The sequence below is a fragment of the Pteropus vampyrus genome, unplaced genomic scaffold, assembly GCF_000151845.1.
Source record: "Pteropus vampyrus isolate Shadow unplaced genomic scaffold, Pvam_2.0 Scaffold1000003413, whole genome shotgun sequence".
In the NCBI taxonomy this organism is placed as follows: Eukaryota; Metazoa; Chordata; class Mammalia; order Chiroptera; family Pteropodidae; genus Pteropus; species Pteropus vampyrus.
The window spans coordinates 1-66,192 of NW_011917815.1; the positions used below are offsets into that span (position 1 = coordinate 1).

The 66,192-nt window shown below is 36.6% G+C and overlaps 1 protein-coding gene across 1 annotated transcript; it reads left to right on the plus strand.

The window, feature by feature from the left end:
• Positions 1-970: 970 nt before the first annotated feature.
• On the plus strand, positions 971-47,642 carry LOC105311360 (ankyrin repeat domain-containing protein 26-like; the record flags this gene model as incomplete). The annotated part of the gene is made up of 26 exons (XM_023527060.1): positions 971-1,032; positions 2,390-2,527; positions 4,847-4,940; positions 7,181-7,209; positions 7,306-7,378; positions 7,795-8,052; positions 19,723-19,751; positions 19,847-19,919; positions 21,804-21,832; positions 21,928-22,000; positions 23,052-23,309; positions 24,434-24,462; positions 24,558-24,630; positions 26,559-26,587; positions 26,682-26,754; positions 27,821-28,078; positions 29,168-29,196; positions 29,293-29,365; positions 31,004-31,217; positions 37,373-37,562; positions 38,093-38,233; positions 39,698-40,674; positions 44,113-44,188; positions 44,994-45,284; positions 45,874-46,091; positions 47,519-47,642. Coding segments are annotated over 26 exons (3,911 nt in total), but the record flags the coding sequence as incomplete, so codon positions are not given.
• Between the last annotated feature and the right edge of the window lie 18,550 nt (positions 47,643-66,192).

Genomic DNA, 66,192 nt, shown 5'->3' on the forward strand with positions numbered 1-66,192 from the left:
TCAGTTACCGATTTTTTTTTCCTTGATGTTGCATGAATTACTTTGTGAATGAAGTTTTGAGGTGTTCGTATGCCTGGAATTTGTGATGTCTATTTTTTCGCAAATGGTTTGTTGACATTTTGTATAAATAGAAGTATTTCTTCAAAAAGTAAATATTCAGCTAAAGAGTAAGCTTAAAGTCTCAATAGTTAAAATGTTATTTCTGTGTTTTTTTAAGATAATGGCTTTTATCTAATTATTCTAAGTAGTTTATTTTAATTAATGTCTAGATCTGTCAGCAGAACTAGTCTTAGGAAGGACGACAGAGAAAGAGCATAAAAGACTTGATGGAAGTAAGACTAATCACTCACAGGTATATAAAATTTATTTTTTGTTATGTTTAAATTAATTTTATTAGGGTGACATTGCATAATAAAGTCATTCAGGTTTCAAGTGTACAAATCAATAACATATTATGTGTATATTGCATTGTGTGTTCACCACTTCAATCCAGATATTCTTCCGTCATCATGTATTAGACCCACTTTACCTTTATGTCCATCACCGCCCACCCCCACCCCCTGCCTCTTTTCCTCTGCTAACCAATAGACTGTTGTCTGTGTCTATGAGTTTTTGTTTATTTGTTTGTCTTCTTTATTTCTTTGCCCTTGTGATTCTGTCTGTTATTTTAGTTTGGTTATATTTTTAGATTTGGTCCTCTGTTCTCTCTTTTGTTCAGTTAAATGTCTCAGTTGTGGATATTTTGTACATGTGCCTGCTTGCCTGCCATTCAGGATCTGTATCTTGAGTTCTCAGGGGTGTAGATACTAGGCTTTGTAGCCCAACAGACACTAGTACTGTTTCTTCTTAGACCTGCTGCTAGCTCTGGGAGGGTGTGGGCGGCCACCCAGATTCTGTGGCTTTGTTTTCTGTCTGGTAGTGGTGGCTGCCAGAAGACAGCTGTCTCACTTGTGTATTCTCTGCCCGGTAGATTGCCGGGTCAGCCGAATTACACGCTACTCGCTCTGGCAGGAATGCTCAGAGCTACAGTGGGTAACACAGCACCCTGATTCCTCAGGTCTCCCCGAGGCCCACAGTGCGCTCTGGCCTGTGACTGCAAGAGGCCGTCTCTGCTCTTCTTTTTTCCCTCCTCCTCTGTTTGTTGATATTCGCCCACCTTCAGCTGTTTCGATGTGCAGATCTGTCGCATGTGTCTGTGTCTGACGCTGGGAATCCTCTGCTAAATTGTAGGTGTTTAACTTATAATTTCCAAGAGAGAGATCAAAGAGACCCCTCAGGCCTCCATGCTTCTGTCGTCACTGTAATTGCCGATTTGTACTTCTTAATTCCTTCACCTCTGTGACCAGCCCCATAATCTTCCTTCCACTTAGGAGCCCTTAGCTTTTTCTCTGTATCTTTCGACTTTTTTTTCGTCGTTCTATTTTGTTTTTCAGATTTTCGAAATACGTGAAATCATATGGTATTTACATTTCTCTGTTTGACTTATTTCTGTTAGCATAACATTTCAAGGTCTTTCCACATTACAACAAATAGTGTGATTTGATTCTTTATGGGGTATGTCCCTTTGTATATATGTAACACATCTTCCCGGGGTGATCAGTTTGTACGTTATATAAATGTCTAATCGTTGTGTTGTACACCCGAGTCTAATATGATGTCGTATGTGAACTATCATTGAAAAAGATGAGCATATAAAAAGTTTCAAAAGTTACAAAGTACAAAATGGCAGTTACATAATTGTCATGGGGATGTACAGTTCACCATAATACCTCGAATAGATGCAACCACAGTGGAAAGCAATACAGAGGATCCTCAGACTTTTGAAAATAGAACTACCATATAGAACCCAGCAATCCCCCTGCTGGGATCTTTTTCCAAAGAGATCCAAAACACTAACTCAGAAAGATATCTGTCTCCTTATATTCATTGCAGCATTCTTTACATAGCCAAGATGTGGAAGTCCTCAATTACTTGCTCTTGCCTACCTCATGCTTTTGTTCCCACTGCCCTATGTAGCATGTCCCTCACACCCTCACTCTTCACTTAGGAAACCTTTGAAGAGGCAACCCTATCTTTGTAGCATTTCCTGAGCCTTCCAGGTACAACTGACTGTTGTCCCTTTGTGCCCTTCCTGTACATTATTCACCTCGGCTGTAGCCGTAGCAAATGACACTCTTCTGTTCTTACTGTTTTCATGCATCTCTGCCCCTACTACAATAGAGGATGAAATCTTTTCTTTGTATTTGCCACTTTTCCCAGGTTGGTGCCTATGATTTGATAGATACAGTAAAGGTCTGTTGTCTTCCTGACTGATTGACTGACTGAGTGAACAAGTCAAAGAATGTGATCTTTTCTGAAACTGGGTTTTTGTTTTCCTTTGTTCTCATAGGAAGAAGCAATAAAGCCAGCCATTAGAAGCAAAGAAAATGGTATGGATATTAATGAATGTGCTCCACGAGAGCAAACAAATAAGAACAGGATGAATTATGTTGATGCAACACATAAAAATAATCCAAGTGGTCATTTAGTGGCGATCTATATTTTTTCTCTACTTATAAGCTGATATAAACAAATCTAAATTGTGTAGATTCAAATATGAGATCCATTTCCTTTAAGTCTATTTTTCTGCTCTGTTTCTTCAAAAGTATTCCAACTACAAACGACTTCTTTTTTCCTCACCAAAGTTTCAAAACCGTGCATTGTATCTGTTCTTACTTTTATGTTATCAAAATGTTTATCATTGGACCTAGACTTGTATATATATTTTAAATGTGTAGTAATAAATATTTTCATTAATGTCTCTGTAACTACATTTTACAGTTAAAATGTCAGCATTAGGAATAGAAGAGGAAGAAGTAGAATCACCTTGGGATTCTGAGGTACTGTCTTTCGTTATTAGTTTTTTATTTTAGTATCAGCATTAAGTGATGTTAAAACTTAAAAGGTCTGATTTGACTTTATTTTCTACCTCAGCATCTACACAGAAAAATATTTGGTTTTCTATTTTAAACGATAATTGATACAGTAGTTTATCAATACAATAATACTGCATAGGACCATTCTCCTAATTTGCACGATTCCCTTACTGATGTTAGTGTAATACAGTAGAAGAAACTCAGATTAAAAGTCATAAAACATCAGTTTGAGTTCTGAAGTTCAGTTTATCTAAAAACTGAAGAATTCTTCCCGGTCAATCCGTGGCCTAATGTTCAAGTGTATTTCTTTAATACCTTGGAACATGAAAGGATAATGCATGAGATTTTGAGGTTTCATTGTATTGGGATTGTTAAGTAGATTCTGCAAGGAAAAACTGTCTTAGAGAGTTAAAATATTATCTATTGAGTACCTTTATGACAGCCATTCTTATAGTAATGTAAGGAAGTATACAGTAGTGTCTTACATTATAGCCATCTGCTACCTCATGGTAAAAATACTGAATTTGAAGTCCAAGAACATATTAGCATCCTGGATAGGTCACTTACTAGCTATGGGACCTTGGGAAAACTTGCTTATAACCTGTCAGTATATCAGTGACCTCATTCATATTAAGGGTACTGATCCCTACCTCTCAGGTTCGTGCAAAGAATAAATGTGATAAGAAATGTGAAAACACTTTGTATAGGGTGCTATGAAAATGTAAGGCACAATGATCACAGTGGTATGTGATGACTAACTAAATATCGGGAACACTTTTTGTAAACATATGATGCAATGAATTGATAGTAGTGTCAAGAAAAGAATGGGAAAGTTAAACAAGCATGTTGATTTTGAGTATGGAGAATGACAATTTTCAGGAGACGGTTACTGGAGATACCCTGTAGACATGTATTGCTTAGTATTTGAGGCCTTCTTGATGAGATCTTAAACGTTTTGATCTGGAGTAAATTTCTGATATCGAATACCGACTATGTGCTGGGCAGTTAGACACCGAATCTAGAGGTTGAGAGCTTAGGCTGTAGTTGTAGGGGCAGAAATCGAGTAAACAACAATCCATTGTAAGTCACTATAGAAGTCCACATAAAGAAAAGAAAAAATGTTAGGTTAGAGAACATTGGGGCAGTATCGTTGGAATGGGCATGAGTGTATAATTTACTGTGTCAGTAAAGATCTTTCTGAGTATGTCTTGGAATGACCAGGAAGCAGGAAGTGGGCTAACCACGATCATAACATGTGTATTATTGTTGTAGTGTGTAGATAAGAAATAAAATGTGCCTAACTATGTAAACATTTTTGCTATTATTTAAACAGAATTTCAAGAAAAGTGTTTCTTACCACCTTGCCATTTTATTCAATGACTGTCCTCTCAAACACTTACCAAATAATAGTTAGCTTTTTCCACATCTATCTTTACCTAAGTGAAATAGGTCCGACAATGACCTGTTTATACGTAACATGACATACTCCATGTTTCTATCATGTCAGGTATCTAATTTTAACACTAAAAAATCTTCTTAGAACTATTGTTAAATAGTTCCAAGTAGCTTAATTAAGTAATTTATTGAAATGCATATATTTCAAAATGTTCTTGAACTTGTGGGGAATGCAAAGTAGAGTAGGTGTTTCGAAGTTAGTTCCCTGTTGATGTGCACATATAAATCAATATTTTGTCTATGAAAGTATTTACTCCAGCCCTCTGTGCTTAATTTTTAGAGTAGCTCAATGAAGACAAAAGATCAGGTTGATCCAGAGAGCATAAGATGAAGTTTTCTATTGAATATTTTGATTTTCATCACACGCTTCTTTTGTTGTTAGGTCTGCTTGCTTTTAATGTAGGAAATTCAGATATTTTCTGAGAAAGGGATTAGGAAATCTTTCTATATCTCACTATTGATATGAATTTTAACAGGATTCCTCTACAAGTCTTCCAATAAATTATGTCGATGACTTACCTGGAGCTGTAGATCAACGAGGAAAAAACAGACAAAATGAGCAAGTAGCAGGTAAGAACTGTATTGTGTAAAAACAGCATTTGACAGAATGTTGATTTAAAATAGGAATCTTCAGATAGTCTGATAGCCAAAGAAAATCACCTATTACATGCATAGTAAGGAAAAGAGAAGCGAAAAGGAGATCTGTTGTATAACTTCTCAGGTATTGGCACCAGATTAAAGTGAGAGTGTCACTACAGGACCTACATTATTTGTTCCACTTCGAGATACTCTAAGACCAAAGAAAACTCAGAAAAAAACAAAAAAAGAATAAACGAAGGAATGAAGAATGAGAAAGGCAAAAATTATCGGGAGGAAATTGAAGGGGAAAAAAGCAGATATATGTAGTGGAAAGAGGTAAACTAATTCTTTAGAAAAATGTCAGAGGACAATATTGGAAATGTGGAAAAAACATGAAATAGCTTCCAGCACCAAAAATTGTCAGAGAAGTCCAGCAAAATGTTTCCAGTTGTGCTCTTTTCCTCGTTGTTGAGAAGGCATTACAGACTGAGGTGTCTGATAATGTAGAGCTCTACTTTTGATATCCATGTTTGAAAAAAAAAAAAGTTATATACAAGAATAAGAAACAGAAATTTTAAAAAGGTCACCTTTCACTCTGGCATTTTTTGATACCCTAAATTTCTCACTTTTCAATCCCTGTACTGATTAGGGATTCTTTGAGGTAATTATTTGACCCTAATGGTTACCCAACATTGCTGGTCTTCAAACTATGCTCTGAGTAGACAGTGTGTCACCTTCTCTTCAGAGATATCAAGAAGCAAATCCATCAGATTGGTGAAGACATGTAAGGGATAACAATAAGCATTATTTTGCTTTTATTTCTGAGTATGTTTATAGCCAAAGCAAAAAAAGGAGAGGAATAGTAGAAATGATCAATGTAAGTTACTACTTTGAAATAGAGAGGAAAAGAAAAGTTGATGCAATAAATTCATGAAAAGAATGCAAAAAGCAGTTTCCAGACCACAGGTCTACACATTACTTATGAAGAGGAAAGTGTATAGTGAAAGGAAGAAAGGGGGAAAGAACGGTGTTAGCTAGGTAATTTTGGAGGAAATCTGAGAGACCTCACTTGAGATGGCTTGAGAGTATTTCCACTGAAACCGAAGATGAGATCTCTGCTGCTCCAGAGCACACTGGAAGCAGAGGGGAGTGTTCGAATTGCAGTAAACTGTAGCCACTCATTTAACCTCCTCATGATTATCAGACATCAAAGATGTAGGTTACATTGGCATTTGTTATTGAAAGGAGATTCATTTCTATATTGAAGCATTGGCTCTTTTGCTTTAAGCTTGCCAAATTTTGAATACGATAGTTGGTTCTTAAAAGTTCTTCAAAGCCCAACTAAGCTTAAAAACAAAGACATTATAGCATTCATACTCTAAGTGCTTAATGATTATTTTCAGAAAGTGTCACATTGATTTAGAAACAAAAGACAATATCTAAAATTTGTGATGTAATTTAATTTAATTTTCCATTTTTCATTACCCTTTTTCACTGTCGAAAGCTCGTTATTCATTATTTCTTGGGTATGTTTTATGTACGTTTTTTTCATGAGTGGATCAAGAAAGTTTCAGATGGCTAAACTAGGAGATACAAGAAACATAGCCCCTATCGGCATGAAAAAAGTAAATCTTTCTTCTAACGAAGATTCTACAAGTCTTTATCCAAGCTGATTAATATATAGCACTGTCTCAGATGATACAGGACTTATGCATTCACCTGAACTCTCAGTGCAATTGTTTACATGCTAGATTACTGAACAAATTGAAGATCATGATGAATACTTGTAGCATGATGGTATAAATGATTATACATTTTGCATTAGAGATAGGCTGTTGCATTCTACCACTAGGTTTCACATGGACCCTGTCAGGGTCGTGATTTGTTCCTCTGATGAAAGATAGCTTTTCACCCATCAGTTGGCGTGTGCACATTGGAAGATGCACACTGATCCAGTTCAGTCAGAGTCCTTGGAAAAATAACCTTGCCTTTGAAAGCTCATCTGCATGTTTTGTGAAACCTATACTCCTGGTTTTTCTTCAGTTTTATGGCAGATTCTTGTTTCTATCTTGTTGCTGTCCTACCACTTTCTCTAGCACCCCCCAAAACACAGGAACACCTGATATAGTCATTTCCAAAGCCAAACATGAGGATTCAGCTCTATTCTCATAGTGTTTGAATGTACAGTTGGCTTTCACATTCACATATAACTGAGTCCTTTTGCATTTTAGGTACTCTTGAAAAGTTTCCTCACTTGAAGGTAATAACTTTTATATTTATTATCTTGAATTATTAAGTACAACTTGCACGAGATGAACATTATTTCTTTAATGACTTTGTTTCAAAATCCATTCAGCCTACCATTGAAGTGAAAGGCTCTGTTCCCAAGAAAGCAGTAGAAATGAAGGGGACACAATCATCCAGATCAGGTAAATTGTGTAAGTCAAATTTCACCCACAAAGGGAGGTCACGGAAATATTTGACATGCTCATTGTCTTTCTAGTTCTCATTTTTCTTTGCAAATTTATTTTTCTTTGCAAATTTAGGATTTGAGATGAAGTCGATGTCATTTTTGGTATCCATGTTAGAGAAAGTTATTTACAAGAATGAGTAAAAGAATTTTTAAAGGAAAACTTTCAATTCTGATGTTCTTTGTTTTGTTCAATACTCTAAATGTCGGGGCTTGGAATTTTTATACTGATTTAGATTTCCACAAGGTTAATATTAATCGCTAATGCTTCTTTTTATTTCTTTCAAAAGTTGATGGAATTAAATTTTACCATTTTACAATAGTTCCAAATACTAGTATTATTTACGTTCTAATTAATGAAAACTTTATTTTCAGATTCTTCACATTTGGATTCGGCTAGTTTGCCCCTCAATCATGAAACCCATCAAGGATCTGGGGATTTGAAAGTTGACAATGAATTGCCATTTGTGTCACAATCAATGACCACAAAGCAGTCAGCATCCCCAGACATTGGGCTCATGACCTTAACGGATAAATGCAAGACTAGTATTAGAGCTGTGTTTCTACGAGGGTATCAGAGTCTCCATGATGTGTGTGAATCACAGCTACCAGAAAACAGAGAGAGCGAAGAAGGTAATAAAAAGAGTTCGACCCTGGACCCCATTGGTTGATTTATCAGGCTTCTGACTTTTCGAAAATCATTTTGTGGTGAAATCGACTTTATGTTCACTCTGTCTCTGCAACCTACAGCGTAACAGGACACTTCTTAGCAAACCATACGTATTCTTCTTAGAATGAAGGTAACATGTAACTAAAGATGAAGGAGAATTAGGAGAATGAGTGATTTCGTTCAGATTAGTATTTAGTATACATTTGGCATTGGGCAGCAAGATATTATTTAGAACTGTAGGACTAGCTGGAAAAATCTAAAGATTGCCCCCTGGAAAAAAACATGGATTCTTGGCTTTATTTTTATAGGTCTGAATTCACAAGTATTAGTTATCACTATATTCAGTGTAACTGGAAAAGCAGCTTTTGAACCGAAATGTTAAAATATTTCTTGCATTTTCTTTGGTTTTATATATTTTAGAAATGGCTTTTCCAGTAATAATGGGTATCATTGAGAATTTACTGTATAGTACTTTCTTATCAGCTGTGTCCATATAGTATGTCGAGTTTAAAAATTTTTAATGAAGAAATGATTTACAAGAAATATTGTTTTAAAGGAGTGCTGTATCACTTAAAGAAAAAATACGGAAAACCAGTTTTAATCCTACTAGGATACTCATTCTTTTAACTGACTAAATTAACATATTTTTCACTTTTCTTATTATTAATTTAGTGCCTTATCAGTCCTATGATCAGGTCTATAGTAATGGAACATACAGTATTCTTTCATCTCTATAGATTTATCTTCTTTCCATAACTCTAGAATTAACAGTGTATTTACAAAAGATTTTCACATACCTCCTAGAGTAATGTCTGCAAGCTATAAATTTGACATTGTTTACGTATGTATGCAAGTGTCTTATTTCTTCAAATGCCTGGTAAACATCTGCCCAAGCTTCCTCAACAAAGAAATATGTGAAATGGAAAAAGTATTAAATGAATTCAAGCAACTTAAAAGGGTTCACATAGTTCAAGTCACTTGTTAGTTGATACCTTTTTAAAAGTAATGAGTAGAGTCTAGCTCTCTGGGGACCCAGGATTTGTGAACATGTTCATTGAATAAAGATTTATTCTATAGTGGGCCTTGATTATTTTACATCTTGAAGACTTCTGGAAACATTTTCTCAGTTTTGGCTGCATCATCTATATTTTACATATTGCCTGCTAAATTGTCTCCTTCCATTGATTCGTATGCCCCTCAGATTCATCAGTACCACAGCATTTACAGTGATCTGTCTCCAGTGCATATATGACCATGAGCCACTGGTTAAACCATACTACCGTCTAGACATCTTAAAATCACATATACGGCTTTGATGATCTGATCTCTGCCTAACTCTCCATGTCTAGACCTTTCTACTGTCCACCTTTTCTCTGGAATTACTGCACTGCTGGTGATGCTCAACTCGCCGTCTCTGTGTTAGACAAGCGTTATGCTATTGTATGCTTCTCTCCCTATCTCAATAGAGCCTTGCATGCTCTCTGTCTTTTCTGCCTTCTGCCCCTTTGATTCTGGCTAACTTCCCAGTTTCAGTCTCAGCTCAGGCATTATCTCTAGAAAAGCCATTCCTGACCCCTGTCTTCTGTGTTCTTTAAACCCCAGTGCCGAGTCCTAAAAGATGAAAAGAAATTTGTCAGAATGGCAGGAGAAACATTTCAGATATAAGGAAGGGTTTACAGTGATAAAGGCATAAACAGTAATAATAATTTTGGAAATCATGAATAATGATCCAGTTGAAGCGTTGCTAAATGTATTATGATCCAGTTGAGCGTTGCTAAATGTATTACCACAAGGTGGCAACTGTGTTGTACTCTATTTCTCAGTGTTGTTCTCTATTTCTCAGTGTTGTTTTGTTACCGATTTTTTTTTCCTTGATGTTGCATGAATTACTTTGTGAATGAAGTTTTGAGGTGTTCGTATGCCTGGAATTTGTGATGTCTATTTTTTCGCAAATGGTTTGTTGACATTTTGTATAAATAGAAGTATTTCTTCAAAAAGTAAATATTCAGCTAAAGAGTAAGCTTAAAGTCTCAATAGTTAAAATGTTATTTCTGTTTTTTTTTTAAGATAATGGCTTTTATCTAATTATTCTAAGTAGTTTATTTTAATTAATGTCTAGATCTGTCAGCAGAACTAGTCTTAGGAAGGACGACAGAGAAAGAGCATAAAAGACTTGATGGAAGTAAGACTAATCACTCACAGGTATATAAAATTTATTTTTTTGTTATGTTTAAATTAATTTTATTAGAGTAACATTGCATAATGAAGTCATTCAGGTTTCAAGTGTACAAATCAATAACATATTATGTGTATATTGCATTGTGTGTTCACCACTTCGATCCAGATATTCTTCCGTCATCATGTATTAGACCCACTTTACCTTTATGTCCATCACCGCCCACCCCCACCCCCTGCCTCTTTTCCTCTGCTAACCAATAGACTGTTGTCTGTGTCTATGAGTTTTTGTTTATTTGTTTGTCTTCTTCATTTCTTTCTTTCTGTTTTGTATCCTACGTATGATTGAAATCATATGGTCTCAACTTTTTCTGTCTAACTTATTTTGCTTAGCATAATAAGCTCAACATCCATCCATGTTGTCGCAAAAGGCAATATTTTATGTTTTCTCATGGCTGAGTGATATTTTATTGTATATGGGTAACACATCTTCTTTATCCAGGTATCTATCGAAGGACACTGGTTGTTGCCATGTTTTGGCAACCATGAATAATGCTGCAATGATCCGCTGGAAGGCATTATATCTGTGAATAAATGCTTTCAATTTGAGAGGGTAGAGACTCAGAAGAGGGATTGCTAAGTCAAATGATAATTCTATTATTAATCTTTTGGGGAACCTCCATACTGTTTTCCATAATGACTGTACCAATTTACAGTCCTCCCGTAGTGTTTGAGCGGTTCTTTTTCCCTACGAGCTCCCTAACACTTGTTACTACTTGTCCTGTTGATGATAGCCATTGTAAAAAGGTGTGTGGTGGTATCTCTTTGTGCTTTTGATTTGCATTTTTTGAATAGCTCGTGAAGTTGAGCATCTTTTCATATGTCTGTTGACTGTTTGTATGTCTTCTTGGGAGAAATGTCCATTCAGAACATCTGCCCATGTTTTACATTTTTTACATATATTGTTTGCTTTTGTTATTGTTGAGTTCTTTTTATATTTAGATGTTAGCCCCTTATCAAAGGCGTCGTTTGCAAATATTTTCTCTCATTTAGTTTTTTCAAGGTTTTTTCTTTGTTTCATTCAAGGTTTCTTTGGCTTGCAGAAACTGTTAAGTTTGATATAGTCTCATTCATTGTTTTCTGTTTGTTTGTTTGTTTCATTTGGTTTCATTTAGTACTTATGTTTTCTTCCCTGCAATTTATTGTTTCAGGTCTTAGATCTGGGTCTGTGATCCCTCTGGAGTTAATTTTGGTGTATGGTGACAGATAGCAGTCTAGTTTTACTCTTTTTCATGGCCTTTCCAATTTCCCCAGCACTACTTAATAAAGCGGCTTTCTTTTTCCATTGTATGTTTTTGACTTCTCTTTCAAAAATATTTGCCCATATATACAAGGGTTTATTTTTGCTCTATTTCTTTCAAAATGCCATTAGGAATTTGATGGGGACTGCATTTAATCTTTATATTGATTTGGTCAATATGGCCATTTGAATAGTGTTGATGCTTCCAAATCATCAACACGGAATATCTTTTGATTTCTTTGTTTTGTCTTCAATAACGTCTTGTAGTTTTCAGTAAAAGGTCCTTCACGTCCTTGGTTAAGTTTATTCCTAGGTAACTGTTGTTGTTGGTAGTGTTCAAATTGCAAAAGGAATTGTTTTATTTCTTTTTCTGAAATTTTATTCTTGATTTATAGGAGCACAATGGATTTTTGTACGGTGACTTTGTATCCTGCTACTTTACTGTCAGTTTTCTGTTTCTAACAGTTTTTTGGTCAAGTCTTTAGGGCTTTTTACATGAAGAATCACATCGCCTGCTGAAAATTACAATTTAACTTTCTCATTCTCATTTTGGATGCCTTCTGTTTCTTTCTCTTGCCTGATTGCTCTAGCTAGGACTTGTAATACTACATTGAATAAGATTTGTGTGGGCAGCTTCCTTGCCGTGTTCCTGATCTTAGAGAAAAGCTTTCAGTTTTTCAGCATTAAATATGCTGTTAGCTGAGGGTGTATCATATATGGCCTTTATTATGTTCAGGTACTTTCCTTTTCTACCCATATTATTAAGTTTTTAAATCGTAAATCGACGCCATATCTTGTCAAATGCTTTTTCTGCATCCGTTGTCATGATCACATGACTTTTATCCTTTATTTTGTTTCTGTGGTGTATCACATTGATTGATATGTGTGTGATGAATCCTTTTTCTGTTCCTGGAATGTGCTCCACTTGATTTTGATGTATGATCTTTTAATATATTGTTGTACTTGATTTGCTAGTGCTTTGTTGAGGATTTTTGAGTCTGTATTCATGAGTGATATTGGTCTATAGTTTGTGTGTGTGTGTGTGTTTGTGTGTTATCTTTACCAGGTTTTGGTAACAGGGTCATTTGGCCTCATAAAATGCGTTGGGATGTATTGTCTTTCTTTAATTTTTCAGAAAGATTTGAGAAGAACGAGGATTAAAGAATCTTTGAATTCTTTGGTAGAATTAAGTAATGAAGCCATCTGCTTCTGGCCTTTTCCTTCCTGTGGAGTTTTTGATGAGCTTTTCCATATTTTTACTGTTGATTGGTCTATTTAGATTTTTCAGTTTTTCTTCATTTGGTCTAGGAAGTTTGTGTCTTTCTAAGAACTTGTCCGTTTCTTTTAGGTTATTGAATTTGGTGGCATATAGTCTTTCATAGTATTTTGTATGATCCTTTGTATTTCTGTGGTATTCATCCTAGCTCGTCCTCTTTCATTTCTGGTTTTGTCTGTTTCTTTTCTCTTTGTTTCTTAGTGAATCCTGCCAGGGCTTTGTCAATTTTATTGATCTCCTCAAAGAACCTGCTATTGCATTGTTCTATTGTCTTTTTGTTCTCAATTTCATTTAATTCTGCTCTGATTTTTATTATTTCTTTCCTTCTGTTGACCATGGGCTTCATTTGTTCTTCTTTTTCTATTTCTTTAAGATAAATTATTGGGTTTGTTTTTTTTTGAGATTTTTTGTTTCTGAGGTTGGCCCGTAGTGCTATGAACTTTCCTCTTGTTACCACTTTCTTCGTGCCTCAGTAATTTCACATTTATATTTTCATTCTCATTTATTTTTATGTACCTTTTGATATCTGGTTTTATTTCACCTGTGAGCCAGTCACTCTTTACAATGTTGTTTAATGTCCATCTATTTAGCATGTTGTTTAATCTCCATCTCTTTGTGGGGGTATCTGTTTTCTTTATGCAGTTAATCTTCAGTTACAATGCATTGTGATAGGGTTAAATGCTTCGTATGGGTTCAATCTTTTTAAGTTCGTTGAGGCTACTTTCAGTTCCAGCATATAGTCTTCCTATGAGAATATTCCATGTGCACTAGAAAAGAATATGTAGTCTGGTCTTTTGGGATAAAAAGCTCTGTAATGTGGATGATGTCCAATTGGTCTTATATGGAATTGAAAGCTTTTTTCTTTAATTGATTTTCTTTGTGGGAGATCTACACATAGCTGTCAGCAGGGTATTTGGGTCCGCTACCATAATGGTGTATTTGTCTGCTTCTCTCTTTAGTTCTGTTATTAGTTGCTTTATGTATTTTGATGCTCCTTGATTGGGGGTATATATTTTGATAAGTGTATGTCTACTTGATGTACTGTCCCCTTTATCATTATGAAGTGTCCATCTTTTTCTCTTGTTACCTTCTTATTTATCTTGAAGTCTGTTTCATCAGATATAAGTACAGCTATGCTCTCTTTTCTCTGAATGCCATTTGCTCCAAGTGATGCTTTCTATAGAACCCTTTCACTTTGAGTCTATGTTTGTCCTTGCAGCTGAGACGTGTCTCCTGAAGGCAGCATATAGTTGGGTTTTGTTTTCTGATCCAATCTGCTACTCTGTATCTTTTTATAGGTGAGTTCCAGCCACTTACATTTAAGGTGATTATTGACATATAAGGTTGTCGTGTACCCATTTTCACTTTTGTCTTCGGATTGCTGAGTCTTCATTTTTACTTTGCCCTTATAATTCTGTCTGTTATTTTAGTTTGGTTATATTCTTGGATTTTGTCCTCTGTTCCCTCCTTTTTAAGTTAAATGTCTCAGTTCTGGATATTTTGTACATGTGTGGTTGCCATTAAGATCATGTAAAAAAATGTTTCATATATACAGTAGTCCTTTTTCTTCTGCCTGCATCTTACCTCCATTCCCGTTGGCAAGTTCACACCTTCGCCCTCCCTTTTTTCGTTTTCGTTTTCACAAATTATCCCTATTATGCCGTTAGTTCATTTCCGAGTTGCAGTCACTATTGTCTTCTTCTCTTTTAAAATTTTTTTTTGACCTCTTCTAACCATTATATAATATTTAATTGTATAATATCCTATTCTGTGGAGGGTTTGCAACATCCTGCTTGTGCCTGATGTCACCCACCTTATTCATAGTTTTTTAAAAAAAATTTTACCTAGTTATTTAGGTAAATAACCACCTTTAGTGTTTCCTGTAATGCAAGTCTTGTGAAAAATTCCCTTAGCCTCTGTATATCAGAAAGGTTTTCATTTCTTTTTCATATCTAAATTAGAACTTTGCTGGACATATTATTCTTGGCTGATAATTCTTTCTCTCAATAGTTTGAATACTTGATTCCATTCTCTCCTAGCTTGTATCATTTTTACTGAAAAAATTCAATAATGATCTAATTGGATTTTCTTTAGAGGTTATTGTCTTCTTTTCCCTGGCAGTTTTGAAAATTCTTGTGTTTTTTTTGTTTTTTGGGTTTTTTAAATTAATTTTTGACAGTTTAAATATAATATGCCTTGGAGAAGACCTTTTTGAATTGACATCATTAGGTGTTCTGTTTTATTCTTGAATTTCAGGATCCAGGTCTTTCCATAGGTTTGGCAAGTTCTCGTCAACTGTTTGAATAGGCCTTCTATTCTTTTCTCCTTCTCTTCCTCTTCTGGTACACCCATCATTCTTATATTGTTCTTTCTGATGGAGTCACATAGTTCTTACAGAATCTTTTTTTTTTCTCACTCTCAGTCTCTCTTCTCTTTCATCTTCAGTATTTCTAAATTCTGTCTTTGATACCACTTACTCTTTTCCCCATCTATTTCCCAAGCACACTATTTCATTCAACATCTCTTTTATGAGTTTTTCAGCTCCAGACTTTCCACTTGGTTCTCTTTTGAGCTTCCATCTGTCTAGTAAAGTATTCCTTTTATTCATTGATTTTGTTTCTGAGTTTATTAAATTGCCTATCTAAGTTATCTTGCATCTCGTTTAATTCTTTCACATCAGCAATCTTGATTCTCTGTCTTTTAAATCACAGATATCCATGTCATTATGTTTATTTTCCGGAAATTTTTCATTTTCTTTCAATATTTCCTTGTCACTTTGTTTGTTGATGGTATTTGATGGTTTATTCCTCTGCCTAAACATTGATGGGAATCAACTGTTTTGTTTTGTTTTGTTTTTATTATTAAGAGTGACGCTTCTTCAGCAGGTGCTAAGAAGAGGTGTTTTTTTGTTTGTTTGTTTTTATTTTTTAGTAGATAGTGCTTGAAGGGAATAAAAGCATCTTGAACTGCTCAGGTTTCTTGAATAGATGCAACATATGAGAAAACCCTTGGTGAAGAGTAAAGAGGTCTATGGATATGTAAGACAAATGATTTCAGTGACTTCCTAAATATCGAAGATGCTTTTTGTGAACCTGAAACAAAATGAAGTGGCAGTAGTGTCAAGAAAAGAATGGGAAGGTTACAGGCACGTGGATTTTGAAATTGGAAGATGTTCAGTTTTAGTAGACACTTATGAGATATCCTCTGGGTGTGTAGTGCTTTGGTAGTAGAGGCCTTCCTGATCAGATTTTTCAATGTTTTGACCTAAAGTATATTTCTCTTATTGAATATCAGCAGTGAGACACTGAATCTAAAAGTCGAGAGGTTAGGAGGTATTGGTAAGAGCAGAAAAACAAGTAAACAACAGTCTATTCTAAGTCATTATAAGTGCTCCATATTAAAAAATGGAAGATGTTAGATTAGAGAGTACTGGAGCAATTTATAGTTGGAATGGGAGTGCAAGCATATTTTACCTGTTCAGCAGAGTTCTTTCTGAGTGTGACAAAAGCTACCAAGTGAACCATGAGAAGGAGCCAGTCACCCGAAGGTCTAGGAAAAGAGCATGCTGGACAGAGAGAACAATGGACCACATCTGTTCCTCATTTTACCCTAGTATCTTGGAACGACCAGGAAGCAGAAAGTTTGGAAACCACCATCATACCATTTTTATTACCATTGTGTATAGAAAAGAAATAAATGTGCTTCAGAAGTACCTGGCACATTTTAGGTGGTTAATAAGTGAATATTTTTATTCTTCCTTTATTAAAGCTCAGTCAAGTTTGCAAAGGGTTGCATAACTGTATAGAAAGGTTTTGATATTATTTAAATGTAATTTCGAAAGTTTTTCTTCCTGCTCTGCCATTTCATGAAATCATTTTTTCTACCAAAATTTTGATAAAATAATAGTTAGCTTTTGAAAAGCCCTTCTTTACCTAGTGAAACAGGTCCTACAGTTTATGCACAACGTGGCACACTTCATGTTTTTATCATGTCAAGTATTTGATATTAGCACTAGAATGATTCTGTTATTAGAAATATTTTAAGTTCATACGAAATATATTTATTAAAGAATTTGTTTAAATACATATATTTCAATAATGTTCTCTTTATCTTGGTAGAAATGCAATGTGGAGTTCAGTGTTTTGAAGGTTGTTTCCTGTTCAAATGTGCATATCAATCAGTATTGTGTCTATGAAAGCTTTTACTCCGGCCATTCATGCTCAGTTTTCAGTCGGCAGCCAAATGAAGTCAAAAAGTGGGCTTGATCTAGAGAGCATAGATGAGGTTTTCTATTTGATATTTTAGTTTTCTGCACACTCTTCTCTTACTGTTAGGTCCGCTTGCTTTTAATGTAGGAAATTCAGATGTTTTCTGAGAAAGGAATTGGGAAATCTTTCTGTATCTCACTATTGATGTAAATTTTAACAGAATTTTTCTGCAAGTGTTCCAAAGAAGTATGTTGATCACTTATCTGGAGCTGCAGATCAAAGAGGAAAAAATATACTCAGTGGACAAGTAGAAGGTAAACACTGTATTGTGTCAAAAAGCCATTTGGCAGAATGTTGATTTAAACATGATTCCTGGTATAGTCTAGTAGCACAGAAAATCACCTACTAAATGCATCGAAGGAAAAGAGAAGGGAAAAGGAGATCAGTTGTATTTCTTCTCAGGTATCAGCATCAGATGAAATTGAGAGCGCCACTACAGGATCTACATTATTTGTTCTACTTCAAGATACTACTCTAAGACCTAAGAAAATTCTGGAAATATGGAAGAGGGTGAGAATAAAAGAAAGAATAAAGAATGAGAAAGGCAGAAATTATCGGGAGTAAATCAAAGAAAAAGAAGCAGAAATAGATAGTGGAAGGTGATAAAATAATCTTTAAAAAACAAAAGAGCAGAGTATTTGAAATGTGGGAAGAACATAAAGTAGCTTCCAGAAGCAAAACTTGTCAGCGAAGTACAGCAAAATGTCCACACTTTTACTCTTTTCCTCACTGTAGAGAAGGGATTACAAGCTGAGGTATCTGATCATGTAGAGCTCTGTTTTATCTACCATGGATGCACATGAGCACAGGTGGGCAGTTGTGAATGTTTATATTTGAATGTCATGTAAAATGTGGCTACGTCATAGGATAGTGTTATGTAGTCCAAAATAAAAGCACTAGAAAGCAGGAGAGAGCAGAGTCAGTTAGGGGAGATCGGAGAAGCTATAAGCTGATATAAAAGTTCATCAGAAAGTTTTCGATTTCTAATTCAGTTTCAATTTTGAAGAAATAAAAGCAGCAGGTCTGGTATTCTGCATTTCTCCCAAGCTCTCAGGTGATGCCAGTGGTGGTCCTCAGATCGAGCTCTGAGTAGATAGGGTGTTGACTTATGTGCAGAGAATATGCAAGAAGAGCCATTGGATAGTTCAAAATATTCAAAACAAATCAAGGAAGAGCATTATTTTGTTTTTATTTTTGAGCATGTTCATAGTTAAGAGAAGCAAGGAGATGAAGCAATAGAAATGAGAGATGGAAGATCCTACCGCTAAACAGAAAGGTGGGGGAAAATGTGTTGAGGATAATCCACAAAAAGAATGGTGAAAATAAAAGTATCAAGATCGAAGGTGTAGAAAGTACTTTTGAAGAGGAAGGCAGAGAGTGAATGGAAGGAGGGAGGAAAGAAAGGTGTTAGCTAGGTAATTTTGAAATCAAGGAAGTTATTTGGGAGACCTCACTTAAGATGGCTTTATATTTTTGCACCGAAATGGAAGATGAGATTTTTGCTGCTCCACAGAACACTAAAAGCAGAGAAATTTCATTTCTCTTCCTCATGATTATCAGGCATCAAAGATATATGTTACATTGGTATTTGCCATTCAAAGGAGATTAATTTGAAGATAGAAGCATTGACTATCTTTTCAAGGTCGCTATTTTTCAATAAGATTGTTCGTTCATAAAATTTCTGAAAAACTAGTATGATATACCAAGCCCAAATAATGTTGGGCAAAAAACTGATATTAAATAATTGATTCCATAAGTGCTAAAATTGTTTATTTTAAGTAAATATTACACTGATTTAAAACATTCGTGATTTTTATTATCTAATATTTCTGTGGCAATGCACGTACATGTTTCCTTTTTAATTACCATATTTTAAGAGTAAAAGAGTATTATACATTATTTCCCAGATATGTTATATGTACCTTCCAGCATGAATAGACCACAAACCTTTATAAACTAGAGGACACAAGAAGTGGAAGCATTCCAGTAGTCGACATCGTTATGAATATTTTTATTAACTATTATCCTAAAAGTGTATATCCAAGCTGATCAGTTCACAACAGTTCTCTGTTAATAAATGAATTGTGTGTTCATTTGAACTGTCATCACAATTGCGTACATGCTTAATTACAAGACCAAACGAAGATCATGATAAATACTTGTATCAAAATGGTATAAAGAATTCTGCTCTATTGCATTCAAGATACGCTGTAGCCTTCTCTCACTGGCTTTCACACTGATCCTGTCAAGGTCATGCTTTGTTACTCTGATTAAAGACAATTTTCATCCATTTGTCAGCATGTCGACATTGGTATATGCACATTTAAGTAGTTAAGTTATAGTCATTAATAAAATAACTTTACACTGTAAAGCTCAACTGAACGTTTGGTTAAACCCATATTCCTCTTTCTTCTTCAGCATTTACAGTGTATTTACATTCCTGTCTTGTTGCAGTCCCAAAACTCTCTTCTCCACCCCTCAAAAAACATGAACAGCTACTATAGTCATTTGCAAACCCAAACATGATTATTCAGCTCCGTACTAACTCTGCAGGAATGTATAGTAGACTTTCATCTTGACATATCATTGAGTATGTGTCCCTTTGCTTTTTTAGGTTCTCTTGAAAAATATGCTCTCTTGAAGGTAATATCTTTTATATTTCTTATCTTAAATTATTAAGTACAGATTAAATAAAATATACATTATTTTTTCATCATCTTCTCTCAAAACTCATTCAGCCTACCATTAAAGGGAAAGATCCTGTTTCAAAGGAAGCAGTGGGAATGAAGAACATACCAACATCCAGATCAGGTATATTTTGTATTACAAATTTAATCGAAGGATTAGACATAAATAATGTAGCTGTCATATTTGGTATCTGTGATGGAAAAAAAGTTAATTATAAGAATAAGAAACAGAAAATTTAAAAATATACCTTTTACATTTTCTGATGTTTCTGATGTTTCTCCTCGGTTCTGATACCCTAAATTTTCCAGTTTGGTACCATGTACTGATTAAGGATTTGTAGAGCTTAATTATTTGACCATAATATTTCTCTAATGTCGCTGGTCCTCAGACCATCCTCTCCAAAGACTGGGTGTCTACTTCTCGTCAGAGAAAATAGGAAAAAGAGACGTGGGATATTTCAAGGAACAGCATTATTTTGTTGTTATTTCTGGTCACGTTTATAGCCAAAGGGAAGCAAAGAGATAAAGTAGTAAAAATGATAGATGGAAGATACTACTGCTAAAGAGAGAGAGGAAAAAAATTGGTAGCAACAGTCCACAAAAAGAATAGAAAAGAGAGAAATATGGAGACAACAGGTCAAGAAATTCCTTTTGAAGAAGAAGGGGTATAGTGAAAGAAAGGAAGGGGAAAGAAAGGTGTTAGCTAGGTAACTTTGGAGTTGAAAAAATTTGAGAGACTTCACTTTGGATGGCTTTAGAATATTTGCACTGACACAGACGAGATCACTGCTGCTCCAGAGAACACTGGAAGAAGTGTAAAAATTAGGGTAGACTATAGACACACATTCATGCTCCCCATGAATATCATGCATCAGAGATATGTGTTATATTTGTTTTTTTATTCAAAAGGTTATTTCCATGAATATGGAAACATTAGCTGTTTTGAGTTATGCTAGCTGAATTTTGAATAAGATAGGTGGTTCCTAGGTTATTTAAGACTAGCATGATATACCAAACCCAACCGATATTGGAAACAAAAGAAATTATAGCATTTATTCCCTAAATGCAAAAATTATTTTCAATAAATATTATGCTGAATTTGAAATATAAAAGGTTTTCAATATATAATATTTCTGTGACAATTCAATGAATTTCTCATCTTAATAACCCTATTTCAATATTGAAAGCTTGTTATGCATTATTTCTTGGATGTGTTTTATGTACCTTTTTGCATGAGTTAATCATGAAAGTTTGAGATGGCCAAACTAAAGGATACAAGAAATATACTCATACCAGTCACCCATCGGTGTGGAAAAATGAGTTTTTCAAAAGTAGATCAAGATAGTTTAAGAAGATACAAGAAATGTAGACGTACTAGTAGCCCCTACTGGCATGAAAAAAGCACATATTTCTCCTTATTATTATTTTACAAGTGTATAACCAAGCTGGCCAATTTATAACGTTGTCTCAGGTGTTACATGACTTATGCACGCAACTAAACTCTCATCACAATGTGTACTTGCTAAATTACCTGACAAATTGAAGATCATAATGAACACTTGTAGCATAATGGTATAAATGATTCTGACATATTGCATTTTAAGGTGGGCTATTGCATTAGTCATCAGGTTTCACATAGAGCCTGTCAGGGTTTGTTCCTCTGATGAAAGAGCACATCTCCCTCGTCAGTCGGTGTATTGACATTGGAAGATGCACAGTATCTAGTTCAGTTAGAGTCATTGGAAAAATAATCTTACTCTTGAAAGCTTATCTGCACGTTTTGTGAAATCTATATTCCTGGTTTTTCTTTAGTATTTATAGCAGATGCTTCTTTCTGTCTTGTTTCTGTCCCTCCCTCCATCATCCGCGCCCCCCCCAAAAAAACATGAACACCTAATATAGACATTTCCAAAGACAAACATGAGGATTCAGCTCTATTCTGTGTGTGAATATACAGCTGGCTTTCGTAGTCATACGTAACTGAGTATATGTCCCTTTGCATTTTTAGATTCTTTTGAAAACTCCCCTCACTCGAAGGTAATAACTTTTATATTTATTATCTTGAATTATTAAGTACAACTTGCATGAAATGTACATTATTTTTTAATCTTGTTCTTTCAACGCTCATGCAGTCTACAATTAAAGTGAAAGATCCTGTGCCCAGGAAAGCAGTGGAAATGAAGGCTACACAAACATCCAGATCAGGTAAATTTGTAAAACAAATTTAACACTGGAAGGGAATACACAAACATTTTTGACATACCCATTGCCTTCTTATTTCTAATTTCTTCCTTTTATTAAGTTTTTAAAAATTGCTTGCCAGTTTAACTGACGGACTTGACATAAACAATGGCAGATGTCATTTTTGGTGTCATGTTTGAGAAAAAAGTTGTTTTTACATTTTGAAAGTGCTCTACCTAGAGTAAAGCTTCAGTTTCTGTCATGTCCATTGTGCTTTAACTGTATAACATCTTAGTGTGTTACACTGATGAGCTAAGCCCACTAGATGCTCTGATTCGCAGACTCTGTCCGTGTGCTTGAGTGTGCGTCTGTGTGTGTCTGTGTGGAGGGGGGGTGTTTACGCTGTTTGTGATTATTAAAAATGAGGGAAGAAATTAATCATAATATTTGGTAGATACAATCTTTTAAGAAAGCAATGCTGACCTTTTTGACTTGAAGGTCTTTTAATGGTTTTTGTAATTTTTCGAATCGTTAAAAGTTTTCATAACCGGATAGAATCTATGAGATGTAGAATACTTGAAATTAAAAATGAAAAATATTTAAATAAAAGAACATAGAAGCATACATTCCATTAGCCATTAGAGGAATCACCCATTAATCATTTGAGCTATGATGTTTCCACATACCACATCTATGGAAAACGCTGCTATACATTTATAGTAGGACGAGAGTGAAGGTATCATTAACTAAGTTTTTTTCAACATATGTTTGTCATGCACACTTTAACTTAGAATAAATGGTTAGCCATAAATTTCGATAATAACAAAAATTTTCAAACCCTGCCTACTCTGAAATATGAATAAGCCAAGCTCTTTTGGAAAACAGACTACATAATAAAAATTGCTGAGTGACAAGTTAATTAAACTTATGTATGTGAATGGCAAGTATTGGACACAAAACATTTGGGGTAGGGGACAGGAGGACTAGAAACTGCTTCTCTGAAGACAGAATTTTTACAAGTTAGTCAAATTGGTCTTAGGATTAACATTCTAATCAATGAAAACTTTATTTTCAGATTCTTCAGATCTAGATTCTGCTAGATCATCCCTCAAACATAGGACCTGTGAAAAATCCAGGGACTTGAAAATTGACGATAAATATCCACTTGTGTCACATTCGATCACCCCAAATCAGTCAGCAGTCATAGACATTGGACACACCACCATAGAAGATAAAAAAAAGATGAATATTGGAGCTGTGTTTCTAATAGAGGATCATGAGCTCCATGACTTGCGTGAATCACAACTACCAGAAAACGGAGAGAACAAAGAAGGTAATAAAGCACCAAAAAGAGTTCAACCCTAGACCACCTCTGGGCGGCTTCACCATGCTTCTGAGTTTTCAGAAATCATTTTGTGGCAAAATCCACTTTGGGTTCTTCTGTTTATGCAGCCTACAAGCAAACAGAATGACTTTAAGCAAAACTTTGCTGTTCTTCCCATAACCAAAATAACACAGACCTAAAAAAGGAGAATTAAGAAAAAGAATAATTTTATTTCAATTAGTATAGCATACTCTTGGAAGGGGGAAGAAGGAGTCTTCTTAGAAGCTTGGCACTAGATGCGAAAACTAGGTACACATCTAAAAATAGCCACCTGAAGCAATACGTGGTTTCTTGGCTATATTTTCACAGCTCTTAATTTGCAAGTTTGAGTTACCACTCTATTCAGTATAAGTGCAAAAGCACCTTTTGAAACCAAATATTAAAATAGTTGATACACTTTTCTGGCTTTATGGATTTTAGAACTGGCTTTTCCTGCAGTAACAAGAATCATGGAGAATTTGCCACATAGTCCTTTCTTCTCAACCGTGTCCACATAGTTTGTAAACTTTTACTAAATTTATTTTTCAAATTTTTTTCTTCAGATTTATTTCTGATAAAGTAGTCTTATTTTTTAATTTATTAAATTAGATTATTGAGGCGACACTGGTTAATAAAATTATATAGATTTCAGGAGTACAATTCCATAATATATGTTCTGGGTATTGCATTTTGTGTTTTTAGCCATTGATCCTGCCAAGGTCATAATTTAGTCCTCAGAAGAAAAATCACTTTTCACCCATCAAACAGCCTGTTGCCACTGGTATATGTGCACTTATCTAGTTCAATTATAGTCATTGGAAACACGATGTTACTTTTGAAAGCCGATGTTCACATTTTGTTAAACCCATATTCCTTGATTTTCATTAGTATTTATAGTGGATTCATATTCCTGTGTTTTTACTTTACTAAGACTTCCTCCACAACCACCCCCCAAAATATGAAAACCTACTATAGTCATTTCCAAAGCCAAACATGAGGATTCATGTTTGTGTGAATGTACAGTAGCTTGTGTGAAGGTACAGTTGTCTTTCATATTTACATATAATGGAGTCTATTTCTCTTTGCATTTTTAGATCCTCTTGCAAAATATCCCCACTTGAAGGTAATAACTTTCATACATTTCATCTTGAATAATTAAGTATAGATTATATGAAATGTATGTTATTTTTTAATCATGTTATTTCAAAATCCATTCAGCCTACCATTGACCTGAAAGATCCTGTGCATAAGAAAGCTGGAGACTCGAAGGCTACACAGTCATCCAAATCAGGTAAATTTTGTAAAACATACTTAATAATAGAAAGGAGTACACAAAAATCTTTTACATGTTCATTGTCTTCTTATTTTAATTTCTTTCATTTTTTCCCATTTAATTGAAGGATTTCACATAAATAATATAAATGTCATTTTCAGAATCCACATTGGAGCAAAATTTCATTTAGAAAAATAAGAAACAATTCTTTTAAATGTACCGTTTAACTCTGATGTTCCTTCCTTCCTTCCTTCCTTCCTTCCTTCCTTCCATCCTTCCTTCCTTCCTTCCTTCCTTCCTTCCTTCCTTCCTTTCTTTCATTCTCTAAATATTTGGAATTCCTGTACAAATTAGAAATTTCTAGAGCTTAATCATTTTTCCAATATCGATGGTCTTCAGAGAATGATAGAAGAGCTGTCGACTATTTGATAGAAGAGCTGTCGACTATTTCAAGATATAAAAAAAAAAAATCAAAGAACAGCATTACTTTATATTTATTTCTGATTATGTTTATAGTCAACAGGAAGCAGAGATATAGTAATAGAAAAGATAGGTGTAATATACTACTACTAAAAAGAGAAGGAAAAAAAACGTGGTAGGGACAATTCTCAAGAATAATGAATGGGAAAAGGTGAAGTATCATGACCACAGGTCTTGAAAAGTTTTTGAAGAAAAGAGAGATAGTGAACAGGAGGAAGGAAAGAAAGACGTTGGCTGGTTAATTTCGGAGTTACTGAGGAATTTTGAGAGATGTCACTTTAGATGGCTTTAGTATATTTGCAGTGAAACAGATGATATTGCTATCCAGAGAAACTGGAAGTAGAAAGCAGTGTATGAATTGGGGTAACCTGTAGCCACTCATTGATCCTTTTTATGATTCTCAGGCATGAAAGATGTGTTACATTTGTTTTTGTTATTCGAAAGAGATTATTTTGAATATGGTAGCATTGGCTCTTTTTAAGTTAACTAATGTTTTGAAAAGATAGCTCATTCATAAAAAGTTTTAAAGACTAGCATAATATACCAAGCCTAACTAATTTTGAAAACAAAAGAAATCATAGATTTCACTCCCCGGGTGCAAAAAATTTATTTTCAGTAACTATTACACTGATTTTGAGTCATAAAAGATTTTCAATATCTCATATTACCATGGCAATTAAATTAACTTTTCTCTTTTTAATAACCATATTTTTATATTGAAAATTTATTATACATTATTTTTTGGATGTGTTTTATGTACCTTTTTGCATGAGTGGATCACAAAACTTTACTATGGCTAAAACTGAGGATCCAAAAAACGTAGGCATATAAGTAGCCCACAGTGGTATGGAATCAAGAATATTTCTACTAACTCTTATTCTACAAGTATATATCCAAGCTGTCATTTATAACACTGTCTCAGGTGAAACATGACCTATGTGTTCACATGAACTAACTCTCTTGATAACTGTGTACTTGTTAAGTATCGGACAAATTGATGAACATGATGAATACTTGTGGCATAATGGTATTAATGATTCAGACGTGTTACATTAAAGATGGGCTGTTGCGTTTTGTCATCAGGTTTCACATAGATGCTGTCAGGGTCATGATTTGTTCCTCTGATGAAAGATCACATCTCGCCCGTCAATCGGCGTGTTGACATTGGAAGATGCACAGCATCTAGTTCAGTTAGAGTCATTGGAAAATCACCTTACTCCTGAAAGCTCAGCCACACATTTTGTGAAAGCTATATTCCTGGTTTTTCTTTAGTATTTATAGAAGAGTCTTGTTTCTGTCTTGTTGCTGTCCCAACCCACCCTCTACCACACCCCAAAAAACACATAAACACCTAATATAGTCATTTCCAAAGCCAAACATGGGGATTCAGCTCTATTCTGTGTGTGAATGTACAGCTGGCTTTCATAATCACATATAACAGAGTATATGTCCCTTTGCATTTTTAGATTCTCTCGGAAAATATCCTCACTCGAAGGTAATAACTTTTATATTTATTATCTTGAATTATTAAGTACAACTTGCATGAAATGTACATTATTTTTTAATCCTGTTCTTTAACACCCATTCAGCCTGCCATTAAAGTGAAAGATCCTGTGCCAAAGAAAGTGGTAGGAACGAAGGCTACACAAACATCCAGATCAGGTAAACTTGTAAAACAAATTTAACCCTGGAAGGGAATACACAAAAATATTTGATATGCCCATTGCCTTCTTATTTGTAATTTCTTCCCTTTTAAAATATATTTTTGCCAGTTTAACTGAAGGACTTGACATAAACAGTGGCAGATGTCATTTTTGGTATCAATGTTTGAGAAAAAAAGGTGTTTTTTTTTTTTATCGTTTTAAAGTGCTTATTTGAGCTCTACCTGGAGTAAAGCTTCAGTTGCTGTCATGTCCATTGTCTTTAACTGTGTAACATCTTAGTGTGTTACACTGATGTGCTAAGCCCACCAGATGCTCTGATTAGCAGACTCTGTCCGTGTGCATGAGTGTGTGTCTGTGTGTGTGTCTGTGGGGGGAGGGGTGTTAATGCTGTTTGTGATTATTAAAAATGAGGGAAGAAATTAATCATAATATTTGGTAGATAGAACCTTTTAAGAAAGTGATGCTGACCTTTTTGACTTGAAGGTCTTTTATTTATAATAGTTTTTCAAATTGTTAAAAATTTTTATAAGTGGTTTGTACCTATTTATTTTTGAATTGTTAAAATTTTTCATAAGTAGATTGTATCTATCGATATGTACAATATTTGAAATTCAAAATGAAAAATATTTAAATAAAAGCACACACAATCATACATTCCATTAGCCATTAGAGGAATCACCCATTAATCATTCGGCTATGATGTTTCCACATCTCACTTTTATGGAAAACACTGCTAATACACTTATACTAGAGCGAGAGTGAAGGTATCATTAACTAACATAGATTTTGATAATAAAAAATGTCATACCATTAAGACTCTGAAATATGAAAAAGCCGAGTTCTTATGGAAAACAAACTACATACTAGAAATTGCTGAGTGACAATAGTTAATTACACTTATGTACGTGAATGGCAAGTATTGGAAACGATATAAAATGGACTGCGAAAGAGTCCATTTGGGGGGGCAGGAGGACTAGAGACTGCTTCTCTGATGATAGAATTTTTACAAGTTAGTCAGATTGGTCTATGATTAACATTCTAATCGGTGAAAACTTTATTTTCAGATTCTTTAGATTTGGATTCTGCTAGTTTGCCCCTCAGTCATGAAACCTCTCAAAGATCCGGGGATTTGAAAGTTGACGATAAATGTCTATTTGTGTCACATTCGATGACCCCAAAGCAGTCAGCATCCACAGGCTTTGGACACATGAACTTCCTAGATAAAGACAAGACTAATATTGGAGTTGTGTTTCCCGGAGGGGATCATAAGTTCCATGACCTGCGTGAATCACCACTACCAGAAAACAGAGAGAGCAAAGAAGGTAATAAAGCACCAAAAAGAGTTCAACCCTAGACCACCTCTGGGCGGCTTCACCATGCTTCTGAGTTTTCAGAAATCATTTTGTGGCAAAATCCACTTTGGGTTCTTCTGTTTATGCAGCCTACAAGCAAACAGAATGACTTTAAGCAAAACTTTGCTGTTCTTCCCATAACCAAAATAACACAGACCTAAAAAAGGAGAATTAGGAAAAAGTAATTTTGTTTAGATTAGTATTTAGCATACACTTGGGAGTGGGTACATGGTTCTATTTAGAAGTTTAGCACTAGATGGGAAAGCTAGGTAGAGATCTAACAATTGCCACTTGAAGCAAAATGTGGTTTCTTAGCTTTATTTTCACAGCTCTGAACTCACAAGTTTCAGTGCAAAAACACCTTTTGAAACCGAATATTAACATAGTTGTCGTATTTTCTCTAGCTCTATGGATTTTAGAATTGGCTTTTCCAGCAGTAACAAGAATCATAGAGAATTTGCCTCACAGTCCTTTCCTCTCAACTGTGTCCACATAGTCCGTAAACTTTTATTTTTCACATTTCTTTCTTCAGATTTATTTCTGATAAAGTAGTCTTATTTTTTAATTTATTGAATTAGATTTACTGAGGTGACATCGGTTAATAAAATTATATAGGTTTCAGGAGTACAATTCCATAATATATTTTCTGGGTATTGCATTTTGTGTTTTTAGCCATTGATCCTGTCAGGGTCATAATTTATTCCTCAGATGAAAGATCACTTTTCACCCATCAAGCAGGCTGTTGTCAATGGTATATGCGTACTTATCTAGTTCAATTTTAGTCATTGGAAACATAACATTACATTTAAAAGCTGAACTGTACGTTTTGTGGGAACTCAATTCCTGTTTTTTCATCAGCATTTATAGTAGATTCATATTCCTGTGTTGTTGCTTTTCTACAACTCCCTCCGCCACCACCCAAAAAACATGAAAACCTAGCACAGTCATTTCCAAAGCCAAACATGGGGATTCAGCTCTATACTAGCTGTGTCCACATGGGAATGTACAGTTGCTTTCATGTTCACATGTAACTGAGTATATGTCCTTTTGCATTTTTAGATTCTCTTGGAAAATATCCTCACTTGAAGGTAATAGCCTTTATATTTATGATCTCGAATTGTTAAGTACAACTTGCATGAAATGTATGTTATTTTTTTAATTCTGTTCTTTCGAAACCCATTCAGCCTACTGTTAAAGTGAAAGATCCTGTGCCTAGGAAAGCAGTAGAAATGAAGGCTACACAAACATCCCGATCAGGTAAATTCGTAAAACAAATTTCACACTGGAAAGGAATATGCAAAAATATTTGACATGCCCATTGCCTACTTATTTGTAATTTCTTCCCTTTTTAAATATTTTTTGCCAGTTTAACTGAATGATTTGACATAAACAATGGTAGATGTCTTTTTTGGTGGCAATGTTTGAGTTAAAAGTTTTTTTTTTATTGTTTTAAAGTGCTTATTTGAATTTGAGCTCTACCTGGAGTAAGCTTCAGGTGCTGTCATGTCCATTGTGCTTTAACTGTATAACATCTTAGTGTGTTATGCTGATGAACTAAGCCCAGCAGATGCTCTGACTAGTATGTTCCTCTTTACTTTTTCCACAATGTCTATAAATGGTTTTTTTATTGATATTTTAAATATCTTTCTACACATTTATTCTTATATTATGTGTTTATTTTCACCAGTGTATTTTTCATCTCTGACTGTATAATTTGCACTGCTATAAGTGCTATTTTGTTATTAATATACAGCTTTCATGCATGTACTTACCTTTTCTGAGTTTTGTTGTGGGACATGTTTAAATTCCTTGTAAACAGTTGGATCCTTCCTGGCCTTGCTTTTATGATTTGCCAGGTGAATCCAGAGCAGTGCTTGGCTGAGGGCTGATTCCTCCCATGACTGAGGAAGTTCTTTCTGACTCCTCTGTTCATTGTCCTGTGAGTTATGACTTTCTTCAGCCTGGCTACTGGGAACAAACACTATTCCTGGTGCAGTGTGAGCACCAGACTCTGTTTCCTTTACTCTTTTCAGATGTTCCCTGCCCCCCTCTCCCTCACACACACACACACCTGGTCTCATGTAGGTCCTTACATGCACACACGGTTCCTACTCAGTCGAATCCCCTCTGCAGATCTCCAAGGTTCTTTTTCTGTTCCGCTCTCACCTCTCCAGTGTTCTGACCTGTGATCTCTACTCGCCTTGGTTTCACCTGCCCCTCAGGTTCATCACTAAGTCCAAGACTCTGGTGGGCTGTTCTCAGTTCCTTCCCCCAGTGTCGTGCCCTGGCATTTCTTTCAAGGTAGTGACCTGAGACATTCCTTTGGCTAACTTCATTTGTGCCCGGAATCATTGTCCATTGCCTGAAGTTCGTTGCCATGAAAAGAATTTTTAATCGATTTTGTCTGTTTTATTTTTGCTTGTTTCATGTAGGAAGGTAAATCAGTACTTCTTACGCCTTCTTGCTAGAAGCAGATTGCAGTGGAACTTTGACACGTGCTGTGGACAGACTAGAATGCTCTTCTTCCTCCTTTGTCTGATTTCTTTCCGCTCATCCTGTGTTTCTCAGTGTGGCCAACTCTTCCTCAGGGATATCTTGCCTGGACCCCATCTAGATCAAGTTCCGTTGTGTGATCATGAACTCTGTTCTCTTATAGCATCTACCTGAATTTGTAATTATCATTTTATTTGTCATTCTCCTCTATTAGACTTTAAGCTAAACAAGAGCCAGAGGTCATATCTGTTTTCTCTGCAGAGCTTAGTGTAATGTCTTCCATGTTGTATGAACTCAGTATATACTCGTTCAACGTATGAATGAGTGTGGAAATGCACTGTCCTTTATGCACAAGAAGGACTCAAACATTTTATTTCTAATTTTGTTTTCCTTCTGATGCAGAATCCATTAGCTTATTGAAAACCCAGGATGTACTTACGTCATATGAAAGATTAATAGGACTTAGAAAAAATCCATGTGATCCCCATATAGAGAAAATTAAAAAATTGGAAAATATGGTGATTGGACTGCAAAAGAAGCTATCAGAAGTAAAAGAAATAAAATCACAGTTAGAGCAACAAAAAGTGGAACGGGATGGAGAACTCTGCAATTTGAGGTATTGAACATCTTGGTTTCAAAGAAATATTTGAATATTTACTTTTTAAAGATACTTTTGTATTTTTCAGTTACAGTTGACATAAAATATTATTTTTTAAATTTATTGAGGTGACATTGGTTCATAAAATTACATAGGTTTCAAGTGTACAATTCAAAAATACATCAGCTGTATATGACATTGTGTGCTCACCACTTAAAATTAATCTCCTTCTGGCACCACGTATTTGACTTTATTTACCCTCATCTACCTCTTCCTCACCCACTGTTTTCTCTGGTAACCACTATGTCTGTGTCAATGAGTTTTTGTTTGTTTATCTTGTTTGTTTGTTGCTTCCAGTTTCATATGTCACATATGACTGAAATCATATGGTTCTAGACATTTACTGTCTCACTTATTTTGCTTAGCATGATTGCCTCAAAGTACATCCACGTTGTCACAAATGGCAGTATTTCATTTTTTTATGGACACTCCAATGAACACTGAGGTGCATATATATCACAGAGAAATTTTTTCAAATTTTGGGGTTGATACCCCGAGGAAGGATCCCTGGGTCAGATAATAATTCTATTCTCAATATTTTGAGAAACTTCCATACTGTTTCTCATGGTGGCTGTACCAATTCACATTTCTACCAGCAGCGTATGACGATTCCTTTCTCCCCCACAAGCTTTCCAACACTTATTATTGTCTTATTGATAATAGCCATTCTTATAAGTATGAGACGGTATCTCATTTTGGTTTTGATTTGCATTTCCCTAATAGCTAGTGAAGTTGAACATCTTTTCTAGAAATACATTATGTTAATTTCAGGTGTACAACACAGTGATTAGATGTTTATATAAGTTTTGAAGTTATGACTCCGATAAATCCAGTACCCATCTGACACTGTGCACAGTTATTACAATACTACTGACTGTATTTTCCATGCTATACTTTACCATCCCCATGATGATTTGTAACTACCAATATGTATCTCTTAATCCCTCTCCCAATTCACTCGTCACCTCCCATCTAGCAACCATCAGAAAGCTCTCTGTGTCTATGAATTCATTCATTTATCTCGTTCTGTTGATTTTACATTTAAATCAAATCAAACGACACTTTTTGTTCTCTGACTTATTCCACTCTGCACAGTACTCTCTTGTCCCTCCGTGTTATTGCAGATGGCAAGATCTCAGTATTTTTTTATGGTGGAGCAATATTCCATTTTATATATGTACTACCTATTCTTTATCCATTCAGCCATTGGTGACCCCAAGGTTACCTCCGCATTCGGCTATTTTAAATAATCCTGCGATGTACATATTGAAGCACGTGTCCCTTCAAGTAGTGTTCTGGGTTTCTTCAAATAAATACCCAAAAGTGAGATTACTGGGTCCTTCTTTATAACTTGTTATAGCCTTTTTTAAAAGTCTATTTAGTCTGACATAAGTGTTGCTAAATTTCCATTTTCATGAAATATCTTTTCCCATCCCTTTTCTTTCAGTCTGTGTGTGTGTGTTTCGGTCTACCTACTCTTGTAGGTAGCATATGTAAGGGCTTTATTTTCTTATCCATTCACCCTTCCAAAATCTTTTGATTGGAGCATTTTATCCATTTACATTTAAAGCAATCATTGATAGATATGTAGTTATTGTGATTTTAGTATTCATATTTTACATCTTCTTTCTTTTTTCTTCTTTTTAAAAAGTTTCTCTAACATTTCGTGCAATACTGTTTTGGAGATGATGAACTCCTTTAGCTTTTTCTTGTCTGGGAAGCTCTATCTGTCCTTTAATTCTAAATGATAGCTTTGCCAAGTAGAGTAATCTTGGATGTAAGTCCTTGCTTTTCATCACTTTGAATATTTCTTGCAAATCCCTCCTGGCCTGTAAAGTTTCTGTTGAGAGATCAGCTGACGTTCTTATGGGAGCTCCCTTGTAGGTAACTGACTGATTTTTCTCCTGCTGCTTTGAAGTTTCTCTCTTTATCTTTAACCTCTGGCATTTTACTTCTGATATGTCTAGGTGCGGGCCTCTCGGGATCATCTTGTTTGGGACTGTGTGTTCTTCCTGGCCTTGGATGTCTGTTCTTTCACCAGGTTAGAGAATTGTTCCATCATTATCTCTTCAAATAGGTTATTAATTCCTTGCTCTCTCTCTTCTTGTTCTGGCCCCCCTGTGATGTGCATGTGGTACGCTTGATGTTGTCCCAGAGGCCTCTCAAAGCATCCTTTTTTAAAAATTATTTTTTCTATTTGCTGTTCTGACTGGGTGTTTTCTGCACCTTTGTCTTTCAAAAATCTAATTCAATCCTCTGCTTTATCGAATCTACTGTTGATTTCTCCTCAGGTAGTTTTCATTTAATTTACTGTATTCTTCATTTCTGAATGGTTGTTGTTTATATTTTCTATCTCTTTGTTAGAGTTCTCACCGAGTTCTTTTCCTCTTTCCCTAAGTTCACAGAGCATCCTTCCAATCAGTTTTTGGAGCTCTGCCTCTGGTGGATGGCTTGTTTGCATTTTATTTAGTTTTTTCCTGGAACTTTGTTCGATTCATTCGTTTGGGACAGATTTCTTTGTCTCTCCATTTTGTTTCTGCCTCCCTGTGTTTGATTCTATATATCAGGGAGAGCTTCTGTGTCTCCCAGTCTTAGTAGTACAGCTTTATGTAGTAGGGACCAGTGGTGCAATCTCCATGGCAACCTAAGCTAGGTACTCCAGGTATGTTCTTTGTATGGGTTGAGTGTGCCTTTGTGTTGTTGTTGAGCCTTGGTTGCTATTTGTAGGTAATGGGAAGAATTGACCCTTAAGCTGATAGATGGTAAGGCCTGGTCATGACTATGGTAGAGGTTCTATTGTGCAGTGGCTGACCCTATGGAGCAGGATTCACTTTAGTAGGGTTCTGGCACCTGCCAAGTGTCCCCTTTGGGTGTGTCTTTTTGTGGGGGTGGTTGGAGAGTACTCAAGTATGGTCTGAAGCTGGCCACTAGGCATATGAATTCTGGGGCCTCTTGCGAGGTGCTCTGTGGCAGACCAAGATTAGCTGTTGCCTGTGCCCTGCCTAAGACCACTTGATATGAGCTATAAGGTGGTCTGCAGATGGTTGCCACTGTGCTTGGGTCAGAGGTGCCTGGGAGAGACTAAGACACGTATAGAGGCCAGCTGCCACAAGTGCTATGCTTGGGGCTGCTTAACATGAATTATGGGGAGTGCCAAGGCAGATCCTGCTTGTTTGGCATTGTAAAGCTTTGAGACATTTTTGGAAAATCTGGAGCATTAGTCAAGACAGATCATTTGTATGGAAAAGCCCCTGGAAGCGACGTGGGTAGGCCTAGAATGTGGGTGGGTTAGGGCCTCAGAGAATCACCATGGCAGTACAAACAGTGTTTGCCAGGTCGATGGAGACTCGGATATGGTAGCCACTGTGTGTGCAGGCAGGAGAGGGGAGGACTTAAGATAGGAACTACAGCTTCTGCCAGCACTTTTGTCTGAGGAAAACTGCCCCTTCAGCCTTTGCCCTAAAGCCAGACAATCCATTTCCTCCCTCTATGTCCCTGACACCTTTCAAGCTGCTGCCCCAATGCTTCTGGGGCTCAGAGTGAGTGAGTCTGTCAGCGAGTAAGTCCATGCTTGGGCCCTCCAAGAGGAACACCTGGGACTCCAGCAGCCCTGCATCTCTCAGGCACAATCTTCACTGGTTTTCACAGCCAGAATTAGTGAGAACTTCTCTTCTTGGCACTGGTGTGGGGCTGGGACCCCTCACTTCTCAAGGGGGAGCTAAGATATCCCTATTACTTTTGTACTGCCGCATGTGGATGTTGGATTAATCCGCTGAGTCACGAGCCCTTCTACCACCCTCAATATGGCTTCTGCTGTATATTCTTAATAGTAGGGCTTTTGTTCAACTAAGCTTCCGATGATTCTTAATGACAGTTGTTCTGTAGTTCGGTTGTGATTTTGATGTTGTCGTGAGAGGAGGCAAGCACAGCATTTACGTACTCTGCCATTTTGACCAGAACATGAATAGTAACTTTTATACTAAAGACATACAGGAGAAATTTTGTAATTGCTAACACGCCTTCTAGGATTTGATAGGGAAGAAAACTTCTTTAGGATTGTGGAGTTTAACATTCTTGAGAGTAATATAGAGAGTTCTTAACAGTGTATACTTCTAGTAATAAGTTCATGGATATTCTTTCAAACCATCATTTAAATGGTCATATAGAGTCCACCATATGGACACCTCATCATTTATTCATCCAATTGAATTTTGTTATTTTTCTGTATTATAAATAATGCTACAAAGAATATCTTTTATATAAATTCATTTCAACATTTTAGGTTATGTACTTTGAATAAATTCTTTAATAGAGTATGTTTTTGGTTGAAGTATAAGTACTTTGAAACAAAGGTCTTTAATCCATATTTCCAAAATGTTCCCGGGAAAGTTCCAATTCACTTATGTTCCCACCAAGAGAGTCTGAAATGGCCACTTTTCTCAAGACAGAAAAATATTTCCTAAGGAAATTTATGCCATTCTCATCTTAAGATACGCATGGAATGAAAAGTGCAATGGAAATTAATGACTGATTATTTTATTCAGAATTTTCTTATACGCAGCTAAAATTAATTCAAAGCTCTATACTGAAAGCACATATTATTCTTTCCTGTGACCTTAATTGATATGAATCCTGTCTTGTTGCGAAAGGGATTTTAAAGTGATTTAGAAAATAGATAAAAATCAACAAGATAAATTGAATGTATTACAAAGTGTAGAATGACAGTTATTAGACTCCCCAGCCTAGTCTTGGACTACAGTAGTCAGCAGACGTGTTGTGTAAAAGACATCTGCAGATGCTGTCTTACACTGTAAATCCTTTTTAGAGGTACCGATCATATTTTGTCAAGTGGAAATTTCATTTCTAGTGAATTTATAACTTGTTAATCAACAAGGACTTCTCTTTTTAATGCGTAACTGAATTATCCATCCTAATAGAAAAGTGATTATGAGTATGGGGAAAAATAAGATAATTTTCCACACTACCTTTACTGAATAATTTCGAAATTTCTTTCTACCACATTTACCAGAGTTACTATTGACTAAAAGTTAATAAGTAGCTGAATGTTTTTTCAATGCTACCTTTCAGATTTTATATATATACTTATATATATGTGTGTGTGTGTGTGTACATATAATACATATATGCATATATATAAACTTGTTTTTTATCCCTCACCAGGCAGATGGTCACACTTTCTTCTGAACTGTCCTCGTCCTATGTTTTTATATAAAATTTCTATTTTAGGATGAATTTAGATTTACAGACAACTCTCAAAGATAGTACAGAGGATTCCCATACACATCACGTTGTTTCCCCTATTAACATCTTACATCAGTATGGTAGAGTTGTCACAGATTGTGAGCCAATACTGGTGTATTATTATTAACTAAAGTGCCTACTTTATTCAGATTTTTTCATTTTTTTCTAACTGCTCTTTTTCCTTTTTTATTTTTTTATTTTTAAATTTTTTTAATTAATTTTTGTTATGGTGACATCAGTTAAAATCTAGTAAGTTTCAGGTGTACAATTTAACAGTAAGGTATTTATATATTCCATTGTGTTTTCACCTCCCGTACTTAGATTTCTTTCTGTCACCACGTATTTGACCCCTCTTCCCCTGTCTACCTCCCTCTTCCATCCCCCCAACCCTCTGGTAACCACTAGTCTATTGTCCATGACCATGAGTCTCTGTTTGTTTGTCCTGTTTGTTTGTTCCTTTCAGGTTTATAGCCCATATGTAAGTGATATCATGTGGTTTTCAACTTTTTCTGTCTGGCTTATTTCGCTTAGCATGATTATCTCGAGGTCCATCCATGTTGTCACAAATGGCGGTATTTCATCTCTTCTTATGGCTGAGTAATATTCCATTGTATACCTGTACCACAGCTTCTTTATCCAATCGTCTGTTGTAGGACACTTCGGTTGCTTATATATAATCTTTTGAAAGAGATGGAAGTCAGAAATAAAAACATGGTCCCCAAAAAGGAAAAAAACATGAGATCTTAGGAATTTAATCAGGGTAATGATCCAACATGTGTAGAACTAGATCATAATATAAACTTTTAATTTTCTAACCAAATGAATTTTAAGATAAGTTTATTTAACTACAGATTTGCCTTAGAAAAAGAAAAGGAGAAAAGAAGAGATACTGAGATGTTATATAAAAGAGAGCAGTTAAGAACCAAAGAAGAACAATATCGTAAAGAAGTTGAACCAAAACAACTTGAAATCACTCTAGGAACATTAGACATGGAATCGAAGACTGTCAGAAAGAATTCCAATCAGATAAATTCATCGCTGGTAAAAATTTTATATTTCTAAGAGTATTTTATCAATATTTATAATATCCCATTAATTTAATGTCTATTACTTAGGTTTAAAACAAACCGAAAGGTTATCCCATTTAAAATGTAAATGGTGACATTTACAACAAAAATGATTAACTTATTTCAAGTGTTGGCACTCAATAGATGCTCTGTATGTGTTTTCTAAGTGAAGAAATGGAAGGTAAATTGAGCTTAATCAATAACATAAATGTTAATTTGGGCTTTTTGTATGATAACATAAAGACTAAATTGCCTTGAGACTATGATGAAACTAGTCAAATCTTTTGTAAAGAAATTTTATTTCACAATGCTATAGCTGCCTGTATTTTTGCTGTATGACAAATCTAGCTGTCATTTATATTCAAATTTGAGGTTTTCATAGAGGATAAAGATCCTCGTGCTTAAAAAGACCATTTTTTTAAACGTTTTATAAGAATCCGCTTTCGAGCTCTGACCTTTTTTTTAACTGTGTGAGACCAAAAACCTAATGACATGTATCTCTAGGTTGTAGAAGAGCAAAACACCACTCAGGGGCAACTTTCTCCAGAAGAGAATGCCAGAATGCAATCACAAGATGGAGTCCTGACCAATCGCCCTTGCAAACAAAAGGAGACAGGAATAGCTCTTAAGAAAATGAACTCTGAGGTATTTTGTTTAGTCATTTTCAAATGCATGTTTGTGTATTTGCATGTATGTATATATTTAAAAAACCAACACTATGCATATGAGAAATACAGAGGATTTTAAAAGCATATATATGTGTGTGATATATATAATACACATGTGTGTGTGTGTCTGTGTATGTGTGTGTGCCTATATATGTGTGTGCCTGCGTATTTATTTATTTCTTTAAAGGGGCGATAGTGTTGATCCACTGGATACAATATTATTCTTAATTCAAATTTATTTGTCTCCAGCAGTTGAGTAATGACAATCACACTGGCCTCATCCAAAGAGTAGAGTTTTACTGTTTTCCATAGGAGTTGATGAGCTTTCCAGAATCTCAAAACTATTGGTGCTAACAACAGATGTCCCAGGTTTTGGCAGGGATTTCATCCCCCGGCTCTTTGAATAGAGAGGCTAGCTTTCACTTGCACCGATAATAAGGAGAAAAAGCATAGCCAGTTCAGAGATCATATTTTAAATGTCATTCTCCTACTTTTGAGAAAATAACAATTTGCTTTTAAGTAGTATCCTATTTCAGTCCAATGAGCTTTTGAAAACAGTATGCCATAATATATATTTAATGCTAATATATTGACAACTATTTTATTCCTCGTAAAAAAGAAGTCGGTGTATTTCCCCCTGTTTCACATTTATTACTACTTTAAACATTATGAAGAGAAAATTAAAGTTATTGCAGCAGCAAATAATCTCATGATTGTCTAAGAGGAGCTCTATAAATTTTACCTTATTGACCATGAGTTTTTTTTTTTTAAATATAAGTTTCTTTTGTATTTATATTTTTGCACTAGAGAAGCAGCTGTGGTTTGGTGCAAGAGCACTACTTGCAGAGTCAGAAGACCCGAGAGAAATCCTGAACTGGCTTATCCTCTCTATTCCAGATTGCGCCAACTAAATGAGTTCTTTGATGTATACAGAAGTGCTTAGTGCAATGCCTAGATTTCCCAGTGGTTAATAGATGTGATTTTTATAACTGACTGAAAATACTAGAAAAGTGCAAGATCTATGGAATATTCTTGGAAAAAATAATTTTAGAAAATAGACTCTGTCTGAATACAGAGTTCATAAGCTCACAGGTGTACATTCAGACCATGATCTCCATTGTTAAGTATAGTCAGATTTAAGAATCCTTGATTTTATGCCTTCTGGGTTTGCTGCCTTTCCAATTCTGAGACGCTTAAAAATTCTCTTATGATTTCTTTTTCACTTTCATGGCTTCTGTCTTATATGAATGTTTTGAACTTTTAGAATTTTAGCTTGTATAAAGTGGGAGCTTTGAATCCGACTTCGTACATTTTCCAGTGGGATATCCACTTATGGAAGACTTTTCATCATATAAACATAGAGGTTCTTCTTTTATTTCTGGGGATGCCATGATATCTATTTCCCTGAGTGCTAGCTACACGTCTCCTTTGTTTTCCTTAGGCTTCGGAGAGTCATGGAAAAGGAAAAGGTCTGTGGCACGAAAACATCATTATGCGGGATGAAATTGCCATGCTCAGACTGGAAATAGATATGCTAAAAATCCAGAAGCACGAAGTGGAAAAAAAATATTTGGAGGAAATTATAAATGTACAAAACAAGAATGACCATCTTCAAAAGACCATAAAACTGCATGGTGAACAGCTTAATGTTCTGAGAGCTGAGAATACAATGCTAAAGTCTAAACTGAAAAATGAAACTCAAAACAAAGAAAGACTGGAAACAGAAGTCGAATCCTACTGTTCTAGACTGGCTACTGCTCTACATGATCATGAGCAAGGTCAGATGTCCAAAAGAGACCTAGAACTTGCTTTCCAGAGAACAAAATATGAATGGTTTTGTTTACGGGACAGAATGGATTTTGATATGTCTACTCTGAAAGACCAAAATGAAATTCTTTCTCAACAACTCTTTAAAGTTGGAAGTAAATTCAATAGCCTGGAAATTGAGCTCGATCAGACAAGAGATGCTCTCAGAGAAAAGTCTTTGGTTTTAGAACGTGTACAAATGGAACTAAGCCAAACACAGTGTCAAAAGAAGGAAATTGAACACAAGTATCTGCACGAACAAGGTAAAGCGATTAAACACACTGAAAAGCTGGAATCCTCAGAGGAGAGATTATCTCAACTACAAAATGAAAATGTGTTGCTTCAGCAGCAAGTGGATGATGCTCACTGCAAAGCTGACGATCAAGAAAAGGCAGTCATTAATATGCAAGAACAATTACAGGATACAATAAAAACACTTCAGGCCAAACATGAAAAACAAGGCCATATGCTGGATGAGAGAAATAGGGAGATAATCAATGAATTTATTCATTTAAATAAAAGAGGGTATCGGCTTGGAAACAACAAATTAAAAAGAGAAGTAAGTATCCAGAAAGTAAGATATTTTTCTAATTTCCTGAAAGAAAATTCAGAGTAGTATTTGATTTTGCTAAATGGTGAATCTTGTTGAATATTCAAAATATACAGACTATAAATGTATTTTTAAGCAGAATAGGATCCCCCTGTCATTCCTACCCTCTTCTGTAGGAGACATTACCTATGATTTCAGATGAGAAGGTTGCATTGTGAACCCTAAGTTGGAACAATGAGGTAGATGCACCTACCAAATAGCTTCTTTCTGTCACTGTAGCTGGGTCCAAGCGATTTCATTACACAGATATACCTATTAGGGGAAATGCAAGATTGTGTTGATGGCCCTTCTTGTTGATGAAGAAACTTTGAAAATTATTGTTTTTCTAAATTTCCTATAAATTAGTCATTTGTGTTAGCATACTTTTCATACAAGTGTCATGACAATAGGTTGCTAAGGAGTCTTCCGCACCTATGAGTGTCAGGAGTTGTCACCTTAGAGTTTCATGCAGAAATTTCTTAAGGTATCGAAAATTAAAAATTTGCAAGCAAGCTCAAAATTGATTAAGCTTATGCAAAATCAAGGAGGGATTTTCTGTAAATTCCTATAGAAATGAGTTACGATTGACACGGAATTATTAGCCACCATAAGGACCTCCCTGTGTATCAAAAAAGTTTTAAAAGGCAATCATTTAATATAAAGAGACAGATTTCAACCAGTTCAATCAATAGCCCCATCCTCTCTATAAGGTTCTCATGTCTCAGATCCCCGGGATATTTACTACTGGGTTAAGCTATTTGATCCAAATAATATTGAGGTGAAGAATCTGGAATAAGAAGAAAATATAACTCTAGCTCACTTGATTTTTCAAACAACGTAGTTGGGTGTGCATGTGAAAGAAACTTCAGAAGAAGAGTTAAATGGGTCAGGTCAGGTCCATCTGAAATAGGAAATTATTCGATATCAAAGCAAGTCATTGGCAATCTGATGCTTGTGAAAATGTTGCATTCTTCGAATAAAACAGGGCGAAGTATGCTGGTCAACAGCCCGAGGGGGCAGGGGCCTCCAATATCAGAAAATAACACTACTCTCAAGGCAACAGCAATAAGAATCAACATAAAATGTACAAGAGGCCTATGACTTTGGGGTTGAGGATATTGTCTGTGAAGAATTAAAAGGAAGAAAGAAAAGAACAGATGACCTCAGTGTGAGGGTCAAGGCTGGACATGTAATTTAGGGAATCTGGTTTGATGCATTGAGATGTAAGGAACTCTGAGAGAATGTAAAGAGGAATAGAAAGAGTCCAGGAGTGAACATCAGGGCTGCTGTTGCTTAGAAATGACGGGGTTAGAGGAGCGGGGTGGGGGCTTAGGAGGTGTGTGGTCGTTGCTGTCATTTGCTGCTGAGAAGTAAAACAGGATGAGGACTAGAGAAAAAGACGATCCTCAAAAACTTTTAGTGCAGTTTCAGGATTGAGAGTCAGACTCTTACGTAATAGAAGAGAATATGCGGTGAAAATAAGAATGTGTGGATGAGACCGTGCATTACAGAATGTCAGAGTCCAATGGAAGCGGAGAATCAGGATGACAGAAAAGCTACAAGGGTCAAGAAACAGTTATGTATTTATATAACAAAGACTTAAAATTCATTTAAAAAGTGTTTAATAGAAAAGGGGAAATGGAAACTTAGAAATGAATACTTACAGAGAATGAGAGTATCTCATTCGAAAGCCACATTAACATCATAATATAATGGGACTACATAGTGACTTATTTGGATTATTAAACTGACGATTTTTCGTTTTTCAACTCTTATATTTCAAATCGTACGTCTCCTTGCCAGTCTTTCTTACCCCCTAAATAGAGGGACAATTTCCAAGTTGCATGCCTGCCTAGTTGTAAGTGAAGGGAACCTGAGAAAAACATTTATGTCTTTCTTCTAGTTATCTACTTCTCATTAGCATTATTTGTCATTATTCAATTGATTTTAACATTTATTAGACCCCACTTTACAGAAGACTCCAGGCATACCTCAGAGAGGTGGCAGGCTTGGTTCTAGACCACCACAATAAAGTGTAGATCACAATAAAGCGAGTCACAAGAACTTTTTGCAGCCCAGTGCATGTACGAGTTATGTGTACACTCTACCGTAGTCTATTAAGTGTGTAATAACATTGTGTCTAAAAACCCAATGTATAAACCTTAATTAAAAAGCACTTTACTGCTCCAAAATGCTAACCATCATCAGAGCATGTTGGAAAAATGACTCTGATAGACTTGCTTGATTGATGTAGGGCAGCTACAAATCTTCCACATGTGAAGAAAGGCAGCATCTGCGAAGCACAATAAAGCAAAGGTCAATAAGACAACATATGTCAATAATTTCTAGTATATAAGTTATGTTTCTTAGGATCGCTTTTTTTAATCCAGAAATGTTTTATCTGATGTTTTCTAACAAACTTCCCAAAGTTTAGTGGCTTAAGTACATAACATATTTTATTCACAAATTGACACTCAGGAATAGTGTGGCCAGGACAGCATGTCTCTGTTCCCATCATCTTCAGTTGGGGCGGCTATCCGGCTGATGCCTGGAATCATTTGAGGGTTTGCTCACCAACATGTCTGGTGGTAGATGCTGACGGTTGGTTGGAACTTTGTCTGGGGAAGACAGCTGGAACACCCACACTGGAAAACCTGCGTGCTCATCGTGGCCTGAGGTTGCCCTCAACACGGGGCTGGGCTCCAAGGTTGAGCAGCCTGAGATACAGAGCCAGGCAGAACATATGGACACATTAAAAACCAGCTTAATCTACCCACTGGACACAATTGTTTAAATTCCTCCCACATAAAAACTATACTCATCTCTACCTAATACCCCCCACCCCACCCCACCAACAAGTCTCAGTGTGGGGTCAGGCTCAGGCTTGAGTTCAATAATTTACTATCTAATCAGGAGCCGGTGGGGCTGAGGAGCCTGGGGTGTGGTTGCTGGAGTCAACCCCCTTGAGGACAATTCTTTCAATAGGAAGACTTGAGAATCAAAGAGACGAGTATCTATCACCCACACACCCAACATTCTGCTAAACTGCTAAAGACTCACATTCTGAAATGGGAGAGAGAAGCACGCGCATCCATGGCAATTCTGCAACGCAGCCTGGTGTGTGCCTCCAGTGCTTTGATGATCACTTAGTCCTACCCTTGGGAATGCTTCTCCATGGCCCTTCGCTGTACCCTCTAGGCCAGAATCCTCTAAAGGCTGGTCATGCACATGTTTGGTAGTTGAAGCTGGCTCTTGGCTGGGACGTTAGCTGAGGCCGTCTCAGTTGGAACATCTATAGGAGGACTGACTGTGTGCCCCGGACTGCTTCATTCTTGACAACATGGTAGCTGGGTTCTCAGGGTGAGCATCCCTAGAGAGAGAAAGTCAGATGGAGGCTGTATCACATTTTCTACCCCAGACAGAAGAGTCACACAGCACATCTGCCATATTCTATTCACCAGAAACCAGTTACTTATTAAGGCCATTATGTACGGCCATAATGGAAGGCAATTTTATGGGCGATGTATCGAAAGATTTGTAGGCGTGTTTCAGAAACACCACATCCACTCACCCTTTCTTACAAAATAAGCATTGTTTCTAAAGGAGAGTAGTTCTTCCCAACTCAAGGTCACTGAAATTCCAGCAAGATTTGGTTGTTGTGTTTGTTGTTTAGTATGGTCTCTTGTCTTGTGGAAAGTAACAAAGGACTACAGGATAACTATTGAATTAAGGAATTTTTGTTGAGAAATATGTAGGGATCATCTAACTAAACTTTTACACTGGGAAAAGGGATTTCTTAACATTTGAAATCATTTCTTTGTGGAATGCAATTCAAATGAGTATAAAACATTTGTAGTTCAGTGAAAAGTTTATGGCAGTAGAATCCATATTTCTAAGATTTATTATTAGGATCTTATTTTCAAAGTCATATCTTGAGAGGCATTTGTCGACTGAGGCCCAAATAACTCAATATGACATCCTTAAAACTTCATTAAAAACTATGGACAGGTAGATGAGGGAAGAGGTGCAAGGTTTTCTGCTAAGAGGTGACACTCATTTTATGAGGCAAAACATAAAACAGTCGGACAAGAACGTGTATGAAATCAAGTGCGGATGTTGCGTGGCAAAAACTGTGACAGTAGAGAATGTATTTTTGTGACTCCTGGTGGTTTTGACTGTGTTTGATTCTGAGTAATTTGAGCTTCCACATTCTAAGACTCCTCCAGAGAACAGATGACATTTTATTGCAACTGAATTTATTTAAAAGTCAATACTGGTTTTGAGTTAGGCTCTTTTCACTCGACGTCCTTCGTCACCAAACTCTATTCTCTCATTCATGCAGACTGCCGATTCTATGGCAAAACTGGAAACTGTATCGTCCAAAGTTCTCCCTCAGGAAGAAGAGAATCGATATCTTCGACATCAGTTATCAGGCATGGAAGGAATACAAAAAAAATATGAAAGTCTAGAGAATGAAAATAAGAAGTTGAAACAAAAATTAGTAAACTTCAAGAGTCACGTAAAAATGAATATGGTACAATACAGTGAAATCGAACAGTATAAACGGGTGATTGACGAAACAGCAAGACAAGAAGTCGTCAAAAAATTAAAAGAAGTCAATCAATTTTTACAGGTTAATTTATTGTTATTTAATATGCTTTATTTCATTTCACTGCAAGTGACATTTTGGATACATACATTGTACGTGTTTCCTCTACTTTCCTTAAGAGCAATTTGCTTTGTAGATTCTGGAATGAAGGTGGCATTTGTTTGTCCCTTACATTTTTCAGTTTCTATCATTATTATTACTAAATTGATCTCTGAGAATGATTCTTCCTAAAGAATCATTTTATTTTTTAAGACACATTGATATAAAACAAGACTATGAGGGAAAAAAGAACATTCGTGATTGAAGATTGTACGGTGAAGTTGTATTGTTCACTTTTGGATGGTGAAGTTGTATTGTTCACTTTTAAAATTTTTAAATTGTTTCTGTTATTTGAATTATTAGGTGACTGACAGGAGTACTAAAAGGAGAATGACTCAAACGTATTTTCATAATTCAGATTTAATTCAGTTGACATGGATGACGAATATCTTAAACTTAGCTATATTACAGTTCAAGTTTCTCTCTGAATCATTGACTCAAAACTAAAGACATGGATAAACTATAATTATTTGTTATAATTATTATTAAAACATATCCTTTTTATTTGCTCTAGGCACAAGCAATATCTCAAGAATACTTAGAGCAGTTAAGAATGACTAATGATGCTTCAGTAAGAAGTCAAATGGAACTCAGAATTAAGGACCTGGTATCTGAACTCTCCAAAAGGAAAACTTCCCAAGAAGATTCTAATAACATAGAATTGGAAAAATATAGGCAACTCTATCAAGAAGAACTGAAAGTTAGAATGTCATTGGAAAATCAATTACATGTGTACGTCCTAACATAGAATCAGAGAAAATAGATTTGGCCTATTAATTTTTCTCTATAGAATAATTGAATTAGATTCATGAGATTAGTAGGAAGTAAAAGCTAACTGAAAAGTATAATTTTGGAAAATGACGTCAGGAAATGACCTTACCTTTAAAATGTTTGTCCAGGACAGTTTGTTTATCTCCCTCACTTTTGTTCTGATGTGACTATTCCCCCTCTTTTTCATATTTTCATATAGTTAACCTGACCTACTAGTCTATAAGCTAAGTGTTTTCGAAGCTTTATAGTCTAGTTGGCAATATTATTATAAAATTTTCTGTCAGAATTCCGCTAACTAGAAAGATGAACGACTTTAACTGTATTTTGGAAGGTAACTCGAACCCAAAGGGTTAAGTGCTCTGCACTTTCTGGCTCTTGGTAAATGTACTTTTCGGATTGTGATCTTTGTTACTATCACTAGGGGGCGCCTTGAGACAACCAATCCTCTTTACAGTTTTGCTATGGGACCTAAAGGCATATAGGTTTAATAGGGAGAGATCGACATAGAGGTGAAGGACCCTATAATTGACAAACTGGCTAAAAGTAATGAGGTGGTCTGCCTGGGGGTGTGTGTGGAGGACAGAAAGGGCAGATCCCACCACAATTCTTTGGTAGCGATGGCATTAGGTAATTGCCTCTGGAGCTGTTTTGGTTCATTTTGATCACCAACTAGGCTATCTGGTCTCCCCTAGAGGTCATTGTTCTAAATTATGTCTCAGTGGTAAGTGGTTAATTTCTCAAAGATAATGAGTATATTGTACAAGGATGGGGAAAGAAAGTGCTTCAAATGCCTTTGGAGAGTGTTTTGAAATCTCTAAACTGGTTTATTAAATATACCTAAAGGCACCGTCAAAAATCTTGTTAAATACAGACATTCCTGAAGGCACCCCAAATTGTCTGTTAAACTGTCTACGTCAGTGGTCCCCAACCATTTTGGCACCAGGGACCGGTGCACCTATGAGAATCTAAAGCCTGATGATCTGAGGTGGAGCTGCGGCGCTGATGCTAGGGCTGGGGAGCACGACAAATACAGACTAAGCTTTGCTCGCTGGCCTGCTGCTCATGTACTGTGTGGGCCAGTGCCTAACAGGCCTTGCACCAGTTCACAGCCAGGGGGTTGGGGACCCCTGGTCTACAACACTGAGAACCATTTCTCTCCCCTCCCTACTCTGAATTGATCGTAGTTATGAATCTCCCTAGAAACATATGTATTTCTTTAGAACAGCTGTAAATCTATACTGGTATACAGTAGGTCTGCTCTGACAAATTTTCAGTGTTAAGATTCTGTTTGACGAGAAACTTTATTTACTAATATGACAACCTGAAAAAATGCAAGTCATTTAAAGAAGAATGAAATACTAAGTGTGTGTTCTTTACCCACTTCACAGGAAAAACAAAAAGCTAGCAGAGATCAGTTCCCAACTTCTCCTGAAGAAACAGCAGAGCAGCCCTCTACTCTGCACTGATAGTACGAGGCCAGTCCTGGAGCCAGAAAAGATACAGAAATTTTAAAATTTTAAGTCCCCGGATGTCTCAAGAGATATCTATCATTTACTTTATTCAATAAGTGTAATCAAACACACCTTAAATTTCTTGAAAGTCTGTCTTAAATTCAGTTTTAGAAATTAAGTTGTATTGCCTAATAAACAATGTTATACTTTGAGTGCTTTGGCTTACTTTCTAATTGGTTTTAGTTTGGCGATGGTTCATAACAATTTTAAACTTCTGCTGCACCCCAGTTTTTCCAACCCTAAGCATCAGTGAATTATTGACATCCAAACTCTTAACCATATCTGAATGTTTATTATTTAAATGAAACTGAGATCAATCCATTTTATAAATTAGGTAAACTTGTAACACTAAAAAGATCAATTTCTCTTTTTAAGTGAAAATTTGTCATCGTCTTATGTGAGAGTACATCTTTACTTGCTATTGTACTTATAGCATTTTTATTTCAATTTGTGAAATACAGCTTGCTGAGCAACTGTGTATATTTTTTAAACAGTTAAATGAAGCAAAGGTTTGAATGCTTAAAATGAAGTTCACTTATTGTCTGTATTTCTTGGCATCTCTTGAATGATTGACGACTAAGATGACAATGACAGGGAGTCTTTAGTAATTAGTTTTCACTGGGAGTCATTGTTATTAAAATATCCATTCTTCATCTCCTTGAGTGAGTTCTTCAGCTCCAGAGTCTCTGTTTGGTTCTTTTCTATAATTTTCCACTCTTTGGTAAAGTCCTCCTTCTGTTCATTAATTTTATTCCTGAGCTCGGTGAACAACCGTTTTGCGTTTTCTTGTTTGTTTCTTCATGACTGCTGTTCTGGATTCTCTATCACTGAGATCACAGTCTTCCGCAACTTTGAGTTTGGTTTGGTTTCTGAACTGTCACCTTCTTTCTGTGGTACCATGTTACCTTGTTGACGGTGCTTGCTGGTGCATTTGAAGGGGTGAACACTTTTCTTATTTAGCAACATCTGATTTGAAGAGTTCAGCAGGTTGATAAAGAGAGCTCTTTCTTTTGTTTTCCAGCAGATGGTGCTTTAGGCCAGTTTGTGTTTTCTCTCACCTGTGCTACTTGAACCTCCTGGGTCCGATGTGGGGGCTTAGCTGTGGGCTTGAGATTCCTGGCCTGGGCGACCAAGATGGTGGGTGTCACCACTGTATCCAGGTCCCCGGGATCTCGGGGCACAACCACGCACGTGGTGGTGGGAGATGTGGCTGGCTGAGGGGAGCTTGTTCCTGAGCCTTCTGAGCTGCTCCCTGGTTCCCTGTGGCCACTGGCAGAGCTGTGCTCTGGCCTGGAGCCTGGGGATTTGTCTCTGCTGCTGCTGCTGGTTTCCCTGGTGGTGCGAGTGCTGCTGCAGCTGGGGAGGACCCCTAGTTCTTGGGGAGGTGGGGGATGCTGCTGCTGCCCCTTTGACTCACTGCTGGGCTGTGTTGTGGGGGCGGTACCCCGACCCCTCCACCAATACTGCCTTTGCTGAGGCTGCAGGCTCAGCCTTGTCTGCCTGGAACTGCAGTTATGGGCCTGTCCCTGTCCTTCCCCATCCTGCCCCCTACACATTCCAATATGCATACCTTCCCACGTACTGATGTGTGGATCTTTCAGGTGTCCTAGTGTGCTGAGCACGGGAACCTTTGTTGGATTATAGATGTCTGACTAGTCGCAGATCTAAGGGGAGGGGCAAAGGGGTTGTCTCACTTGCCTCGGTCCTAACGTCACTTTGTAAAATATCCATTTCAATTAATGCACACCGATTTATAGTGTTGATGGTGTTTTTAGGGTCTTCTCAATTCAGAGAAAAATAACAGAAGCCTATGCTAAATGAGGCTTCAGCCCTGTTTTGAATTGGGCTTCATGAGGATAGTCATAGGACCAGAAAGCTCAGAATTTTTTGACAGCCTTTTGGCCAAACAGAGGGTTTAAGGGCTTTGAGGTGGTGAAACTGGACTGACTACTGGGTGCCAAAGACAATGAATGTCAGATACTCTGTGAACTGTTAAGCATGATGCACACTCAAAATGCTCTCATTAGTTCTAACTAGAAAAATCAGATATAGTGTCATTTTACAAGATGAAGATGAAAGAGTGCATAAATGTAGAAACAATGTAAAAGAAGATTTTTGCGGATATATATACTTATTTAATTTTTTAGTCGTAAAGAAGTGTTTATTCTTTTTTTTTTAAAATTTCTAGAAAATTGAAAAACAGTTTATCTTTAAACTTTGTGTTGAAGTTCCCTTGTGTGGCACTGATTTGCCAAGTTATGCAAGACTGAATCAGAGAGATTAAAAGCAGCACTGTCCAGATCCAGACATAGGTCTCCAACATCACTACAGAACACCGGGAAGGACTTTTCATAAAGTTGGTCTTACAGAATTCTTAGTCAGACGTGCAGAAGGAACGTATCTTCTAGAGTGCCAGGAGTTTAATGGATGCCACTAAACATGACATAATACTGAGAGGGGGTAACATCCCATCTAAAATGATTGAAAGGGGTGGGTCTTTGAATGGAGCATCACAAATCAACCCCCTTCTGAAGATTTTTAGCTACAATTCTCGAGAGTCAAATGTTCAAAATAGCGTTAAAATTGAATGTGTTTATCAGCCACCTTTACTTGCAAGGTTTTAACATTTGAGACTTCCTACTATGAAGTTCTGTCTTATTCAGCACTGTATTTCTCAATTTAAGGACAGTAATTGTAATAAAGTATTGCTCTAAGTCTGTGGTTTCAGCTGTGCTGGCAGCCGAAGCAAGCTTTCTCCACGTTCATAACACTTAGGTGTACGGCTTCCGTCACCAGTGCATGAAGTTTGGCCATGCCCACGTGATGCAGTGACACAGGTCACTTCTTAGCGGTTTTGCTAACTTTTACCTTCAGTTTTCACATTCTCGTTAACTCCTGGGATGTTTGTCCTATATTTCAGAAGTCATTTTACAGTTGTATTGAATTGTGTTATTTAATTATATTGTTATAAAAAAAAAGTAAAAATTAGCCTGAAGAGATATATCACTGTTTAGATTTTTCTTGCACATGGAATGTTTTCCTGAGAACTGAAAATTTACTCCAGACGATTTTATAACAGATAAAATTTCTCTGGTTTCAAAATGTTTTAATTCAACACTTTTTTAGTAATTGTGTGCCTAACACAATGCATGACCATGATAGTTACTCGATAAATGTTCTTTAAATAGGTTTTAAATAGGAAGACTCCATTTCACATTGATCGACTTTGGCCTTTTGTTCCATCACTTACACTTTCAGAAATTTTCTAATGAGCGATTTCTTTTTATTTCTCAAAGGTCTATTCAGTTTAGCAGCTCTTTTTCTAAGTATACTTGTACAAATACATCAAAGCTAAAACAATAATTAAGATTCTAGGATGTTGGAAGCATGGTGGCGTGAGGGGCCCTCTGAGCTCTCACTTCGAAGTGATAAGTTGAATAGCTATAATCTAAACCACACCCTCCACATCCTTAGTATGTGTTGGTAACAAAGCGAGTAAAGTGATCTCCACCTGCCCATTCTAACATGCAGACATTCTGAGAGATCCGCTCATCAGAGCATCTGAAGGTTGGCGAATCCCGTGATCAAGGGAGGAGGCAAAAGGAGAGAAGCAGAGACAGGGGCCACGGATGCAGCCCAGAGGTCCCTGTGGAACTGGAAGAACCAGGTTCCTCCAGTTCCACAGGAGAAATGTTGCCCCTGGCATTCCTACCTGAATGATCAGCATGTGACTACATGGCAGAACCCAGTGATGAGGGCAGAGACGGAATGCAGAGGTGCCATAGCTGTGTCTAGTAGCCGCCATTGCCAGGAAGAAAGACTGGCTGCCTCTCCACACCTTCCCAGAGCTATCAGGGTCCCAAGGGAACCTGCTGCAGCTCGTGTCAGGCTACAGAGCAGGGAGTCTGCAACCCCGGGCAGCTTCTGAGTGGCAGGCACACACACACTGTGGCTGGTCCAAGCTACTGGTGGAGATGCAGAAGTGAGGCCACTGAGGCCTGGCAGTCGCCATTACTGAGAGGGAAACAACTGCAGGATCACATGATGCACTACAGGTATGTCGTATTATTGAATTGTACACTTGAAACCTATATAATTTTTTTAACCAATGTCACTGAATATATTATTTAAAAATTAAGAAATTTAAAAATGTTTGGAAGAATTTACCAGTGTGGGTAGGGGATAATGTAGTGTTCTTGTGACAGAACACATTTCTCAACAGAATATTGAGTCACATCTCTTCCTGAGGAGAAATAGGCCTCGTGTGTGTGTGTGTGTGTGTGTGTGTGTGTGTGTGTGTGTGTGTGTCACCACGTCAGTGCCTTTCCATTTTAAATGTTATCCCAACGGTGATGCTAGTTTCTCAGTAGGCAGAGATAGAGCTTAATAAATTTGTTTATTCTATCAGTTATATGCTTGACATAACTCTTCATTTTGCCACTTCAGCAAAGTCATTTCATCTTTGAAAAGATACAGATAATTGCTCAACTTCTTCTTCTTTCAGTCATTTTCTCTGGACTTAATTTTTCAGCTCCTTGATCAATCAATTTTTCCTTGGCTCTTGGCTCTGCTGCAAAATCCATACTTTTAATATTCACAAACTGACAATTGCATTTCCTTCATACATTAACCTATTTACAAATGGATAATGAATTGCAAAGATTGAAATGGCTGTGTTACTTGATTTTATGGCATTATATTTATTTTTGTAGCATTTACAATAAGGAATCAAAATTTAGCTGAAAAGTATCAATAGTTACCGAAAATATATTAATTAAGGAAATGTGTACGGGTGTGTGGTGGGTATGTATGTGTTTATCGAATTGGTCTTAAAAAAAGAATGCAACATCATTTTTCTACCTGCTCTCAAATCTAATAGAAAGGTAGTATTCAATAAATTTCTGTTGAATGAATGAACATATATTTGCATTTCATTGCGCTTCGCTATTGTGATTGGCTTTACTCTCTTTCTAAAATGTTCCTTTCAACTTCCCCCCTCTTTAAAGTGGGAATTGTTTTGAACAATGTCCATTAACTATAAAATCGAGGAAGAAGAAAACCTTTCTATACGTGTTGTATAGTCATCTTTTCTTGTTGGAGCGGTGGTGTAGGTGGCAAATGACACTCCTCTTCCCCTTCTGAGCCAGAACATAGGAACTGGGCAGGTGGAGATCTCTTTACTCTCTTTGTTACCGACACATACTAAGGACGTGGAGGGTGTGGTTTAGATGTGTGGCTGTAGTGGGCTTCCAAACACTGACCCCTAATCAAGGACTTCTCCACACAGCTGTCAGCAGAGGAAACGATGCTTGACACCTGTCTCAGGGGCAGGGTGCTTACTGTGGAGACGAAGGCAGATTCGACTATACATTACTGTGGGAAAACAGATCCTTTCAAAGAAGAGATGTGAGACCAAGCAAGCATTTCTTAAAGGTTCCGTTTCTCAGATTCACCCATTTGGAAAATCTCCCCGCCTCGCAAAGAAGGCAGAGAGAGTCTAAGTCCTCATGTGGAAACTTGAGGCCAAGGAAGTGAAGGTTCCCCATGATTTCTAAATGGGTTGAAACTATAATTGAAATTAAGCTCATGTCTTTTGTACATAGCGGCTAATGGTGAGAGGTTGGACAGAAGTGTGCTAGATGGTAGAAGTGTGTTTTGTATTTTCAATTTTGCTATAGATAACCCACAGTGTGGATAATTATTATGTTGATTTATTTTGGTAAACCAAATTCTCTTTGGAGGAAAGTAAGAGTTCTTTAAAGCATCAAATCCCTCAATTTCAGCTTGCTTGGTTTACTGAAAGATTTTCTTTTCAAGTTCCCTCTCCTGTGGTTAAAAAATGTGAGGTATGTAAATTGAGGGTATTGACTGCTTATACTGCTTTTGTTCGTTATTTTTATTCATGATAATTTAGTTAGAAAGCTATTAATTGTGTCTTATGCCTAAACATTAATGAGCTATTTGACAGAGTTTTTCATATTCATTTTCTCTGAGTTACAGTTAAAAATTGATGTATTTTTCCTGAATAGGAAGGAGTAGCTGGCATAGAACTCTAGACTCAGCAACAAGACTCAAAGCCCATTCCTGGCCTGCACTATGGGTTTCATGACCTTAGGCAATCTGTAATGTCACTGAGCCTTTGTCGCCTCTTATATAAAATTAGAGCGTTTGACTAATTCCTTAAAAAATTTCTTTTTCAAAGATTTGACCCATTCTTTGTTTAAAAAAAAATTTGCATGAAATTGTATTATATAAAACAAAGACAAATGGAGCTGCCTAGCTAAAGAAGGAAGAGACTCTGACGCTGTGCAATCTTGCACATGTCCCCAGTGGAACCTTAGATTTCTAGGGGACATAGTTGAGAACGACCAGTTATGAGAAAATCCTAAATAACTCCTTTGAATTAAAATTGCTGATACATTGTTTTCCTGTGTATACTTTCCTCACTTCCATATTTCCGATATATGGAAAAGCATAAATCAAATTACAGATGTGCCCTGCTTGTTAATTTTGGACTTCCAGCTCCTTCCACCGTCTGAACACAATCCTCACCTAGAAGTAAACATAAAAGTCATGACACTATCGATTTAGGAAAAGAGCATATTGGGGAAAAGATAACATTACACTGGTGGTTCCTTAATGTACATCGTGCAAAATGTGATTTACATTTTATATATTTTTTATGAATGGTAATAGGAAATTGTTCAATAACAGCCTCTCCCTTCATCTGGTATTGAAAGTTTTGGTTTTATAAGGCCTTTCTAGTGACGATGTCACATTATTCATTCTATAAGCCCTGCCTTTCATGCCATTATCAAAAAAAGTGTTATGGAAAAATCTTTGAAAACACTGGGAAATGCGTTAGACAACAAATTTGTCTAGTCACACCTAAACTTTCAAGAGGCATTGTCTTTGTCACCACAGTGTTTATCATGTTCAGTATACTATTTTAAACCTTGTTTCGGGCATTTAGTGAGAGGATACCTTTTACAAGAAAGGTTTAAAGAAGAACGCTCTAGATGGGGACACTGTAATGTAGTTTGAAATATTCTGACACGTTATATAATTAAGTAGACTGACTAAAATTAGTTGACTATTTAAAAATTGGCCATAATTTCTAGAGAAAACCAAGTTACATGAAAGGATTTTTATTGTTTTTATTGTTGCAAATTCTAGAAAGTCATCAATCAGAAACTAAGTTTGAAAACTGTCTCTCGTCCATATTTCTCCTTTCTTCAAGCAGATTTTCTGAAATCTTTGTGTCCATAGGAATAAAGAAATGTTTCAGTTCTATTGCACACAGCTAAATATTTTTACGTATTTTTTGTGAGTAGAATTTTCACATGACATGACATTACCACTTTCGTCCTTTTACTTCAAATTAATAGCATAGAACACACCTTAAGATTTTAATTTTCTAAAAGTGTAAGAATGGAAAGCTTATTTTAAGAACAACTCCATTAAAATAAAAAAAAACTGATTAAACATCTATAAAACAGTTTTTTTAAGAATTGGAAAAGAATGCATTCAGTGTAAAATGACTCGACCTGTTTAAACTTCTTTGTACCAATCAGATAAAACATCGCCCTTCTAAAAATAGACCATATCAATTGTACTTTTATCAGGTTAATCTAAAGAGTATTGCATATATATGTTCTCTATTATCTAAGATTTAAATTAGTAGAATTTTATTTTATTTTATTTACATGATAATTTTTCTATAGATGTAATCCCCAAGTTAGGTCTAATCTCTAAAAGTATTATTTAAAGGTCACATTTCGTAAGCTATATATCATTGCCTTATTTCAGATGTGGCAGGAGTTGGATAAAACTATAACTAGAGTACTAAAAGAAGGTATGTTGACAAAATTAATTCAATTTCGATATCATTGATTTCTGATACAAGCTGTAACTAATAAACGGCATTCCTTATGTTTAGATAATAGACACCATATTAAATATTTTCTTACACATAGTGAATGGAAAATGTGAAAGCATAAGCATTCATGGTAAAGTATATATTTACTCCTCATTTATTCATCACGTCCCACAGCTTGTTAAAAATCTCAGAGGTCCACATATCTCTCTTTATTTCTGGCTCCCCCCTTCCTTTCCTCTGCCATCCTTATGGAACTGTCAGCCTGCACACTGAAACTATTGTCAGAAACTGGGCTTCATCGACTCCTCGTGTTCTTGCTAGAGATATAACACCCATTAACCAGGCCCATCTGGTAATACCTAGCCAAGCCATTACAGTTCCACCTGCTGGGTGACATTTCCATCTCTAGTCATTGACTTTGTCCTTGGTCTACCTTTTGCCCTGAGGAGAGAAACTCCTAATTCCTTTGCAGGAATAAAAACACCCAGATCAATTTAGTTCTTACCAAATAATTCGGCCATATCTCTTGCTCCTTACTCTATTCCGCCCCTTTGCTCTAGCGTCTAGCCAAACTAGACTACTAATTCCACAAATGTTTTTCCTCATCTCTTGTCTTTGCATCTTTCCTTCCCTTTATCTGGCATAATTCTTCCTTGTCATTCAGGTATCATCTTCAATATTACCACCACCAAAAAGTGTACAATATCGACACAAAACTCGGATGTCTCATCTGTGTGTTTCAGTACTGTCCTGTTTTATATTTGTCATGGTATATATGACTCTAAATGGAGATTACCTGTTTATCTGTTTTTATTTTTTCATTTATACTATGTAATTATTCAGAAGTGGACTGTGTCATCTTCATTTTGTTACTCTAGTGCTTGCCATACTAACTTAGCACATGGTTGTTGGATAGATGAATGAAGATGGAGAAAACCAAAAACTGACACTCAGCCATGATTGCAATTAATTCAGTGTGCAATCTTGGGAAATTATATTTTAGTAACGCCATATTGTGTATTGTGGTCACATATAAACTTTTTCATTCTTCTTAACACGTATACTTAGTTGTATTTTAGATAAAGAATATAATTTTTTTCTTTCCAGCTGAAGCTGAACTTGAATTTGAATCCTGTAGACTGTCTTCTCTTGTTTGATCTATTGATGACTTAAGCCTGTATCAAGATTTAGTTTAGAAAATGTCACAAAAATCTGTACAGATTTTGAAGAAAAATTATATGATCTAAAACGTAAAGAGTAAAAATTTATTTACTGGGCTGTTTGTATATTGTTTAATTGTTTCCCATTAACCCCATACCATGCAAAAATCTTTATTAAAGAAAGCTATTTGTGTATCACATGTGGATAAAGCAAATTTATGTGGTATTTTAATTATGATTTTTAGCATCTAGCTAACTCCATCCAGCAGATTTTGTGAATGAAAATGAGCACTATTCAGTTTTACATGCTCAAACTACCAAATACCAGCTGTTTAAATAACACCCAACAACCAAGTTGCCATGAATACTTTAGGGGCGTACATGGACAGCTTTTTTGTATTTTCCAATTTTTATCACCATATGCGAAACTAAAGTTTTAGACAGACAACATTTTGATATCTGCAGCGACGGCTACCATCAACGTTTGGATGTATTATAATTGTTATAGTACCATAAAATGTATTATATGTAATTTTAAACACTGATTCATAGGTCCATCCTCATGGAAAATAAGATTTGCCTGAGGCTTCTCACCTTTTCTATATATTGATTAATTTTTGATTTATTTTTTTGAGAACAGTCTTAAGATGAGAGAAAAGTTCCACTTTTAAGACAACTTTTTCTCCCAGAACCACTTGAGAGTAAATAGCTGACACTACGCCATCATCCCTAAATGTTTTATTTCCTATGTGTCAGTACCTTCCCCTTAACTACCATGCCACCTACACAGTCAGAAAATTAACACTAACACATTTCATCATTTAATCTTCACGTTTTTTCCAAGTCTTTCCCCTTGTCTACAGTATCTTTCACAGCAAAAGACCCTGCTCAAGTCTATGGATTGTACATAGTTGTCGTGTCCCTTCGTCTCATTCAGTCTGGGACAGTTTCTCAGTCTTTCCTGACCTTGAAGAGTAAATTCCAGTCACGTAGAATGTCCTTCAAAGTGGGTTTTTCTGACATTTACTTATAAGATACAGATCATGTTTTTAGCAGCAGTGTCACAGAAGTGGGCCTGTGATGTGACCAACAATTTTGATATGTCTCATTATTGGTAATGTTCTTTTTCTTTTTTGAACATTAAAAAATTTTTTTAAGTACTGGTGATGTACAACATCATATCAGTTTCAGGTGTACCCAGTAGTGGTGATGTTAACCTTGACCACTGAAGGTAGTTTCTGCTGGTTTTCTCTCTGTAATGTGCCCTTTTCCCTGCTTAATTAATTAGTGTTTTACAGGGAAGTACTTTGAGAACATTTGAATATCTCCGTTCCTCATCAATCTTTTGATTTATTTTCTTATTTATAAGTATGGATTCATTGTTTATTTTATCCAATGGATCATAGTTTGTTACTATCATTTAAAAAAGTTTATTTTTCTTTTACAAATAGACTGTTTTGGCAATTTCAGACTTCCAGAAAAGTTGCAAGAATGGTACGAGGAATTCCTGGATCTCATTCTCTAAAAGTTAACATTTTACTATATTTTCTTTATGCTTTTGTCCTTCTCTCTTTCTAGATAAATAGAGTGTAGGTATATAATACATACATATTATATATGAACCATTTATAGATTATAGACGTGATACTTCTTTCCTCATAAATGCTTTAGTTTAGTTTTTATTTCCCAAGAAAAAGAAAATCTTACATTACTATAGTATAACTGTCAAAATCAGGGAATGAAAATTGGTTCAGTATTCATATTTCACCCATGAACCTTCTTCAGATTTTTCTAGTTGTCTCAGTAATATCCCTCATAGGCAAAGAAAATCCGAGGTGATGTGTTGTGTCCAAGTCCCCTTTCTTTAGTCTCCTTTATCTGGACATCTCTAGAGTCTTCTTTATATTTGGAAGAGTATAGGTCAGTTATTTTGTAGACTTTCTCTCAGTTGAGGTTTGTATGGTGTTTCCTCATAAGTAGCTTCAGCTTATGCCATTGGGCAGAAGAGTCACAACAGTGATGCTGAGTTCTTCCCAGTGCAGCAGATCTGGAGGCCCGTGCCTGGTTCCTTTACTGGCACTGTTGAGCTTGATCGTGTGATTAAGGAGTGTCTGCCAGGTTTACCCACACTAAGATTACCCTTTGTATTTCACAGATATCTTGTACGGATATACCTTGAGGCTCTCCATTTTTGGTTACTCCTTAAAAATTGCAACCAATAAAATGAGCATCCATTGATGATTCTTGCTTAAAACAACCATTAAAATGATGTCAAATGATGATAATCTTATTTTATCATTTCTTCTACATTGATAAATAAATAAAAGCAAGCCAACCTAAAAAACAAATGAGGGAGAAGAGAAAGCTTATTATTTTCGTGCTTAAATTGCCCCAGATTTGGCCAGTGGTAGCCATCTCAAGCTGACTTCATGTCTTTTTGATGTGTCCGCATTATTCTCTGCACTTCCTTCCTCTCTGGACAAGATGTTCCAAGCTCATCTTGCAGTTTTCTGTCTTATCCTTAGAATCAGCCATTTTTCATGGAAGCCCTGAATCCTTTTGGGGGACCGTGATATTTAGAAACCAAGATCTGGGCACTAGTTTGGTGGGCGTGCATATTGTTATTGGAGTGGTCATTGCTCCGGGGCACCTCAGGGAACATCGGGGAGTTGTATCTGCATACATAAATACATGTACACGCATTCATCTGTAGTTCTGTGTCAGAATCTATTGATAACCATGAATTCTTACCATATATTGCAGGTGAATCCCACATAGCTCATTCTAGTTTTTCCATTTCAGTATTTATTAACACCCTTTTCTGATAGTAAGTTACCTCCATCATCAGTATCTTCACTTGTTTGTTCAATCTTCTTATGTAACTAGGCTCTTTTGTCCCTGCCCTTTCGACTTGTCTTCCTCACTGCCACTTTGATTCCTACACCTCCCGCTGGGTTGCCACTGCTGTCCCTCCCAGTGTGTGCCCTCCCCACCCCATCCTTCTCAGATACCCTGTGCCCGGGCACCTCTTCTGCAGATGATTTACCCACATCGGGCTCTGAAAACCCACACTGGGCTGTCCTGCTGTCCCTGTGTGGATGTCTCCTGACCTTGTTCAGTTTCTTATACGTCATCCGCTGTCACTCACCTTTCAGGGATGCTCTGACTTGAGTTCAGACGCTGTGCAGCGTGACCCTCCCACACTTTCTCTCTCTTTCCATCCAGGCTCCAACACCTCTCTCTGGGCCACCACAGCTCCCTGTTTTTGTCCCCATGCTTTTGAACTGAAATGTTTGGGAAGAGAAAGATAAAAGGTGGAGAGAACTCTCTATAGCTTTTGTAATAAACTTGTCAACCTCTACAAATATACAGCAAGGATTTTGACTGGAATTGCATTGCATTTATAAAGAAAATGGACCAAAGTCATTTACAATATTGAGTTTTCCAAACTATTAATATTTTCATTGTCTGAATAACTCTCAATGTTGAAAATATTTCCCATAGTGATATTGTACCTATTTTTTTAGATTTAGTCCCAGTTATTTGATACTTTTTATCTTATTATAAATGTTAATTTTAAAATTAATTTCATTTCCTGCTTGTTGCTACCTTATAGAAATAACATCGATATTTTGCATTTTGAGCTTGAATTCGGTATCTTGCCTAATAAACTCTCATATTTTTTCTTACTATTGTTTTATCTGCAGATTCTTTTGGAATTTTTACCAGTATATACATATAATTTATACAGAGTGATGATTTTTTTCCCACTTTCCAATTCCTTGAGTTTTCATTTCTTTTTCTTTCTTATTGCAAGAATGTTATTGAATATTAGCAGGGATGGTGGGTATCCATGTCTTGTTGAAATTGCAAAGGGGAAGCAGTATATTTTTCTAATTATGTAAATAGTGTGTGTGTGTTTTTAAGCAGATGTCCTTGATTAGTGTATTAATTTTCTATTGCTGCGTAACAGAATCCCACCAAATTAGCATCTTAAAACCACACCCATCATGTCACAATTTGGTCATGGCTTAGCTGGGTCCTTTGCTCACGGTCTCACAAGGCTGCTGTCAAGGTGTCCGCTGGGCTGCATTGTCATTTGGAGGCTCGAATGGGGAAGAATCTGCTTCGAAGCTCATTTAGTTTGTTTGCAGAATTTATTTCCTCGTGACTGTATGACCATGTATTTCCTTTCCCAGTAATTTGTTGGCTCTCAGTCGGAGGCTGCCCTCAGGTCCTAGAGATGGCCTACAGTTCCTATGAGGTTCATCTTAGTCCGATCGAGCTGCTATAACAAAATTTTATAGACTCATATACAACAGAAATTTAGTTCTCACAGTTCTAGCATCGAGGAAGCCTCAGATCAAGGCAGTGGTAGACTAAGTGTGCGGTGACGGCCCACTTCCCAGTTTATGAAGTCCGGTCTTCTTCCTGTGGCACATGGCAGAGAGGCAAGAGATCGCTCTCAATCCTCTTTTATAAGGACACTATTCCCATTTCTGAGGGCTTCATCCTCATGACCTATGATCATCCAAAGGCCCACTTCCAAATACCATCACACTGGACATCAGCATTTAACATGACTTTGGGTGAGGGAGGCACAAGCACTGAGTCTATGGCAAGGCCATTCACAGCACTTGGCCGTGTGGGCCCACTCAATACCGCTGCTCGCTTCATAAAGCCAGCCAGCAGCACCTCTCACTCCAGAGAGGGCTCAGGCTACTTTTAAGAGTTTTCACCTAATTCAATCAAGCTCACCCAGAACAATTCTTTTGATTAGTTCAAAACAAACTGAATTAATGATATCTGCAAAATTCCTTTCCATCTGTCATATTCTAATGGCTACAGGCAAGTGACAAATCCTGCCCACTCTCAAGGGAAAGGGATTATGAAAGGGGAGAACACCCATAGGCAGACATTATCAGGTCATCCTTGGGTCTGTCTGCCACAGTTATGTTAAGGAATTTTCCTCAAATTACCAGTTATCTGAGTTTTGTCAAGAACGAGTGTTGAATTTTACTTACTGCTTATTTTCCACATATTGAGATGATAATTTTTTTTAAATGTGTAAATATGTCGTCTGCTCTTGTTAAACCAAACTTGCATTTGTCAGGTCAATTGACCTTGCTTATGATCACTTCTTGTTGGTTTAGTTTTTACATAGCTACTCCTGGTATATTGGTAAGGACTCTTTTTTTTCTCTCTTCATGGATTATGATAAATACAAAGAATTTTTAATACTTTAGGTCCATTTTCACTTCTCCAAACTTATGTGTATTGTTTCTTTGTATTCACATTCTGTCTTGTATCCTTTCAAAACACTAGACATGTTTATAATTTTTACATGGTGCTGTCAGTGTTCATTTTTATGTACCTACATATTTAACTCTTTGTTTTCTCCATTCTATTCTTACATCTCAGAACATGCATCTGGGTTCATTCTCTTCTGTTTGTAGTGTGCATCCTTTAGAATTCTCATCAGTGAGAACTGCCTGGTGTGAATCTCTGTTTAAACATTTTTTTACGTTTTCTTACTCCTGGCACATATTTTTACAGCCTACAGAATTCTGGGTCACTATTACTGTCTTTGATGACATGTAAGACATCATTTTGGCTGGGTTTGAGCTTCTATAATTGCTATTGAGAAATTGGTTCTCCAGCTGTTCCTTTTTTGAACATAATCTATTCGCCACCCTGCCCTGTTCCCCCACGATCTTTGGTTGCTTTTAAGATGTTGTACTTTGGTTTTGTTTCATGTATCAGTAGCAAAATAATATTCAGAGACTTGGTCTTTCGTAGGGCCAGGCCATGAGGGTTCATGTCCTTAGAAGTCTGCAATGGCTTATTTCATTGCACATGATAGTACAGAATTTTTTTTTTTTTTAAATTTCTAGCCTCTCACAACCCCTGGCAAACACTTTACATCTCAGGCAATGTAGATTTTGACGAATCACTGTAATTTATGGCTACCGATGCTGTAACAGAGGCTGGTGTTAAGCTACTTACTGGTGGTCGGTCATAGCGCCTAGCAGGCGCTGGTTTAGAATTTGGATTCCTGAAGTTTTATTTTGAACTACACTTAAATTTACAAAGCTTCACAGTGTTTCTTGGACAGTGGGCCATCAAGCCTAAACAACAAGTGCAGCTGACGCAAGGATTCTTATAAAAAGAAGGACATCTTGGTTGGGGATACTGATTTGCTGCTTTTGCAATCTGAATTTTCAACCCGGTCAGCGGGCCAATGAATTCCATGTGTAAGCTTAAGAACTAGTGTGAAAGTGAGCTTTAAATTGTGTGTATAGGTGTGGGTTGGCTGTTCCTTTTTTTAAGGTGTTTTGAACTGAATTCAGAGCCCCTCTAAGGAGGGGCTGACCTGTGGATACACATAGTTTATAAACAGGCTTTTAAGAGACATCTCCCATTTTGTAGTTTCAAATGGGCTCTGGATTTGTTAATTTAGGTAAATTCTGATCTTGGTTTTAGACTTCTGAGACTTAAATTGTAGCTTTGATCATAGAAAGGCAGTAAAATTTTTAAGAAAGCAAAACAAACAAACAAAAATATTATGGCACATTCATGGGTTGAGGTAGAAAATCACCTCAGTGAAGATGCAATGGCCAGAAGCCCCAAAATAATTCCAAAAGCCTGTGCTGGGAGGTCTCAGCGTCATGGAGTCAGCCTTGCTGAGGAGGCAAGGAGAGACTAGAGTGGTTTGTGAAGTGTGCTTCCATGTGCTATAAGAATAAGAGCAGCAGAATAATCACGGAATAAGAACATTCAAGTTAATTTAGAAGGAAGAAGCAAAGATTTCCTCATGAGAAAGGTTGGGATTTTGAGGGGAGACTCAACCGAGGTGAAGGGTAGTTGGGCTCTGTAAGGTCAGGAGAGATGGACGTGGATGATCTACCTGCTCTCAAGGAGGGTGTCATAAAAGGGGTTGTGTTTTCATTGTGACTAGATCAGAAAGAGTGACTGCACCCCATCCGATTTAGAAAGGAAGAAAGGCGGGATCTCAGCTGACCGGAGTGATTCCTGAGACAGTGGTCCAATAGCTCAGAAAGACCCCTAGTACCAGCAAGCAGGAACTTCCAATCAAATAGTAGAACAACAATGTGTATTGGTTACAGAGTATCGAGACAGGTTTGAGAGGGGAAGTCAGGTCAGATCAGTGTGAAAACTCGAAAAGTTAGTGAGAGGGATCTTCTTCCTTTTATTTATATCCATACAAAACAGGGTCTTGAGCAGGTCAGCACTGAAAAATTACGGGGTTAAGAATCAAACCAAACAGACCCAGAAGGTCTTCAAAGCAAACAACGACATTTCAGGCACACAGAACCAGGCAGAAATGAAATCAGCACATTTTCATCCAACACACACACGCCTGCCAGTAACTCCCCCGGACCCCAAACTGCTGTCCCTGGGAGGGCTCTCCCCCAGGAGGAACAAGAGGAAGTAACCTTGTTTGCTTCATCCATTCCCAGGGGCGGGACAGATCTCGTTTTCTGAGGGAACCTCAATTTTGGTGCTTGCTTTCTGACCAAGTTCCCTCTGCCTCCTCTGGCCAAGCCCCAGTTGTCTGCAACCTGGGGTGGGACCCAAAGCCACAGATTAGAGCCAGTGACAGGGAATGGTTGTGCTATCCTGTGGGCTGGGGTTCCAGACCAGCTGGAGGGGTACGTTCTACCCCCAAGCCCTCCAGACCGGAAAGAGAGCACATGTGTCTGCTCCCTTCCACTCCTTGGCAAAGCCCCTCTGCACACCTGTTTCTATGTTTAAATTCATTTAACTCACTTCAAGTGGGCTTTCAAGAGATTTCGAAGGGCATTTCAAGAATCTGTACTTTACATGGTCATTTTATCCCATGATATCTAGTATTACACATGTGTCATTCTCTGCTTTAAAAAAATGTCTGCCATATTTGTTTAGTTCATGAAGGGCACCTGCAGGTACTGATGAAGAAGAATGCTATACGTATCAAAAGTGATCTCTAGATTTTTAAAACTGGAGAAAAATTTTAAGGACAAAAATCTTATCTAATCTATCTACTTCTAGCAGTGCGAGGACACTCACCTAATTTTATTTTCTTTTTCCAAGAGAATTAAATGAAATGTCACACAATCAGAGCATAACTTCTTACCCGGCATATGGTGAGTGTCCATGAAATATTGGCTTTTGTGGTTATTATTATTTTATTCTCAGCTACATATAATCATTGCACACTATTTACCCTAGGCTTCTATAATACGTTCTTGCTCTCTCTTTTTCTCTACCTTCCCCGATTCGTGTTTTTTTTTTCTTATCTTTTTCTATCTCTCCTTGCTCTGGCCAACTCCATAGTCATCCTCTAAGTCCTCCACTATTTTTATTGCCATCCTTCCTATCGATAATTTCATCTGTCAAATAGTGCAAATTTCTACATTTAGTTTTAGTCCTACAAAGAAAGTAAGTGCTTCCTATTAAAAGTATCACATCAAGTTTAAATGTAAATTTTAAAAATGACTATACCAGTTTAGACTAAGAAGTCCCATCTGGTAGGATACATGCACATCACCCAAATAGTGTCGCCTATGGGGAGATCCCTTTAATCTTCGGGAACTGAAATGCCCGTGGATGTGCCTGGAGGAGTCAGTAGCCCAGAGGAAGACCTGCTCCAGCTCTGCACGGCACCATCATGTATTCACAGCAAGGAGGCAGAGAGTCAGCTCCTGGAGGTTGGCCTCAGTCTAGTTTACAGAATGTGGGCCATTCGGGATGACATCTTGGCTCATGCTGATCTTATTTCTTTGATCAATCCAGAAATTTCTGGGACACCTTTTCCTACACCACTATGTTTTCTGGAAGTGAACCTGTGCTTATACAGAGATTTAAAAATCAAGCGACATACTGTTCCTAGTGCTCTGGACCATTTCTCAAAGACAGTTGTTGATTACTAGGTAAATGCCTAAAACATGTTTTAGAGCATTTTTTCCCCATGAATGCATTACCTTAGGACGGAATATTAAGATCTGCCTCTGATTCAGAAAACAAAGTATAATCATGGAAACACTTTTCTCAGGAAATTGAAACCTTCCTGCTGAAACCACCTGTCTAGTTGTCAAGGAAGTGCCTGCACATTAACAGTATTGTAAAGAAGGAATAAGGAGGCTTATTTGGTTGTTTCAGATCACTGAGGAAAGGATTGTTGAAGGCGGGCCCGATTTTCACAATGATTCTTTAATATATACAAAAAGCGAGATAGAATTTTTATTTTTCCTTCTCCATAACCATAAGATAACATCAATTTTCTAGTTTAAAAAGTTTGGCACATGGCTGTTTTGGATGTTTTACACTTTTTTACGAGATTATAAACTGTTGAATAAAGTATGATTATAAGCTTCCCTCAAACATGGAGTTACATACACTCTATAGAACTAGGGTCACTGCACTAAGAATCCACAGGTGGAATCATATTTGTGATTTGCATTGGTTGTGCCAAGACTTCCATGTGGGGGGAGTGATTCTACGGAATAAGT